We start from the raw sequence: 72089 nt of genomic DNA, 5'->3' as shown, positions 1-72089 counted from the left end.
TGACACGTGTCAATATGTTGACACCAATGCTTTTGATTGGCTAGAGGGACGCATGACGAAATAAAATTCTATAAATAGGTGTGTCACTTCAAAAGGCCACTACTTTTTGAAGTGAGGTAAGACAGGATCAATCAGTCTTGATTGGAACAGTCCAAATCACCCGTCCGTGCGTGTGTGTGTCCCTCTGAGAACACCTAACATTGGTAAGCAAAGGCGCAGAAGGCCAAAGCTAAGAAAGCATACTCATCTACAACAGGGACATCAGGCAGTCTCCTCCACAGTTGCCCCTGTCAGCCTCACAGCTGAAGAGCTGGAGGAGGAACAGCAGAAGGTTCAAGAAGAAGAAGAATCGTATCCAGAAGGCTTTCCGTCGTACGTCGCTCGTTCCTCTGGGCAGAGACAGAATCTACAAACAATACTGTTTTTTCCCTTCCACCTGTGCTCTGTTTGTGGAGGATGATTACTTTGGGCTGACGGAGGACATGCTGGAACCCCACCCTGCATCTCTACAGGATGAACAGATGGAGGATGAAGGACAGCAGGACACACAGATGGACACCATACATAGCCCCACCTGTATCCCTGCCAGTTGCCTGCCAGTCATACGCCCCAACCAATGGGCCTTCTACAGCTCGGTGGAGGAGGTGGAGCAGCTGATGGAGGCATTGAACCCGCGAGGTCACAGAGAGAGCAGCCTCAAGGAGACGCTACACCAGGAGAAAGACAGAATCACACAGATACTGAACAACACTGCTGCTGTCAAATATAATTATAAAACCAAGGCCCCAGAATCCCTTTCTACAGCTGAGAGTTTCGTGGAGAGCCGACTCAGAGATATGCTGTTGGACATTGAGGAAAGAATCTACGAAGGAAATCTGGAAACGCTGAAGATAACGGAGAGAGAGACATGGAGATCAGCATTGGAGAGAGGACAATATGAACTGCTGGCTGCTGATGGCAGAAAGAACGGAGAGATGAATGGTGGAGAGGAGATGAAGGTGGATGACTCTCAGCCAGTGAACAGTACCGTCCACTGCCTTTCTCATACCCTGTTTCAGATAGAACAGGAAATCGAACGCAGGTTCCTCCAAGTTCCTCTGGGCGGCGAGGACTCCAAGAAAGACAAGAACGGTAAAAACAGGAAGAAAAAAAGACGGAAAGGAGACGCAGAGACTATGTTACTGTGTGACGGATGTGACCGAGGACATCATTTGCAGTGTTTGAGACCCATACTGAAGTCTGTCCCGGAAGGAGACTGGTTCTGTCCAAGCTGTCGTCCCAAGCAGCGCTCTGTCCGTCCCGTGTCTGTTTTCGCTTCGTCCCGCCGTGTGTGAGCATGGCCCCTAGCCAAGCTAACACTGGTCAAGCTCCACGTGACACGTGTCAATATGTTGACACCAATGCCTTTAATTGGCTAGAGGGACGCATGACGAAATAAAATTCTATAAATAGGTGTGTCACTTCAAAAAGACGTTTACGATTCTTGAAGTGAGGTAAGACAGGATCAATCAGTCTTGATTGGAACAGTACCTTCCAGTCCAAATCACCCGTCCGTGCGTGTGTGTGTCCCTCTGAGAACACCTAACATTGGTCAAGCAAAGGCGCAGAAGGCCAAAGCTAAGAAAGCATACTCATCTACAACAGGGACATCAGGCAGTCTCCTCCACAGTTGCCCCTGTCAGCCTCACAGCTGAAGAGCTGGAGGAGGAACAGCAGAAGGTTCAAGAGCTGCAGAATCGTATCCAGAAGGCTTCCCGTCGTACGTCGCTCGTTCCTCTGGGCAGAGACACTCGCTCGGACACTGGCATGAATAAATAGGCATAGGAGACTATTCATGACATCACCATTATGTCATCTGATATATATTTTACCCTACTGTATCTCATTAGTTATTGCTATGATAATATAATTGCTATATATAGTATATACATTTTTGTAATACAGTAATACATTTCTGACAATTAATATTACTGTCTGTTCATTTTTAAGAAACACATAAATAACCTTCTATATATGAAACTTTTTTTTGATCTCTTTTTTTCATCCTATCTTTTTTTTAACATTGGAAAACAAAATATGATTTTTAAAACAAAGCACGGGTCCGCTGCTGGCGGAGACTTGTGCTCCGAGGAGCACATTTTCTAGTTTTACATGAGTTTGTGTCCACCGGCAATAGTTTTACATGAAAATGTCTAAGCTATAGTGCAGTACTACCCCGTACAACCTAAGAGAGCCCAGCACAGCCCACCAGAGCCCATTACAGCCCACCAGAGCCCAGCACAGCCCAGCACATTCCAGCACACCCAAGTTCAGTCCAGTGGGAGAATAGCATAGGGTATGGGGGTAGTTAGATGACTGTACTAGGCTATACAGGGCTGGGTCCGGTTGGAATAGGCTAAACTAGGGTGTTCTATGCCTTACTAGACTCTAACAGGCTCTATTAGGCTTTACTAGGCTCTTGTCAGCCCTGTAGCCCCTTTGCACTTGAGATTAACCAATGTGTCCACGGGCAATAGTTTTACATGAGTTTGTGTCCACCGGCAATAGTTTTACATGAAAATTTCTAGGCTATAGTGCAGTATTGCCCAGTACAACCTAACCGAGCCCAGCACAGCCCACCAGAGCCCATTACAGCCCACCAGAGCCCAGCACAGCTCAGGACATTCCAGCACAGCCAAGTCCAGCCCAGTGGGAGAATAGCATAGGGTATGGGGGTAGTTAGATGACTGTACTAGGCTATACAGGGCTGGGTCTGGCTGGAATAGGCTAAACTAGGGTGTTCTATGCCTTACTAGACTCTAACAGGCTCTAGTCAGCCCTGTAGCCCCTTTGCACTTGAGATTAACCAATGTGTCCACGGGCAATAGTTTTACATGAGTTTGTGTCCACCGGCAATAGTTTTACATGAAAATATCTAGGCTATAGTGCAGTATTGACCCGTACAACCTAACAGAGCCCAGCACAGCCCACCAGAGCCCATTACAGCCCACCAGAGCCCAGCACAGCCCAGCACATTCCAGCACACCCAAGACCAGCCCAGTGGGAGAATAGCCTAGGTTATGGGGGTAGTTATACGACTGTACTAGGCTATAAAGGGCTGGGTCCAGCTGGAATAGGCTAGAATATAATGTTCTATGCCATACCAGAGTCTAATAGGCTCTATTAGGCTGTCCTAGGCTCTTGTCAGCCCTGTAGCCCCTTTGCACTTGAGATTAACCACTGTGTCCACGGGCAATAGTTTTACATGAGTTTGTGTCCACCGGCAATAGTTTTACATGAAAATGTCTAAGCTATAGTGCAGTACTGCCCCGTACAACCTAACAGAGCCCAGCACAGCCCACCAGAGCCCAGCACAGCCCAGCACATTCCAGCATACCCAAGTTCAGCCCAGTGGGAGAATAGCATAGGGTATGGGGGTAGTTAGTTGACTGTACTAGGCTATACAGGGCTGGGTCTGGCTGGAATAGGCTAAACTAGGGTGTTCTATGCCTTACTAGACTCTAACAGGCTCTATTAGGCTGTACTAGGCTCTTGTCAGCCCTGTAGCCCCTTTGCACTTGAGATTAACCAATGTGTCCACGGGCAATAGTTTTACATGAGTTTGTGTCCACCGGCAATAGTTTTACATGAAATTTCTAGGCTATAGTGCAGTATTGCCCAGTACAACCTAACCGAGCCCAGCACAGCCCACCAGAGCCCATTACAGCCCACCAGAGCCCAGCACAGCTCAGGACATTCCAGCACAGCCAAGTCCAGCCCAGTGGGAGAATAGCATAGGGTATGGGGGTAGTTAGATGACTGTACTAGGCTATACAGGGCTGGGTCTGGCTGGAATAGGCTAAACTAGGGTGTTCTATGCCTTACTAGACTCTAACAGGCTCTATTAGGCTGTACTAGGCTCTTGTCAGCCCTGTAGCCCCTTTGCACTTGAGATTAACCAATGTGTCCACGGGCAATAGTTTTACATGAGTTTGTGTCCACCGGCAATAGTTTTACATGAAAATATCTAGGCTATAGTGCAGTATTGACCCGTACAACCTAACAGAGCCCAGCACAGCCCACCAGAGCCCATTACAGCCCACCAGAGCCCAGCACAGCCCAGCACATTCCAGCACACCCAAGACCAGCCCAGTGGGAGAATAGCCTAGGTTATGGGGGTAGTTATACGACTGTACTAGGCTATAAAGGGCTGGGTCCAGCTGGAATAGGCTAGAATATAATGTTCTATGCCATACCAGAGTCTAATAGGCTCTATTAGGCTGTCCTAGGCTCTTGTCAGCCATGTAGCCCCTTTGCACTTGAGATTAACCACTGTGTCCACGGGCAATAGTTTTACATGAGTTTGTGTCCACCGGCAATAGTTTTACATGAAAATGTCTAAGCTATAGTGCAGTACTGCCCCGTACAACCTAACAGAGCCCAGCACAGCCCACCAGAGCCCATTACAGCCCACCAGAGCCCAGCACAGCCCAGCACATTCCAGCACACCCAAGTTCAGCCCAGTGGGAGAATAGCATAGGGTATGGGGGTAGTTAGATGACTGTACTAGGCTATACAGGGCTGGGTCCGGCTGGAATAGGCTAAACTAGGGTGTTCTATGCCTTACTAGACTCTAACAGGCTCTATTAGGCTGTACTAGGCTCTTGTCAGCCCTGTAGCCCCTTTGCACTTGAGATTAACCAATATGTCCACGGGCAATAGTTTTACATGAGTTTGTGTCCACCGGCAATAGTTTTACATGAAAATGTCTAAGCTATAGTGCAGTACTGCCCCGTACAACCTAACAGAGCCCAGCACAGCCCACCAGAGCCCATTACAGCCCACCAGAGCCCAGCACAGCCCAGCACATTCCAGCACACCCAAGACCAGCTCAGTGGGAGAATAGCCTAGGTTATGGGGGTAGTTATACGACTGTACTAGGCTATACAGGGCTGGGTCCAGCTGGAATAGGCTAGAATAGAATGTTCTATGCCATACTAGAGTCTAATAGGCTCTATTAGGCTGTCCTAGGCTCTTGTCAGCCCTGTAGCCCCTTTGCACTTGAGATTAACCACTGTGTCCACGGGCAATAGTTTTACATGAGTTTGTGTCCACCGGCAATAGTTTTACATGAAAATGTCTAAGCCATAGTGCAGTACTGCCCCGTACAACCTAACAGAGCCCAGCACAGCCCACCAGAGCCCATTACAGCCCACCAGAGCCCAGCACATTCCAGCACACCCAAGTCCAGCCCAGTGGGAGAATAGCCTATAGGGTATGTGGGTAGTTAGATGACTGTACTAGGCTATACAGGGCTGGGTCCAGCTGGAATAGGCTAGACTAGAATCTTCTAGGCCTTACTAGACTAGAATAGGCTCTATTAGGCTGTACTAGGCTCTAGTCAGCCCTTTAGCCCCTTTGCACTTGAGATTAACCACTGTGTCCACGGGCAATAGTTTTACATGAGTTTGTGTCCATCGGTAATAGTTAATGCTGGCTGTGTACACATGTCCACTTCCAATAGTTTTGGAAAATAGCCTGCCACCCTGTGGAATTATGCTTGAACTGCAGAAAAGGACCCTAAATACAAAAAAAGGAAACAAAAATCATCCGTGGAACTTATGGGCGAACAAATGGTGTCCACACGCAGAGGGGGGCCCAGAAGACATTTAGATTCCCCCCGGTGAATTTTGACGCCCCCACAGACTGTACAGTGGAACCTAGAAATTGTCCGTGTCCACAGGGCATAGGGACTATTGCTCGTGGACACAAAACGCGATAAATGTAATAATAATAATAATAATAATAATGTATGCAGACTGTGAAACTGCGCTCACTCGCTTACTGAAGGGCCGGGACTCTCTGCGCTGACTGGACCATTACTTTCACTAGGTGGTGTGCTAGTTTAAAACAGACACAACTTTGTGTGAAACACGGCTAGTCACTATTCCAAATTATTTTTGTATAATAACAACACAAATATAATAATAATAAGGCTAATAATAATAATAATAATAATAATAATAATAATAATAATGTATGCAGACTGTAAAATTAATACTTACTTCCAACATGTACCCTGTAGTAGCTTAAGTACAAGGTATAGGCTACAGGCTGTAAAATGACTGTATTGTTCTCAGTAGTTAAGGGGTACACATATTTGATAACATTTCTGTAATGATAAAGCACACAGAGGACCTGTAGTGGTGAAACCTTTATTAAACCAAACAAACAAAAACATTATTAATATATATTTTCCCAGGTATAAAAGGGTTTATTTGAGTTAAAAAAAATACCTCAATAAACACACAAAACCCTGTTGAAAGTAATCAAACAATCTTAACTCAGCACTTTACTGCACCGTTATGGCATTCATATCAATGGACATACTTGATAAAATATAATACATAATTGCATTGCATACGAATGAATATAATAATGAACATCATTTTTTTATCCTGACAACTGTGGACAGACACTGGTGCTCATATTGTTCTACCAATAATAACCTATGAGCTGGAGGGAATAATACAAGATAACAAAAAAATAAATGTGAAATTCCATCACGTTGAATAGAAAATAAGATCCATACACAAGATGAACAAAAAGCCAAACACAAGATACTATTGTATTCAGTCATGTTGATATTGTCAGATTATGTGATTCCTGTGCTTTAGTATCCTCCTCATTGTCATCCTCGATTAGACTGAATGGTCTTATTGTAAAAATGTTCAATAGTGGAAGGTGTAGGTTGTAAAACTGAAACAATACTATTAAACTTAGGGTTGGGGGAATCTTCTTAACACTTATATTGTATGTATCTATGTGTGACTAACTTCCACTAAAATGCTTTCACCCTGTATGAGTCCTCATGTGTATTTTAAGAGTATCCATTACAGCAAAGCCATTACCACAAACTGTACAAGAAAAGGGCTTTTCATCTATGTGAGTCCTCATGTGTCTTTTTACAGTACCCGTCTGAGTAAAGCCTTTACAACAAACTGTACAAGAAACAGGCTTTTCATCTGTATGAGTCCTCATGTGTCTTTTTAGATGACCCTTGTGAAGACAGCCTTTACCACAAACTATACAAGAAAGGGCTTTTCATCTGTATGAGTCCTCATGTGTGTTTTAAGATGCCCCGTCTGAGTAAAGCTTTTACCACACACGTTACAAGAAAAGGGCTTTTCATCTGTATGAGTCCTCATGTGTCTTTTTAGATGACTTGTGCTAACACAGCCTTTACCACAAACTGTACAGGAAAAGGGCTTTTCGCCTGTATGAGTCCTCATGTGTGTTTTTAGACTATCCGTCTGAGAAAAGCCTTTACAACAAACTGTACAAGAAAAGGGCTTTTCACCTGTATGAGTCCTCATGTGTTTTTGGGCGGTGAAACCGCCCCTATATGTGAGGTTTGGACAGGGGGTCCCATTGCACCCCCCCAACCCTGCGCTGTGATTGGCCACCATTGTACCCCCCTAACCCTGCACCGTGATTGGCCAATCACAGTCTATTCAGGACTGTGATTGGCTAGTGAAACATGACACATGTGCATAGCCCTATAAATAGGACTATGCACTTAAAAAAAACACATTTATGTTTTTTTTTAAGTTAGGGGTGTACAATGGTTGGTCCACAATTTTACTTTTCTTCCATCACTTCTTCCATCACTGTGATGACCACACCGCCCACTTCACACTGGGTGTGATTTTTGGGCGGTGAAACCGCCCCTATATGTGAGGTTTGGACATGGGGTCCCATTGCACCCCCCCAACCCTGCGCTGTGATTGGCCACCATTGTACCCCCCTAACCCTGCACCGTGATTGGCCAATCACAGTCTATTCAGGACTGTGATTGGCTAGTGAAACATGACACATGTGCATAGCCCTATAAATAGGACTATGCACTTAAAAAAACACATTTATGGTTTTTTTTAACTTAAAAAAAACACATTTATGGGTTTTTTTAACTTAAAAAAAACACATTTATGTTTTTTTTAAAGTTAAGTCTATCTCTCTCTGGAAGAGGTTGCACATGAACTCTGCAGCCGCACTGAGGCGCTCCAACACAAACACTCTGACAAGCTTCACAAAACAAACATCAGCACCACGCTGCTGTTTGTCCAAAACACACTGTATCTCCTCTCCCACTGACGTCGTGTGTTCATTTATCTTCAGCCGTACAGACTCCATTTGGCACGTTTTTACCTCCTGTATTACACGTTTTTCACCTTCTTAGTGCCTTTCGCCCACTGGTGGAAGATGTGTGTAACTGAACATAGAGCCTCCTGTAGCTGTGGAAAGACAGTCTGTCCTCCCTCACTGTGAGTTGTATTTGGGCCAGGGTGTGTCCAGAGAGTTTAACTGTGGTGTGTCCTGGAGTCTGAGCAGGAGGACAGTGTGGAGATATGGAGTATCACCTTTTTATCTTGGAGAGGAGAAACAGCTCCTCCCATCTCCTCACATTCTTCCAGTTAACTGCAGTCAGGGTCAATTTCAATATGAAAGGCTCATAACAAACGACAGTGTAATGATGGGCCATCATCAGAGACACATTTACATAGATGCCAGTTTCAATGTCTTTTGCTTCATCAACATGTTTTCATCAGAATCAGAATCAGGTTTATTGTCACATCACAGGTTTACAAGGTAAAAAAGTGGGTGAAATTCGTTTTTGTACATCGTTCCCATCGCAACGTTAATTTCCATAGAAAGAAGGGGGGGGGGGGAAAGGAGAGGGGTGGGGGGCAAGTGGGAAGGAGATCAAAAACAAGAGAACAACAGAAGGCCAGACAAGTTATCTATATATTTACAAAGTACCTGAGATAATAAAAAACTAAGGTGCCTGAGCATAGCAGCAATGTATGTATACTGTGCATGATATACTTATGGACGTTAAGGTGCTTAGAGAAAAAAAAGAGCACAATAAAAAAAGACAAAAAATAAAAGTCAGTGCGTTATACATGGGATTAAGGTGCAAAAGGTCAATGCGTGTCCACCTAGGGTAGCTCCATGAGGGAGTGCAACAAAAAGTAATTTATACCTGGTGTAGTCCACAGGTATGTCCGAGGGGGAGCTAAGTCCATGTGTAAAGAAGTGACATTTCACTCACTTCTTTACACCTGTAAACCTGTGATGAGGCTAAAGTGAATTCTGATTCTGTCAAATGTTCATTTCGAGGTTTCACTATTGATCAAGTTCTTATGTGGAATTGTCCGTTAGATTAAAAAAAAGTAACTTCTCTGTGAATTGTAAGGAAATTAGAGTGTTTTCAGAATTAAACTAAGCTATTCTGATTATTTGAGCAATACACTAATAGTTAGATTTTTATACTGTGCGTATATTTGAATAATTTGTAGGTCTAATAGTGTTGAGTGTTAGTATAACTGCGTCAATATACCCTTATATTAAAAAAAAACTGTTTATCAGAGCAGGAGATGAGATCATAGTTTAAAGAGGTCTTCTCTCTCTCTCTCTCTCCTCGAGCAGAGTGATTTACTGGCTGCAGGCAAACTTACTTTAAAGGATCTACACCATGAATTTAAAAAAAATATTTGATATTTAATATCATATGGTGTATGTCCCTCAAACCTTTTTCAAAAGGTTTGAGCCTAAATCATCACTCAGATATACTCATCCCAAGTCAATTGTCTCTGGCTTATACAGCACTTTCAGCTGCAATACCAAAACGTCCTATTGGGCAGGGGGGGGCTACTGAGCAATTCTGTCTGTTAACCGCCAAGAACGTAGTCCTACGGTCCGTTAAATCCAACTGTTAAAGGGCAAGACCACTTTGGTAGAGGTTTGGGTTGTTTTCTTACCTTGTTATGATCTAACTAGTCCAATGTATGACTTATTTCGCTCCGTAGTGCAGTTTAATAGAAAATAAAAAAATAAAAAATAGGCTCTCATTGACTTCCATTGTAACCAGAAACAGCTCTCAAAGTCACTCTTTTAGCACATAAAGGAACGCAAACAAAGCGGATTCTGCCTGGGTATAATATTGTCAAACCCAGTACGGAACGTTTTTCGTCTTTTAAGAAGGATTTATAAAGGTACTATTTTGTTCGGAGATGTACTCAAGCTGTACTACGCCTTTCAACTCTCGCGGGGGAAACATTTCACATCTCGCGAGGTTTGGTTTGTATTCTAAGTCACCAGCTGTTCTTTGACTCTCAGACACACCCACGGCAAGCAACTTTAGTCAAGTTTGTTTACTCTATTTTTGGATGATTGATTTAATTGAATACTTTATTTAGAAAAGACATGAGGTGCATTGTTCTAGGTTGCTCAAATTACCATGATTTTTGTGGAGACAAAACCTTTCATCGTTTTCCTTTCAACAACAAAGAGTTGTGCACGTTATGGCTGATCGCCATAAGACACCCGACTCTCCACGCATTTATAGATGCAAGGCAGGCGTACAAAACGTAAGTGTGCAGTGGTCATTTCCTGAAGACGGACTACAAGCAGCTGCTAAAGAGACGACTGTTGAAAAGTACAGCCGTACCATCAGTTTTTCCAGACCGAGAACATGTCACTTCAACATTTTATTTTTTACAAATTTTGTTTCTGATTTGTTATATTAAAGGCCAGGATATGATTTGTGTTTCTGAATTATATAATTTTTTATACAATTTATTTCTGTAAAATGCCTTTACTGTACATTTAAAATAAGATGCTGCTGTTTGAGCTCATGTGACAAAAAATAATTTGTACCAGAAAATATCTTGATTGTTCATATTGTCAAGGAATAAACCTACGGTATTCCAAATGTGTTGTCTGTCTAAATGGGATCATGCAAACTTTTAATTTTCATTAATGTAATGGATGAGTAAATGATCAAGTGAACTTTACTAAATAATGATCAAGTGAACTTTACTAAATAATGATCAAGTAACCTTTACTAAATAATGATCAAGTAACCTTTACTAAATAATGATCAAGTAACCTTTACTAAATAATGATCAAGTAACCTTTACTAAATAATGATCAAGTAACCTTTACCAAGTCAATGATCAAGTAACCTTTACAAGTCAATGATCAAGTAACCTTGACTAGTAAATGATCAAGTAACCTTTACCAAGTAAATGATCAAGTAACCTTTACCAGTAAATGATCAAGTAACCTTTACCAAGTCAATGATCAAGTAACCTTTACCAGTAAATGATCAAGTAACCTTGACTAGTAAATGATCAAGTAGTAGTAGTAAATCTTTATTTCGGTCCATTTAAAACACAAACAACAAAATACAAACATACATTAGAGTCCACTTATACAAGTGGTACCGAAAAGGTGTAGGCTGAAGCCGTGGCTTATTTTGCCTACCCTTTTTGAAACTTCTTTGGTTAGAAAAAGAAAATGTAGTAACACATTGGTTTAACTAAACTAATTTCATCAGATAAATTGATAGAATAGAAAAGAAGAATCTACGCAAACATTGTTTTTAACAAAACTAAAGCAAATCTAAAGGAAAAAGACAAAGCTTTTACAGAGCAACAGAAGTTCAAAAAAAAATTCAAAAAGTTTTTAAACTAATTTCATCAGATAAATTGATAGAATAGAAAAGAAGAATCTACGCAAACATTGTTTTTAACAAAACTAAAGCAAATCTAAAGGAAAAAGACAAAGCTTTTACAGAGCAACAGAAGTTCAAAAAAAATGTTCAAAAAGTTTCACAACAAAATAAATATCAGTTTCAAACATTGTTTTAGCGGAAGAAAACATAATTCAGAAGAGCTATCCAGGCACCAAGACAGAAAAAAGACAAAAACAAAAAAAGTCTGGTCAAGTAACCTTTACCAAGTAAATGATCAAGTAACCTTTACCAAGTCAATGATCAAGTAACCTTTACCAAGTCAATGATCAAGTAACCTTTACCAGTAAATGATCAAGTAACCTTGACTAGTAAATGATCAAGTAAACTTGACTAGCTGGAACCGATTTCCAAGCTTTTTTCTAGTAAGGTTAACTTATTGGATTTTACAGTGTACATATTTACAAAGTACCTGAGATAATAAAAAACTAAGGTGCCTGAGCATAGCAGCAATGTATGTATACTGTGCATGATATACTTATGGACGTTAAGGTGCTTAGAGAAAAAAAAGAGCACAATAAAAAAAGACAAAAAATAAAAGTCAGTGCGTTATACATGGGATTAAGGTGCAAAAGGTCAATGCGTGTCCACCTAGGGTAGCTCCATGAGGGAGTGCAACAAAAAGTAATTTATACCTGGTGTAGTCCACAGGTATGTCCGAGGGGGAGCTAAGTCCATGTGTAAAGAAGTGACATTTCACTCACTTCTTTACACCTGTAAACCTGTGATGAGGCTAAAGTGAATTCTGATTCTGTCAAATGTTCATTTCGAGGTTTCACTATTGATCAAGTTCTTATGTGGAATTGTCCGTTAGATTAAAAAAAAGTAACTTCTCTGTGAATTGTAAGGAAATTAGAGTGTTTTCAGAATTAAACTAAGCTATTCTGATTATTTGAGCAATACACTAATAGTTAGATTTTTATACTGTGCGTATATTTGAATAATTTGTAGGTCTAATAGTGTTGAGTGTTAGTATAACTGCGTCAATATACCCTTATATTAAAAAAAAACTGTTTATCAGATCTTCTCTCTCTCTCTCTCTCCTCGAGCAGAGTGATTTACTGGCTGCAGGCAAACTTACTTTAAAGGATCTACACCATGAATTTAAAAAAGATATTTGATATTTAATATCATATGGTGTATGTCCCTCAAACCTTTTTCAAAAGGTTTGAGCCTAAATCATCACTCAGATATACTCATCCCAAGTCAATTGTCTCTGGCTTATACAGCACTTTCAGCTGCAATACCAAAACGTCCTATTGGGCAGGGGGGGGCTACTGAGCAATTCTGTCTGTTAACCGCCAAGAACGTAGTCCTACGGTCCGTTAAATCCAACTGTTAAAGGGCAAGACCACTTTGGTAGAGGTTTGGGTTGTTTTCTTACCTTGTTATGATCTAACTAGTCCAATGTATGACTTATTTCGCTCCGTAGTGCAGTTTAATAGAAAATAAAAAAATAAAAAATAGGCTCTCATTGACTTCCATTGTAACCAGAAACAGCTCTCAAAGTCACTCTTTTAGCACATAAAGGAACGCAAACAAAGCGGATTCTGCCTGGGTATAATATTGTCAAACCCAGTACGGAACGTTTTTCGTCTTTTAAGAAGGATTTATAAAGGTACTATTTTGTTCGGAGATGTACTCAAGCTGTACTACGCCTTTCAACTCTCGCGGGGGAAACATTTCACATCTCGCGAGGTTTGGTTTGTATTCTAAGTCACCAGCTGTTCTTTGACTCTCAGACACACCCACGGCAAGCAACTTTAGTCAAGTTTGTTTACTCTATTTTTGGATGATTGATTTAATTGAATACTTTATTTAGAAAAGACATGAGGTGCATTGTTCTAGGTTGCTCAAATTACCATGATTTTTGTGGAGACAAAACCTTTCATCGTTTTCCTTTCAACAACAAAGAGTTGTGCACGTTATGGCTGATCGCCATAAGACACCCGACTCTCCACGCATTTATAGATGCAAGGCAGGCGTACAAAACGTAAGTGTGCAGTGGTCATTTCCTGAAGACGGACTACAAGCAGCTGCTAAAGAGACGACTGTTGAAAAGTACAGCCGTACCATCAGTTTTTCCAGACCGAGAACATGTCACTTCAACAACTTCTCAGGTAAGACATGCTAATATGTAGCCCTGAAACATGACGGTCATGGCGAAACATCGACCTGTTTTTTGCTCTTTCTCCGTTTACAGCCCGTACATCTATATAAACGTTCAGATTTCGGATATGAAGTAATTACCCCATGGCCACGGATGTTATAATTAACTTCGGGTGGTTATAAGTACCCGTATCTTCCGTATTGTTCAATAAAAATCATTTTAATCCGATGGATGTTATAATTTTCTCATCGAGTTATAATGTATCCGAGTGCAATACACCTCCCAACCGATAGGGTCGCGTAGTTGAAAGCATATGGAAGAAATGACCACCGATCGGATAAAAATGCTTTTTATTGAACAATACGGAAGATGCGGGTACTTCTGAGGGCCCGAGTTGAATTGTAACATCTGTAGCCATGGGGTAAGCATTTTATATTTGAAATCTGAACGTTTATGCAGATGTACGGGCCGTAATTGGAGAACGTGCAAACACCAGGTTGAGGTTCAGCCATGACGCTCGTGACGGACGAGCGTCGTGTGAACATGCTAATAATAGTTTTTAGACTAATTAACCGTAGTTCCCGTTAACATTTGTCATTGTATTGTACTCAGATATGATCTTTGTAGATTTGAGCTGGTTCAAGGATCAAGGCTAGGATGGATGCATACCTTTGAATTTTGTATAGTATATTATGTAGAACCCACTGCACTACAGTACAGTTTTTTAACCCACCGGCCACCTCTGTTCATAACAGGACGTTGCCAGTCCACAGTCCATTCTCCTACCACCTCCACAGGACTGTTTCAAGCCACAGGTATTTATGTTGTTTGTGTCTTTTATGTACTTTTATCTTGCTAACTTCATATACTTGGCTAGATTTGTAAAGTGGTTCCTGAAGAACATGCTAGAAGAAGATATTTTGTAAGGACCAGATAGCGAGCTACTGTAGATAATGTTTGGGGGGGAAAGCCAAAGGAGCCTGTACCTAGGCCTAGCATCTAGCATGATAAGTTGAATACTAGTTGTTTTTTTGTTTTTGTTATTTTCACAGCAGGCATAAATTACTGAGGAAATTCCTGAACCACAAACACTTTTTAGCCTACAGTTATTCTTCATCCATAGTGTTTCCAACATGATGACATTGCAGTAAAACACAACCTAATAGTGTTTTTGTTATAGTGCTAATTGTTATAGTGCTAATTCGATTAATTTTCAAGATATTTTGAAAATGGCCAATCTACAAGCTCACAACCTGTTGTGATCTTGTTCATCTGCTATTTTCAAACAGCCAATCATATAGAGTTGAAATGGTTAAACAGATTTTTATATATTAAATAATTTCACCCCCTGGAACACCTTCAAAGACCCCTGGGGGTCCCCCGGATCCCACTTTGAGAACCACTGCAATACAGTACAGTTTGTCCTAATGTATAACCCACCCTCTGTTTATTTCAGGAAATCTCTGGTTCTGTTCCTGCTTTGGCCTCCATTATGAGTCCTGCAAAAGATATTCCATGTCACTCCATATCCGGGACATACTACGGTGTCAGCAAAGCTAACCAAGAGAAGGTATTTTTGAATTGTATGCTGGCAATATAGATGCATTTTATTTTAAATGTCTTTCATTGAAGTATATCTCCATATGATGTGTTCTAAGGTGTATGCATCAACTAGGCTGGAGATGTCCACAAATGAAAGGGAGGTTGAGGGGCATGAATCCATGTTAGATCATGTATGTATTATACTGAATTTGCTAAGTTGAATAGCTTACTGGACATAGCCTGGCCTATGGTGTATATGTTACAGGTAAATTGGCATTCTAGGTAAATTGGAAAAGAAGCGCTTGTTTTCACCGCCCCCCAGGCAATTCTGTAGAACCAACGCTAGAGGGCAATGCAAGCCAGACATGAGTCCCACACCACACACGCACGCATGCACACGCGCACAAACGAGCACGCACACACGCATGCGCGCACACGCACGCGCGCACACGCACGTGCGCACACACACACACACACACACCCGCGAACAGCCTTATTCCATGCAGTTGAAGCACAAGGGGGCGAGCCTGAGGGGGCGGGGCTGGCGGGCTATGTTAGTGCAGTGAGTGGCAGTTGGGGCAAACCATAGAGGGGCAAACGCAGTCCCCACAACATCATTTACGATTCTGTGCCTATCAGTACAATATCTCAGACGGCGCTTAGTCGACTAGCAGACCATGGGCCGGTCGGCGTGGGTACTCGCGCGCCTCCTTGGCCTCAAGGTCTGCTGAGTCGGCGCGCCTCCGTCATGGTCCAAAACTATACTTTATTGGTGAAAAAAAGTCTAGTCTGCGGTTGTTTGAAAAAGTACCCCAAGCGGGAGTCAAACCAAGACTCCCAGTGGTAGTGGATGGGGAGTCCAATGATTATCAAAGTGCGCCACTGAGGCCGTTGCTGAGTTTGGGTATTCGGGCTGTATTAGAATGTGACGTCCTAACTATTCTAATCGTTAGCTATTATACAAAGCTAGCAGCTAATGTAAACTGAGAGCTGGCTAGGCTAGAGCACTATAGCTTCCTGGTTGCTATGTTGTTGTTGTCGTCGTCGTCCTCGCATCAAAGCCCCGCCTCGCAGCCCCGCCCGCGCCTAAAACAAGCGCTCTCCTTCCAATTTACCTGGAATGCCAATTTACCTGGAATGCCAATTTACCTGTGACATATATACACGAATCCACAGACGTGCTGCCTGTAGGCAGCCATAGCTGCGGTGTCCGCACCGCAACACCGCGACACCGCAGCTATGGCTGCCTACAGGCAGCGCTTCTGTGGATTCGTCTATACCGCCCATACCTGTGTAACTTTGATTTTCTTTTGTAAACAGGATGCTTTACCAGAGTCAAGACCAGCTGTCATTATTATCAAGAGATCAACCCGTCCACCAAAAAAACCTCTAGCCTCCCCTGGCCTTGCTTCAAGTTTTAGTTCAATGGACTGTGCTCAGAATAGTAGTGATGTCACCTATGAACCAGCATCTTCATCAAGCAGCCAAGCTATTAGTGAGGCTAGTTCTGCACCAAAAGAAGACCAACTCGAATGGAAAGAGAAAAAATGGATTGTTGATGAGTCACACCTGATGAAGTTGTTCCGCACATGCCTGGTTTGTGCTGAGGGAATCATTGATAAGGACGTCACCACAGTCGGTAGTCGGATAAATGTCAAATGGTATTGCCACAAAGGACATGAAGGGGTTTGGAGTTCGTGCCCCAGTATCAGGGGAATGGCTCAAAACAATTTATTACTAGCCTCGGCTGTCATATTCAATGGTGCCAACTTTCAACAACTTGAAGACATAGCAGCTCTGATGAACCTTCAAATCCCCTGTAAGACAACAATGAATACAATACAGTCAGCGTACCTGTTGCCAGCCATTGATGAGGTATACAACCAAGAGAAAGGGAAAATCCTTCGAAGGCTAGAGGGACACAAAGTTCACTTGTGTGGTGATGGGAGGTAAGCAATTCAACATAACGTGACAGACTGACCTCGCTGACAGATTATATTCTTAGTATGTTTGACATGTGACCTCAACCAAAACTGAATTTGTACTCGTATGTTAATTGTTTTGACAGTCCCATCTCACGTCATGTTTTCCCTCTACAATAAATATCCTCTGATCTACAAGAAATATCCGATCTACAAGCTCCCAAGGCATTGCGTTCGTTGTGAGCTTGTAGATCTGCTATTTTTAGTGAATTTTAGTCCCAGAAAAGGGATGCCTAGGGTTCAAGTTTATTTTCTTTGTCTTAGGTCTGACTCCCCTGGGCACAGTGCCAAGTACACCACCTATAGCTTCATGGACGATGCTACAGACAAAATTGTGCATTTTGAGTTGGTGCAGGTACAGATGTGTGTGTGTTTGTGTGTGTGTATGCTCTATTCTAGCCTGGTAAACCCTCCCTCCGGAAATCTAATTTCTATTTGATTCCAGGAGTGAGTCTGGCCTGATCGCCCATTCTGCAATATTGGCTGCAGGCTGGAGTTGGGCGGGAGTAATACCGTTGACTGACAACCCCTTCAGCCAATGATAATTTTTCCCCTTCAGCCAATCAGCAGTTCACCAGTCTAATGTGACGCAACGGGACTTTTGAGACAGCCATGCCCAAAATGGGTTGCCTTATTCGGATACATGGGTGTCACTGCCCACCCCTACCGGTTCTCTAAATTTTTATTTTTAAATAGGCTTTGTCATGATTAATTGACCACATATATGAAGTTAAACAACTAAATTCTATCCAAACGATATATTATAAGTAAATTCCGTGCCTCAAAATAGAAGTTAGAGAGCTTTTTGAAGTAAAAAAATAGCGGAGAATATAGCGGACAAGAAAAAGATGGCTGCCGTTCGTGTTTTGGGCTCACTCGAACTCGCCACCTGATTGGCCAACTGTCGCTGTCAATCACAGAACGATGTGCGACGACGCTGATAGGCTCGGTTAGCTGGTAATTCCACTAGAAACCCCCACAATGGGCTATCAGGCCAGACTCACTCCTGGAATCAAATAGAAATGAGATTTCCGGAGGGAGGGTTTACCAGGCTAGCTCTATTCCATGTGTGTGCACAATTGTATTATTAGTGTATATGTCACAGGTAAATTGGCATTCCAGGTAGATTGGAAGTGGAGCGCTTGTTTTTAGGCGCGGGGCTGCGAGGCGAGGCTTTGATGCGAGGACGACAACAAGAAGATAGCAACCAGGAAATGGAAGCATCAGCCTCAGTGGCGCACTTCGATAATCATTAGACTCCCCATCCACTACCACTAGGAGTCTGGGTTTGACTCCCGCTTGGGACATTACTTTTTCAAACAACCGCGGACTACTTTTTTTCGCCGATAAAGTATAGCTTTGGACCATGACGGAGGCGTGCCGAGGAGTCGCGCCCGAGCGCCTCCAGGCGCGAGTGCCCGCGACGACCGGCCGATGGTCTGCTAGTCGACTAAAGCGCCGTCCGAGTTATGTACCGATAGGCAAAGAATCGTAAATGATGTTGTGGGGACTGCGTTTGCCCCAACTGCCACTCACTGCACTAACATAGCCCGCCAGCACCGCCCCCTCTCCCCCTTGTGCTTCAACTGCATGGAATATGGCTGTTCGCGGGTGTGTGTGTGTGTGTGTGTGTGTGTGTGTGTGCGTGTGCGCATGCGTGTGTGCGCATGCGTGCTCGTTTGTGCGCGTGTGCATGCGTGCGTGTGTGGTGTGGGGCTCATGTCTGGCTTGCATTGCCCTCTAGCGTTGATTCTACAGAATTGCCTGGGGGGGGGGGGGGGGGGCGGTGAAAACAAGCGCTTCTTTTCCAATTTACCTGGAATGCCAATTTACCTGTAACATATATATATATTATTGCAATCAAATATGTTGTTACCAAGACTGAAAAAAATATTATGCAGTGTTTGTCCAACTTCAGGCATAAATGGAAACATCAACTTTTGGAAAAATATTAATCTATGCCAAATGTGTCCTCAATGAACCCAGATTAACTCCTTTACAATTAATATTACAAGTGAAATACTGCCAGTCAATAAAACCACAAAGTGACTGCCTGGTCCCCACTATGTTGGTGCCCCCTAGTGTCCAAAATTCCAATTTCTATGTTCACATGTGAAGTAGTGTCGCGTGGCCAGACTGTTGCCTCCCACAATTTTCAAATGTTTCCGGTCATACAGTCTGGGACTCGGAAGCTCTGATCATGATTAGAATATAAACCGGATATGAAGCCTCCTCCCCACTTCCGTTTCGTCTTTACAGTCGCGCAAATGTATCCTAATATAAATACAAATCATCTAAGTATATTTAGCTTGCTGCTTACAGAAATGGAAATAAAATAATAAAATGTAAAGATATTTTAAAATATATTTTCGTTAACGGAAGTGCCAGTTTCCTCTCTCAGATTTTGGGAGTTTTAGTTCCAGACTCTATATAGCATTCAGAGATTGTGGAATAGTTGTCTGGCTACGCGAGACTACATGTGAAGTAGAATTGCTGGTCCTCGGTTTGTGGGTCTTTTTGCTCGGACCTCACTATGCAATGTGTGTGTGTGTGTGTGTGTGTGTGTGTGTGTGTGCGTGTGTGTGTGTGTGTGTGTATAAAAAACGACTCTCTCTGTTATTCACATACTTATACTTTCAGGTCTCGGAAACAACAAGCAGTGTGGCTATGGAGGCACTCGGGTTACAACGTGGCCTGGACTACCTGATAGGGTTGGGGGTTGATGTTGAAGTCATCACCACTGACAGATCTCCTTCAATAAAAAAACTGTTACGAGAGAAGTACGAGAAGATAAAACATGAATTTGACACGTGGCACACTACAAAGGGTAAGTTATCCTGTGAATGTATTTATTATATTCCTTCTAATGAAATGGGCTAATAGATTGGATGTTTTGTCCCTTTCTATATCTACAAAGTAAATGTAATAGTATGAAAGAGTGATATGCCGTTTTTGGGTCAACAAATAAGGATGATTGCTGTTTTTCTATGTTCTCCCAATATTTTGAAGGTGTGAAGAAGAAACTGGTGTCGCAGTCCAACAGGAAGGCAACTAGAGAACTCCAAGTCTGGATAAAAAGCATAACCAACCACCTTTGGTTTTCGTGTGCCACTTGTGTTCGGGATGCTGAGGTAAGATTCACATACAGCCCCCCTACAGTATGTTTTTATTTTGCCTTTTTCCCTCCATTCTTTTTGGCCATGATGTAACATCAGTACCTTGCAGTAAGTCTAAGCACCTCCATATTGTGAAAATGCATTTATAGGGTAGAGTGCTTCTATGTTTGAATTGTAAATATAATTATATCGTCTTGTGAAAAATGTTTTAGGAGCTGAAAAGGACATGGAAATCCCTTCTGAACCATGTCCTTGGTGTTCACACCTGGACTGAGAACGGATGCCGCGGATGCCGTCCATAGATGCCGCCATGATCCCATCACAGAAGAGCAACAGGGGAGGAAGCGCTGGCTGACGAAGGACTCGGAAGCCTACAAGGTGCTATGCTCCATTGTCTTGGATAAAGCGCTGCTCAAAGATCTCAACCAAATGGCCCTTTTCAAACATACAGGTAATATTTTTCTCATTAAAATGGTCTCAGCTTTGTGCATGGCCCCCACTTATTAAATAAAAGTACTCTCTGCTGCTGTACCTCTAATAGGCTCCATGTACAGCAGCCATATTGGAAAGAAATTGGTCCTCTTCGTTATTTTCAATTACATTCTGTAAATTCTGTACCATTTAGTGTAGCACATTAGTTCTCAAACTTTAATTTCAAGGACCCCATAACTCTTGAGTGTACAAAGGGAACCAAATGGACCCTTATGGGTCCATTTGGTTCCATTTGTACACTGAGTTACACACCCACATGGAACCATGAGGGGCCCTGGGACCACACTTTGAGACCCACTGGTGTAGCAGTCTTTCCAGAGAGCAAACATGCACAATATCAGCACCCTGATTCTGTTTGACCAGAATGGAACCCAATTTCTTTCCAATTTGGCTGCTGTGCGTAGAGCCTATTTCCCATTGATATCAATAGAAATAAACTGCATCACTTACTGTATGTTTTATACGATCTTGGCCCTAAGGTTCAGACCAGACACAATTTAATATCCCTGTATTATTCAAAACAGGCCAACTGGAGGTGTTTCACAGCATGATGCTGAAATACACCTCGAAGAGAAACCACTACAGGTACCCTCAGATGCAAGCAAGGACACAGCTTGCTGTTCTGGACCACAATGCAAACACGGGACGCAGACAGAAATTGGACTCTGACGGTAAATGTCCTTGTTGGTCATTGGAACAATTATTGAATAACACTTGATTTCTCTGACTAAGAATTTGTTTGTTTTTTGTCACATGTTGCCCAATAGCACCCTAATCTAAAATATTTTTTTGCGCAGGACAAGGATGCACCAATGTTGTCTACCAGAAGCTGTCAAAAAGCTTTGTCTTGAAGAAGGTCTATGAGGAGAAGAACTACAATTTCCGTGACGATCTGGTAGGGCGAGTGCTGCAGAGACGGAGGGATGAGAGTGTCGACTGTAGACATGCTTCTTCTCGGCTGCCAACAAAAGACCTTCCGAAGAATGTTGCCCGATGTGAGAAACCAGAAAAGGCAGTGCTAGAAACCGACTACAGATCTCGTTACTATGTTTTGAGTCAGACAGAATAGTCATACTGGATATGAATGTCAATAAAAATGATGTAAAAGCCAATATTTTGTCTTTTTATGCTCCTATAATCATGTGTCATTGTTGGTTGATCATATCAACATGTGCCAATATCTCTCTTTACTTATAGAAATCTTAATTGCAGAACTCCTTTTTCCACATCGTGTATATACTGAAAGTAACATTTCTGCTTGTGGTAACATCTCTTTGCTAAGAAATCTTCACATTGGCAGCCAAAATTAACAACATTGTAATAACCATATGATAAAGACACAGGTTTTGAGGGTATTGAATGTTTCTTTTTTATTCAAACACCTTTTTCCACATCGTGTATATACTGAAAGTAACAATTCTGCTTGTGGTAACATCTCTTTGAACATCTCTTTGCTAAGAAATCTTCACATTGGCAGCCAATATTGACAACATTGTAATAACCATATGATAAAGCAACCCGATCTCCAGAGATTACCGTAACATTGCACGGAACGAGTGCACTTCATTCCGTGGATAGCCGCCTCGGAACTCCCGAATTGCGTGCATATGGTACGGCGCTGCCTTTGTGACAAAACCATTTCGGAGGCGCGCAGTCACAGGCGAATTGTCACCCCGTGAAGGACCACCGAGGGAGCTAAGGCGACCGAGTTGCCGTCCTGAACGGTGTGACATTCGCCTGTGCCTACTCAGCGCCGTTTGAGTTATGTACCGATAGGCACAGAATCGTAAATTTTATTGTGCGGACTGCTCTGCTTCCGGGTTTTTCCGTGTTGCGACTGGTTACGCCCACCGTGGGACTCGCCGTACATATGCACGCAATTTGGGAGTTCCGAGGCGACTATCCACGGAATGAAGTGCACTCGTTCCGTGCAATGTTACGGTATTCTCTGGAGATCAGGCTGGATAAAGACACAGGTTTTGAGGGTATTGAATGTTTCTTTTCATTCAAGCAGTTCAAACACCTCCTCGACATCCTTGAATCCAACATAGGAAGGTGAAGGGAATTTGCTTCTTATAGTGTTCACGACACATGAGGGAATTACTCTCCTTTCGCCTTTCCCCAGCCTCTCTCCTTTCAGCACCCACTCGAGGGTAAGCCTGTATGCCACCAACCGGTATTGTCTGAAAGCAGAATGAAATTGTTGCAGCAACAGTGAAAAATGTTAGGCATATAACTTTCTTATATTGCCTGATTATTACACTGACTGAACCACAATTTACTCCATAGGATGATTACATTCATTGGGTGTAGCACATTGTTTCTGAGGTTGTGTTCTGTTGGAACAGGTAATGTGTGGGATTTTACATTGGAAGACACCTGGGCTGTGTAAACAGGCAAAACAGTGATGTCTGGTCCAATATGAAAAGTTTTCATACATACAAAATTTCCATATGGGACCAGACATCGTTTTGCCTGCTAAATCCCACTAATTACCATCGCCACTCTTTTACCTAGGCCTATGGATTTTACAAATCATATAAATAAATCACACTATTCAAAGACTACTTATTGAAAATAGTGTAATACAATCATGTTGAAATGTGTGAAATGTGTGATTGTCCCAATTACTATTATTGTATTTATATAATTTGTCAAATGCATACAGTAAGGCCTATTTTATATCTCCAAACTTCAATTTGGCGGTGTGGTGAATTAAAACGATGGGTAAACTTATTGCAGTTCTGCAACAATGGCATCATGACAATCAATACAATAGAATGACCACCTGGGTTCTGTATGTTAGTAACAAATACTTCACAACAATAAAATGTGATGAATATTGGGCCATAGTCACTCATAATAGTGTATTTTTTTAAGGGCAGTACAACTTTCATTAGGATATAACCCCTACTCACTCGTTGCTGAGGTCCCCGTTAGGCCCGGCGGGTCTGGCGTTGTTCTTCCAGTTGATTCTGGGCATTCTGAAGAAGGTGCTCAGCACAGCAGGGTGTAGATGGGGTAGGAAGTCTGGGTGTGATGTAAGACAGAAGTCCGAATCATCATCCTCTCTCATCATCTCCATGTCATGCACTATACCGTCGGCAAGTAGCCAGTCCCTACAACAGAGACACTCGTTCTCTGTTGGCATAACAGTGCATTTTCCACAACTGCACCACCACGTCCCCTCCATTCGGCTCATCTGGGGATAGTCTGGGTCTGGGTCTGCTAACCGCTCCTGGTGTTCCATGCGCAATGCCTCACGTTCTCGCAGCTCCTCGTCTGTATATTCCGGTTCAAAGAGGTAGCCAGCAACCATGAAGCGATCGGCGTGTTCTTCTTCTGAAATGTCTCTCTCAAACTCGTCCATTATATTTATGTACAGTATATCAAAACCGAAGTTTTAGAAGTTAATCATGTTTGTTTGTAGTCGCGGGCTGCGACGCTGCGTCACAATATTACGCTTCAGGAGTGGGTGTGCAGATTTGGACCAATCAGATCGTTTGTGATTCGGTCGCGGAGGTACACCTACCGGACACCTACCGGATCTTCTTTCTACACAAAATAGTTAAATTAAAACACAAGTTGAATTTTTTTTTTTTTAAACGTTCCGTACTGGGTTTCCTGATGTGATATATTGTCAGAATCAGCTTGGTTTGCGTTCATTTGTGTGCTAAAAGAGTGACTTTGAGAGCTGCTTTCCAGTTACAATGGAAGTCAATGAGAGCCTATTTTTATTTCTTAATTTTCTATTAAACTGCACAACGGAGCGAAATAAGTCATAAATTGGACTAGTTAGATCATAACAAGGTAAGAAAACAACCCAAACCTCTACCAAAGTGGTCTTACCCTTTAAGCGCCGAGACCGTAGCCCTACGGTCCACGGTCTTTTCGCGCTAAAAATGTCCGGAGCGAGTTTCGGAGCGATTCGGGCACTTTTCATTTAACATTGGGTTTGCCATCATAAAATGCAAGTGATGTCACTTGCATTGCCATTCTGAATCAGCCTGTTCAGACACGCCCATTCTGGAAATCCATGAAATGAGAAGGAATGACTGAATGTTAAAAAAAAACATTTTTTTGGGTACAAGAGACACTGGGGACCCCCAAAAATACAAAAAACCAAGAAATGAAATTCATGGTGTAGACCCTTTAAGGTCAGAGTGCCTTAATGATTTCATAAAGTTAGTATTTTTGGTCTAAAACTATTGTATAGATTCATTGTAGTGCCAACTGATAATAGCTATGATGTCAATTGCCATCATCTCCTGGAGCAAACTCAGTGTAACATTTCCTCAGTTTCAGTATAACCTCCAATACAGTAGACAGTGTTAGACATAATGTTATCTAATATGCACAGTAGATAAGAGTTTAGGGAGTTTGGTATAAACTGTTAATTTCTGGGTATTTGACAGTAGAATAAATCGTCCGGGACGCAAGGGAAGACATCTCTGGGGGGTGGCCAGATTCAGGGAGTTTGGTATAAACTGTTATTTCTGGGTATTGACAGTATTTTCGTCTGGGACGCCAAAGTAATTTCGGGGAGATTACCAGATAAACTTAGGGAGTTTTAGTCGTCGGGGGCGGCAGTTATTTTAACGCATACGTGCAGCATTTACAATGATCCAGTATCTTGTTGTCATATGAAGCGGATAAAATAGTGTTATTTAAGAGATTTATGGGCCGGGGGTCCACAGTCGTACGAGACGGCAATAAAATAACTAAAAGAGTAGTTATTCAGACTCGCGGAGTCTGGCATATGTTATCTATTGTGTGGGTGGTTTCCTTATAGCGCGCCGCGCTGTGAGTTTGCATTGGGGAAAAAGTATTTGGGTGGTGTGTGCTCGCGACAATCCATTAATTGTCGCATCTCTTCTGTCTATCTCTTTCTAGTTCACTGTTAAATCATTTTATAATATACTACAGTTCATTGCGCTAGGAACTGTGTTGTTTTTTTATGCATTCTGGGCACTAATAGCGACTTTTACAATAAACATTAGAAAGTTGATTAAAAAAAAATTGTTGCAGCACAAATGATTCTTAAAAAAAAAACAAAAAAAACGTGACAACGATTTTTTGTGAAACTTCTAAATAATTTTACGAGATATTACAATTCTGGGCGCTAGGAACTGTGTGTTTTTTATGTGTTTTGGGTGCTTCTAGTGAATTGTATTTGAAAACATATTTTGCAGAAGTGTTGAGTAATTTTCATGGGACCTGAATACATTCTGTAAGAGCCAAATATTTGTCATTGGTTCCTGACATAAGGCACAAATGAGTGAGAGTTTTTGAGCATTTTTTGGAAACTCCCTGCGAAAGTTAGAATAAAAAAAAAAGGGAGAAGAGAAAAATCCCCAGTAATAAATCACTGTTATAATGTGTTTAACTGAATAGTCTCATCTTATATAGATTGTAACGTGGGGGTTCATAAAAATTGGCATTTTCAGTGAGAATCATAGTAAGTGCCACATCCAGCCGCTTTGTTACAGATTACTGCGGAAGGACAGTTGTATGAGAAATACTGTTGTGCCATTCACTAGGGAGTGGTAAAAATAGCAGTACCTTAGTCCCCTGCTGTAAAAAAGTTGACATGGCGACAATTGCTGATATGACAAAAAGGCTTCTCAGATTACAACTACAACAGAGAGAACAACAGCTTAGTACAACCAAAAAGAATGCCAAAAAGAATGCGCCTGCTCTTCACACAGTTCCTACACAGCCTGTGATGCAGGTGGCACCCACACCCACCTCCGGACAGCCGGTACAACCTCAGGGCACATGTTTTCATTTGAGCAAATGCAACAAAATTGGTTACAACAGCAGAATAACAATTATCAACAGGGGTACTATAGAGGAAGAAGAGGATATGCGGGAGGAAGAGCTAGAAGAGGTTATAGGGGTCCCCGTGACATGTCTCGGGTCAGATGTTTTAACTGCAATGATATGGGGCACTTTGCCTGTGATTGCATACAACCCAGAAGGGAGCGAACACACGGTGGTCAGAGCCAGCAACATTTTTAGATGAGACAGAATAGAACAGACCAGTTATAGGGGTGTTAAGGCAGGGAGAGGAAGGTAACAGGGTTAAGCAGGACCAGCATAGAAGGCAGAGAAAAGTGATTAGAAGAGAGTATGACAGGGTAGGAGAGAGGTCAGAGTGCATGCACGCACGGACACACACAACATGACATTGCTTAAGTGGCAGTACACATACAAAACCAGTGATAGCAGTTATAACCACAGTTATAACTGCTAACCCTCCAAATTATAATAACTGCCATTTTTCAAAGTAAATAACCCGAATGCTGAGGATAATTGCGTTCACATCCGAGGGGTCCACGATGTTTATGGTCTGGACAATTTGCTTTTTCACATGAAGTGACACTGTCTGCAGCTATTGGACGAGACATTACAGGCGTGAAGGGGTCAGTCTATACGACCTGGGATATAAACGATGCTGCTGGATTGTTTGCAATGCACATGCAGGACACAGAACTGCACCTGATACGTCTGCAATATCGAATGAGCATTTTTTTGGGGTGTGCTCAGGAAAACATAAACTGTTTTGCGTCTGTCTTCCGGCAGGAGGAGTGTGGAGGAGTGTGTCACGTGACCGAGCCACTGGAAGATGTCAAACCAGGGTCTCCAGCCCCAAAGCATGTGAAAGCAAATTTTCCTCTGGCAAGTTGGTAATTAAAGTATTAAATGGCCAAAGTAGGGCAGAGTGCACCTTTAGTTGTATGTTTCTAAAAAAAATAGCGCAGTCTTTTTTTCAGAAAAAGGGGGAGAGAGACAAGTAGCCTACGGAGATATTATAGCACAAAATTAAAGTCCACAGAATGGAGAAAACTCTCCTGCAACCACATACTGTAGTATACAACCATGGCAGATACATTGTTATGGCAGATACATTGTTGTACACAGAAGACTCACACTATACACTGACTGAGGCACTATAATAAGCACCCTGACCAAAGATTACAAGTAGGGTATGTAGTAGTTAAGCAAGTAGGTGAAAGCAGGTTTAAAAAAATTGGCAAGAAAAGGAAGTGTACATGTACGCTCAGGGTTTAGTGCACGATGAGTCAGCTAGATGGGAGGTCAAGTGAGTCAGCTATGGGAGGTCAAGTGGAGGTTATGAACAGACAGAGTAGTTTAGTTTAGTGTATTTCTATTAAAAGTTCAGAATTAGAAGAGTACTAAATCAACAGAGTATAGTATGGAATAAATTAGAAGTGTTTAAATGTTTCTTAAATGTTGGAAAGGAGTTTGAAGACTTAAATGGCATTTAGTAAGTTCAATAAGTAAGTGCGGAATGTGAGGTTTAGAAATATGACAAAAAGTGGAATTAAAATCCTCTAAAATTGCCTTGGGGGGTAGGACTGAATGTCAGAAGTAACATAAATAATAATAAAATATATGATAAGGATAAGGATTTTTTTTGTTTTTTACATTTTCTAATTTTGAACATAAATATATAGGCTTGAAAAATATGTATCGGATCTATAGGGAAGAAATGAATAGTTAATAAAGAGAAGTGGCAGAGGGCGCATGTCTAGTTGAAAGTGGAATACATTCTAAAAATAATTTGGTCAGATATGATGAAAGTGGAGGTGTAGCAGCCCAAAACAATATTACAATAGTTTCAGTAATTCAAAGTTGGGGTTGGGGGAAGTATTGCGATTGTATTAACTGTTGTACAGTCATCTGTTAACTTAAGTGATTGATCATTCCCCAGATGAACTAACCACAGATCGAAAAAGTCACGAACCAGCCATTTTTTCTAATGGAGCCATTTTCTCTAAAAGGGGGACGCCCCTGAATGCTTGCAAAATGTGTAGAAAATTTATGTGTGTATTGTAAGTAAATGAAAGGCATTGAAAGCCTCTATTTTTCAACAGATACAGGAGAAAAGGACAGGAGGTCTACCCAGAATCCAGCATAATCTGTGTTTGTCATGCTATGCTTGCTTTATGTTGTGTGCCTGTCTGTCTGTTTTGTTTCCTCCCCAGCCAGTCAGCTAAGGGGGACACTGGGGCAGTTTGGGTCCTTTGGGGTTTTGGCTGTTCGCAGTTGGTAGTGGCATGGGAGAATGTGTGTTTTAATTAAAAAAAAATCATTGCAGCACCTAGAGACCCAGAATGACGTGCCTAACCTTTTATCCTAACCCAGACACACATGAGGACCAATTGGCAATGAATTGTGACTTAACACTGTAGATTTAGGTGTATCCTGTCCTTCATAATTTCCCTTATTGGAGTTCACCTACCTTTTTGGGTAGGTGAAAAGGGGGAATTGTAAGGAAATTAGAGTGTTTTCAGAATTAAACTAAGCTATTCTGATTATTTGAGCAATACACTAATAGTTAGATTTTTATACTGTGCGTATATTTGAATAATGTGTAGGTCTAATAGTGTTGAGTGTTAGTATAACTGCGTCAATATACCCTTATATTAAAAAAAAACTGTTTATCAGAGCAGGAGATGAGATCATAGTTTAAAGAGGTCTTCTCTCTCTCTCTCTCTCCTCGAGCAGAGTGATTTACTGGCTGCAGGCAAACTTACTTTAAGGTCAGAGTGCCTTAATGATTTCATAAAGTTAGTATTTTTGGTCTAAAACTATTGTATAGATTCATTGTAGTGCCAACTGATAATAGCTATGATGTCAATTGCCATCATCTCCTGGAGCAAACTCAGTGTAACATTTCCTCAGTTTCAGTATAACCTCCAATACAGTAGACAGTGTTAGACATAATGTTATCTAATATGCACAGTAGATAAGAGTTTAGGGAGATGCATTCCAGGGCACCTGGACTCGATGCAGGAAAATCAAGGCCGAGACCGTGAGACAGCCCTTGCCTGCCATAACAATGGGTCGCGAGAACGCACGGGATGGGAGCCGCCTGCTCAATCCCCTACGATGGATCAACAGCGACTCCTGTTGATGGTTTTTAAATGTTTTATAATAATTTAGCATGTAGATTTAAGGGCTTGTCAAAAGAGATATGACTCCATTACAAACTTCTCGATCAGCTTGAGAGGGGTGTATCTCGGAGCTCCGATGTAATATATATCTGGTATAGTATCACTTTTGTATATGATAATTCATTCTGATTGTTTAATAGGCTCATAAATAATTGTAAACTTAGACTATAGGATAATAAAATCATTTCGATTTAACCACAATTGTAATCACCTGTGTAGCGATTCTTTCAAGGGATACCTTCTCACTCTATAGAACCACTGAACCAAGTACCTTATCTAGATTTACTTTTAATGGTGTCATAGGTTCAGCTCGCAAATCTAACAGAATAAAAGAGCTTTAAAAAAAACAAGACATTACAATGATATGCCATCATGCCACCCTTTTTCGCTTTTGAAAATGTGCTGAATTCTGGGTTTTATCAGCACTGCACACATAGTGCACACATAGTGGGGAGTGTTTACTAATCAATGACATTGTTTCAGTCATTTTTTTCTTTTTTACATAGCATGTGAATAAGTTGAACTACCAAACATTTCTTTACTTTCATTTCAATACCCAGTGCAACATGTTGTGCAGATGTTATAAATCTGCATACTATGCTGTTAGCAGGTATATCTCAGATATACTGTAAGTCCATACTTGTATCTCTATTTAGCCTTTACTTTGCCATATTGTATTTGTTTTGAAGGTCAGTGCCCGCCTCACCCCAGTCCTTGGGAGGGGGGCAGGGGGGGGGGGGGGTCCAGGGGGTCTCCATAGATAGATAGATAGATAGATAGATAGATAGATAGATAGATAGACAGATAGACAGATAGATAGATGTACCTACAGTACGTATACTGTAAAGGAATTCAAATTATCAAATTATGATCTTGATGAATTGAATACACAGGACCGCAATGGAAACAAGCCATAGACCAAGGGCTTTTTGTGTTATCCTTTTAGCATCATTGTAAAATCGTACCACTGTACTATTTGCAAACTGTTTTCAATCAACGAAAATCAATCAGATGACTGCAGTTGATTCAGAATGCTGCTGTTAACTGTGTAGTGCTGTACAAACAAATCAAAGCTTCTACATGGCAGCAAGCATGCTATGTTAGCTTTAAGCTACAAAGAATTCAAGCTTTCCACATGGGAAGCAAGCATGCTATGTTAGCTTGTGCTACAACAATCCTAAAGCTTTCATATGATAAGCAACTGATGTGCCTCATAATTCATTTTAAATGAGAGGCACATGTCCAGCTTCAGTAGCAGTAAAACAAGGGATATTTCACTTTCAAAAAAACATTGGGTCATTTTATCGTCTACACAGGCTTTTGTGAGCCCCCCAGACCGTTTTTAAGTTGCTTGATTCAGTATTTAGATATTTGATATTCATTTAATCAGACACGCCCCCTTCCTATACAAACCCATTATAACTTCAAACTCCATTTTTAACATGTTAGATTCATCAAAAACACCCGTCCTTGGTTCTGGTGACTCACCCTGCCATCCTAATACGCGAGGGGCCGTGGTTTTTTGATAACTTTTTGTATTTGTTTTTAATTATTTTATTTGAAAATGAAAACAAATTAATATAATAAAAAATAAAATAAAATAAATGAAAAAAGTAATCGAAAAAACACGGGCCCCTCACGTATTAGGAGGGCAGTATGAGTCACCAGAACCAAGGACGAGTGTTTTCGATAAATCTAACATGTTAAAAATTGAGTTTGAAGTTATAATGGGTTTGTATAGGAAGGGGGCGTGTCTGATAAAAATGAATATCAAATATCTAAATACTGAATCAAGCAACTTAAAAACGGTCTGGGGGGCTCACAAAAGCCTGAGTAGACGATAAAATGACCCAACGTTTTTTGAAGTGAAATATCCCTTTAAGTGAAAAGAAATGTAGTAGTGGCATAAGCACTAGAATGTACAGCATTAGCCGTAGCACAATCGTAGAAGTATTATTAGCAGTAGCACTGTAAGAACATTATTTAGCAGCAATAATAGAAGAAGCATTGGCTGCTGTTGCAGTGGTAAAAGACAGCATCATTAGCAGAATCATATCATATAGCACTGAAATATCATAGAGCAGCGCAGGAAGCAGTAGCTAAGCAGCAGATGACAGCTCGCAGCAGCTAGCAGAATGCATTGGTTCAGCAACCAAGAAAGACCTAGTCAATACGAAGCCGTATTTAAAGGAATCTCTTTGCTCATGCATGAGCTGTGATTGGAGTATGAGTGTGTGACGTAATGACCAGCAGTGCTGTGAATGAGGAATAGAAAGATGATGTTCACATCAGCTGACTTACAAGCTGGTTACAGCTTTGGCGTGCAAGACTTCCGTGTCCTGCATGAACTAACGCTATGCTTCATTAAAATTTAGACAATGGGTTTGTATAGGAAGGGGTGTTTGATAAAATTAATATCAAACATCTAAATACTGAATCAAGCAACTTAAAAACTGTCCGGGGTGCTCCCAAAAGCCCAAGTAGATGATAAAATGACCCAAACATATTTTTTTTAAGCCTTAACCCTTCCATTGTGTTTTTTTTTTCAAGTTTAAATAGGTAAAAAGTACCCTTTACATTTCTTTATTGGAACAAGGTGTTAAAGGGCAAGACCACTTTGGTAGAGGTTTGGGTTGTGTATTTACCTTGCCATGATGTAACTCCAAAGGTGGACAAGAAATCAAAAATAATTGCTCCATTAATTAGAAATTGATAATTCAAAATATGCTCCTCATTGACTTACATTGTACGGTAAAACAGCTCTCAAAATCACTCTTTTAGCACATAAACAAACACAAACAAAGTTGATTCAGACAATATAGAACATCACCAAACCCAGTACTGTTTGTTTTTTTAATACAAAATTTAACGTCCTGTTGATTTTGCTATTTTTATTAAGAAGAAAACCCGGACTGGATCCGTGGATCCGGATCTTCAAATAGTAAAATCAGCAGGAAGTTGACATTTTTATTAAAAAAATAAACAGTACTGGGTTTGGTGATGTTCTATATTGTCTGAATTAGCTTTGATTGTGTTCGTTTACGTGCTAAAATAGTGACTTTGAGAGCTGTTTCAGCGTACAATGTAAGTCAATGAGGAGCATATTTTGAATGATCAATTTCTAATCAATGGAGCAATTATTTTTGATTTCTTGTCCACCTTTGGAGTTACATCATGGCAAGGTAAATACACAACACAAACCTCTACCAAAGTGGTCTTGCCCTTTAAGTGTTGTTATTTGTTGGCGCCCTTGCTCTGTCTATTACGGTAGCCTATTGTATTGTGTTGCACAACTTGTACAAGGTTTACGGTACGCTCAGGATGTGACGTCATCACGTTCTCACTGAGCGCGCCAGAACATTCCAGAGGAAAGAATGTAAACAGCTACAGCTGTTTTGTATGCGGCTTTATGCACCGGTAGCCTACTAATAAATATGCCAGCAGGCTAAAGATGCTAAAAGAGTTACTTTGCTTATTCTCCATTACGCATGGACACTGTGCACCACGGCTCGAATGCTTGACAGAAGGCTTCATGATATCCTCAGAAACAGCCATTTTAACGCAACAAAATTAATTACCACAATTTTTGTTCATTCTGATGGTCTTAAAAAAAAAGTTACACTTGTGGTGTTAGCGGGTCAAATTTGACCCGGCAGAGAAGTGTGGCTCAATTTTGTGTGTTCTAATTAGTATTCTTTTTTTTTTCTTACATTTTTTTATCCCGCGATTTTTGTAACCCATTTTTTTTCACCCGGTGCCAATTTCCTAAGTGATCCTGGGCGCTACACCAGCCCTACACCAGCACTACACCTGTCCCCCACAGTAGGGAGGCCAGGGCCGAGCTCATGCTTCCTTCAGGCATGAGCGCCAACTGACCTTCTTGTCACCCGACAGGGGGGAGTTTCCCTGGTTGGACATAGCACGTGGAAGGAACACGTTATTCCAACCAGTTCCCTTCCCCTCCATCAGGCGCCCCGGCTGTCATGGGGGAGGCGGTATAGCGACCAGGATTACTACATGTTTTTGTGAGGGTATTAACTACCCTAGGAGACATGGGGAGAACATGCAAACTCCACACAGAGTCAGAGTGTAGAAGAGAGAGTAACGTCACGCTTTGATCTCGCCGCAAAGCGGGCCTCTATGGGCTATAGTTCCAAACATTGGAACTATCTCATTGACGTAGACAGAGCACTTCCGCATTCTATTCTTACAATGGGAGTCGACGCTACTGTCATTACTCTCTTTTAAATTACTCTGCACAGAGTAGGCCCTTTCGCCAACCCCACCTAGGGTATGGGCGCTGATGACGCGGAGGAGAAGACACGCCCCCAGCGCCCACAGCATCCCCGGCGGGAATCGAACCTAATTAGTACCTAACCGAACCTAACCTAATAACTAATTAGTATTCTTAATTATTCTATTACAGTTAGATAACATCCTCCACTCATTGATGGAGTGGAGGATGGATGATGGGATGATGGAAGAGAGGAGGGAGGGCTAAATGGAAGGAGGGTGGAATGGAGTGAGAGAAGAATAAGAGGAGGATGGCGGGATGAATGAATAAATGAATACAAATAATGGATGGAGGGATAAATGAATGAAGGCTGGAGGGAGGAGACTGGAAGTCGATTGGAGCTAAGCTGATGTATATGTCTTATTTGGTATTCCAGGTGTAGTAGACTGCTAACTACAACCCACACCACTGGGGGATTGGGGCAGACACTCTCGGGGTAGCAAGGTGGTGTCACTGCTGTGTGATGGTTCTGATGTTTTATTAATTTATTATATTTTAAGACTGCAAAACAATTGTGTAACATGACACTTAAAATGTAGAGCTTCCATTGAACATTTTAGTGTACTAGTTTTTCAGGTTTTGGAGTGTTCATGGTTTTAATGTCCCCAGAGACCCACAACTAATGTGGACTCCAGTGGCAAATCAGAATTGGAATATTTTTTATAATATTAAGTAATTTGTATAATATTATATTTGAGGAATATAACAAATGCGTCAGCTGCCTCAGCTTGTGCCATTGACTTGGCTGAGAACCCCCCAGGACATCAGACATGGCATGGAGGATGCAGTTGAAGGGCTTAATATCAGCACTAAACTCTGAGCCTGGTGATCCATAGACCAACACGGGAACTACAAATTGCACGCCCACTTTTGAGACAGCGCCGCTACTCGAGGTCCGTGAGAACTATGAACTGCAGCTGCCAATGCATTCCCTATGAGAGGATATAAGAGTTAGCCTACTTTTAAAATATTCCTACATTAACTGGAGACGATATTGATTTAAATAAAAATAGGTTTCCAAATGTATGGAGTGTCTTTGTCAACATATCTTCTTGTTTTCTTAATAGTTGATGTGTTTCACATTTAATTTGCCACTTTAGCGAGTTACCCATAATGTTAACACAGCAGAGGGTACATTACATTACATTACAGTCATTTAGCAGACACTTTTATCCAAAGCGACTTACAATAAGTGCATTCAACATAGGTAGGGAACGAAAACTACTAATCACCAGAAGTCTTAAGTGCATTTTCTGCAAAAACAAGCAACCAAGAGTATACCTAGCGCTAAGGTAAAAGTGCATTATATCAGCTACCTATTTCCTTAAACAGATGAGACAAAAATAGCTAAATCAAATGAGCAGGAGCTAAAACAAATAAGTGTATCCACTAAACAAGATCCAATAAAACAATACAACAATAAAACACGCGTTCGTACAACTAGAGGGTAGACGGCAGACAGACAAGTTGTCGCATTTCAGTGACATCACTATCTTTACGAGCGCCGACCAGTAGCGTACCCACTGTAGAGGCAGGACAGGCGGTCACCTACCCAACTAAGATCTCGCCTCCCCTAGAAACCCCAAACAACCCGAACATGTGTCATTGCGTGCTTAATGTCCACAAAGTCACGCATCCAACAAGCTTTGAACCGAGCAGATTGGACCTTCTGTTCCAGAGATAATGACCAAAACATATATACACATATAAACATAAAAATGGCCACTTTCGCCGGTTTTCTGGGTATTGAAAACCTCAAGGGATGCGTCCCGTGACGTATATACCTAGCCCTGAAACATGACTGTCATACCATGACAGTCATGGTGCCGAGTCCCCCTGGTCTAAAGTTGTGTTCTATTTTTTCACATTGCCATCTCTCACATAAACATAAACGTTCAGATTTCAAATATAAAGTGCTTACCACCGAGCCACGGATGTTACAAGGCGATGCGGACCGCGATGAGTACCCGTATCTCCCGTATTGTTCAATAAAAAGCATTTTAATCCCATCGCCGGCCATTTTCTTTTTTTCTTTTTTTTTGTTTTGTAATGTATCAGAGTGCAATACACCTCCCAACCATTAGTGTCGCATGGTTGAAAGTATCGGAGACAATTTGGAGAAAATGGCCGGCGATGGGATTAAAATGCTTTTTATTGAACAATACGGGAGATACGGGTACTCATCGCGGTCCGCATCGCCTTGTAACATCCGTGGCTTGGTGGTAAGCACTTTATATTTTAAATCTGAACGTTTATGTTTATGTGAGAGATGGCAATGTGAAAAAAACACAACACAACTTTAGACCAGGGGGACTCGGCACCATGACGCTTGTATACAAGCGTCATGTGAACCATGGCTAGTATATACCATGCGACCACTTAAACGTAAGATTTCAGAAGCTAGAACTTTTGACACACTGATGGAGTATATTATAGTATATTGTGGCTAGTATATCGAGATGACAGATATGGGACATTAAAAAGGATAAATTAAACAAATGGGACAGTTTATTAGAACACAAAAAAACAGCCTCAGTAGTTAACCAGTGAAATTACGGTATTTTACAATGCCTCTCATAGAGATTGCATTGGCAGCTGCAGTTCATCGTTCGAACGGACCTCGAGTAGCGGCGCTGTCTCAAAAGTGGGCGTGAATTTGTAGGCCTTCCGCTTCCGGCCGTGTGTCTCTATAGGCCCAGCAGCGAGCAGGACCTCAAAGGGAACTGTGGTCAATAGCATATCGGCCAAGGGCCTCAACACTAAATGAGGATAAAATGGAATTAAGTTGGGAGATTTTCTTTTTTTTATAAGACTAGACCTGTGCCCGTCGGTCACCGGCCGACTTGGGAACGATGCAAGTTGGGAACAATTAAAATAGGGAATGTATGCCCCACCCTGTTATGCAATACCTGTTGTACCCGTTGTCATTCCACCCGTTTTACCGTCTGTCTGTCTGTGTCCCTTTTGTGCCCATATATGGAGATCTCTGTATATGTCTATCTATCTGTCTGTCCGTCTGTGTCCCTTTTATGGCCATATATGGAAATCTCTATGTCTGTGCTTTTCCCTTTTAAAGCCGATATATGGACATCCCTGATGTTATCAGTATAAGCCCATATATGGGTATGGCCATATATGGGCGTATGGGGGGGGTGTTGCCAGTTCTGGAAAGTCCTTGTGCAGTGGGTCTGTGGAGAATGTGTGAAACTGACTGTGTGCAAACTGACTGTGGAAATTGGACTGACTAAGTAATCAAATGGCAGGTGTGTGGAATTTGCCAAATCAATCCATAGCCTTTTCTGGTGGTTCTTGTCAACCGCCTATCCGACCGACTCTGGGCCAGGCACTGCACTCCCTCGGGTCGTCTGTGACGTGTGTGGCGAATTTGAAGTCGGGCGGGTGAACGGTTCTCGAGATACGTGGATTACAGACATACATACAGAGATTTGGTGCATTTATTGTAAGATATACAGTAGCCTATTATAGATTAAGCAGTATGGCCCAATTTATTTTCTGCAAGACACTTGTTTATCTATCTGTCTGTCTGTCTGTCTGTCTGTAGATCCTATTGCTTATATGCTAGACTACAACTTTTATTTTGATAGTCAAAGACCACGTGATTTGACACATGGTCACGTGACTTCTTTGTTTTGATGAAAAAGGATGAATAAAAGATGACTGACATTTCAAATATAACCATTTCAAGCTTTTATATTCCAGATGAATTAAGAAAAACAAAGACAAATATAGCTTTTTCTTTTGTCAGTCCCAAATAAAAAAATGGCAAAATACTAATCAGAATATCAGAAAAATTGAGCATTTTCCAGTTTTTTTTGTTTGCTAGAAAATTGACAAAATTAACCAATTTTTTATATAGGTTCTGAAACGAAAATCAGTAAAATAGACTTTTCAGAAGTCAATTCCAATTGAAGCTCAGATTATACTAAGATCCCCTGACCCTACAAGGGTTTATGGGATCTTGGTATAATCTGAGCTTCAATTGGAATTGACTATTTGAAAAATGAAGCATTTTTTAAATTTAGGTTCTGAAATGAAAATCAGTAAAATAGACTTTTCAGAAGTTGATTCCAATTGAATCTCAGATTATACTAAAATCCCCCGACCCAATAACCTATGAACTGGAGGGAATAATACAAGATAATAAATACAAACAAATGAAATTCCATCATGTTGAATCAAAAATAAGATCATTACATTATTACAGTCATTTAGCAGACGCTTTTATCCAAAGCGACTTACAATAAGTGCATTCAACATAGGTAGGGAACGAAACTACTAATAACCCTAAGTGCCTTTTCTGCAAAAACAAGCAACCAAGAGTATACCTAGCACTAAGGTAAAAGTGCAATATATCAGCTACCTACTTTCTGAAACAGAAACAAACAAAGTCGATGACACAATCATCTCTAGCAAAGAAGAGATTACCTATTTGGGATGTATTCTTGACAAATACCTCACAGGAGAAAGCATGGCAACAAAGGTGGTCAAAAGGGTAAACCAGAGAACCAGATTTATGGGCAGAGTTTCCTCTTTTGTCAACCCTCAGGCCCTCAGGACCCTCTCAGGGACCCTGATTCAGCCCCTTTTTGACTATGCTTGCTCCTCTTGGTACTCCAACACCTCAGTGTCACTGAAGACTAAGCTTCAAACCTCCCAAAACAAACTGATTCGACTACTTCTCGGACCGGGGCCCATGACCCACCTCTCTCCCACTCACTTTGCCAGCCTAGGCTGGCTCAGGGTGGAAGACAGGGTTAAACAACAAAAAATGGGACTTGTCTTCAAAATTGTAAATGCAGATTTGCCCGAAATGCCCCCTATACCCGCTTATCTGTCAAAATACATCCAAAAGGTTAGTGACACCCACAGTCACGAAACTAGAAGGAGCGTAAACAACAATCTGGTACCACCCACCCATAAAACAAACATGGGCAAATTATCCTTCTACAGCACGGCCACCAAGGTATGGAATAGCCTAACCCCATGCATCAAAAAATGCAGTTCGTTGGGCTCATTCAAAACAGCCCTAAAAACTCATCTTTCTGGAGGCCATAAGAGGAGGTAGTACCAGTTTCCCTGTAGACAGATGACCCCCCCCTTTTTTTTGTGTATATATATATTTTTTTTTTCATGATGCTTTTTTTGTACATAGTGGTATTTTTTCTCTGTTTTTTATGTTGATTTGAACTGTTTGGTTGCTACTATATATGTCTATGAAATTTATTCAAGGACCCCAACGGAAACAGGTCCGCAAGGACTTTTTTGGTCGGACCTTTTAGACAAAAGTATTATAAAAGTAACTGTGTTGTTTTACATTCTTTTGCCTAATAAAAATGTCAATCAATCAATCAATAGTGTTTCCTGAAGAGGTGGGTTTTCAGTCTGCGGCGAAAGATGGGCAGTGACTCTGCTGTCCTGACATCAGTGGGGAGTTCATTCCAGATCCATACAAAAGATAAAACTATATACACAATAAACTATAAACAAAGAGTTGATTCAGTCATCAGATTATGCGATTCCTCTGCTTTAGTATCCTTCTCATTGTCATCCTGGATTAGACTGAATGATCATATATGTGTGACGATGTGTGACTAGCTTCCACTAACAGGATTGCCTTGCCCACATGTATGAGTCCTCATGTGTCTTTTTACAGCACTTCTGAGAGCAAAGCTTTGACCACAAACTGTACAAGAAAATGGCTTTTCGCCTGTATGAGTCCTCAAATGTTTTTTTAGATCACTCTTTTGAGCAAAGCCTTTACCACATACTGTACAAGAAAAGGGCTTTTCACCTGTATGAGTCCTCATGTGTAATTTAAGATGAGCCATCTGAGTAAAGCCTTTACCACAAACTGTACAAGAAAAGGGCTTTTCACCTGTGTGAATCATTGTGTGTATATTCAGATGTCCCTTGTGATTAAACATTTTGCCACAATCTGTACACCTAAAACTTTTCTTCCCTGTGTGAGTTATTTTTGATGATTTCAGGTCCTGGGATAGCTTGTGCTGTCCTCCCACATTGTGTGTCTTGTGTGATTTCAGTGTTTTTAAAGCTGACTGATCTCCCCTAGTCTCCTCCCACTCATCACTGTCTTCAGTGTCCGATTCAGAACAGTGTGAAGAGAGGAGCTGGTCATCACTAGTTGGCTGTGATGTTCCACAGTCCTCTACATCAGCATGTGTTTTCATGTGTTCAGTTGAGGTGCTGGCTACAGGCTCTGTCTCTCTGTTTTCATCATCATCTTCACTTTTCACTGCTAGTAATGTCAATGTTGACCCACCAGCCTCTTCTGGTCTTTGAAGTAGCTCAACCTGTTCCTCTTTAATCTGTGGAAGTTGTGGTTCTTCCTGGACCAGACTGGGGCTCCACTCCTCTTCAGGTGAAACCTCCTCTTTAAACACAGGGACGTCTAGGAAGTCTTGGGAAAAAAGATACAAAGATACTCTATAAAAGGTTTGAATCTTTTACCTCCACTGTATTACCTCAGTGCAGAGTTGTGGCTGGAAAAAGTATCAACAGATTACTCGGCCCCCAAATTTTTATTTGATGGTGCGCTGACTGCGCTCTGTACTGTAAATATTTTGTCCGTAGTTTATTTACATATCAGCTCCAGAGAAGATGCGAGACGAGCTGAATGAGAGGCAGTCCTTATTATTATTTTAAGTAATGACTTGTTAATAGGCCTGTAACTGTATCTACTGTATCGCTTTATTCAACAGAAAATCGTCCTTTAATGCCATTGTATCGATCAAAAATCTGAGCTGATCTACAAACTCTCAACACACCGTGCTACAACGAGATTTGAGCTTGCAGATCAGATATTATCATCGGCGTAGCTGTGGAACTGGATGCCATGGTGACGAATAATGTTGCCAATTGGCAACATTATTCGTCACCATGGCATCCAGTTCCATAGATACGCAGTTATACATCCCCCTACAATATGTTGTCGCAGGAAACATAGCCCGCCTGCTTGCATGTCTCTTGGACATCAAGAAATGGATGTCCCAGAATTTCCTACAACTTAACAAAACAAAATCAGAAATCAGCCCCCCAAATTCCACTCACTCCTTCCATTCTGAACTTGGCACCTTAGCTTCAAATATCACCCACACTGCCCGTAACCTGGGCGTAATTTTTTACCCAGACATTTCATTCAACGCACAAGTTACAAGAGTAGTCCAGTCCTTAGGAACTTAGGAACATTGCCAAAATGAAATCATTTATATCCACTGCAGACCTGGAAACTGTCATACATGCCTTCATTTCATCCCGCTTGGACTTCATTTCATCCCGCTTGGACTACTGTCACTCCCTCTACTCGGGCATTCATAAAAAAGCCATTTCCCGTCTCCAGATGGTGCAAAAAATTCTCACTAACACAAAGAAACGAGACCATAGCACACCCATCCTGGCTGCCCTACACTGGCTGCCTGTGAGCTACAGAATTGATTTTAAGATTTTATTGAGCCCTACATGGACTGGCTCCCAGCTACATTGTGGGCTTGCTAAAACCCCATGAGCCAGTGCGCCAGCTTAGTTCCTCGGATAGGGCCCTCCTGGATCCTCCCACAACTCACTTTGTCACACGAGGGGACCGGGCTTTTTCGGGCCGCGCACTAGAGATGCGCGGATCGCGGTTTTAGCCGCGGTTGCCACAGTTAACCGCAGTTTGGGTGGATTCGGGTCAATCAAATATAATTATTCATTAATATCGGATAAACCGCGGGTGAAATATTGCGGTAAATAAATTAATGACATCTAATATATCTATCCATAAAATAGCTAAATCTCTGCGTGCTTGTGTCTGTGTGAGTGTGTAGAGCAGCCTCTGTGCGATGCGATCACAAAATGCATTGATTTAGCCTATGGAATGTCGGTGCGTCTTTTTTCTTTTTTTTAAACCGGTGCTGCGCTGCTGCGCTGGCAGCAGAGCAGTGCGCTCTGTATGTTGGATGCCGCATGTGTTGGATTCCTGTATGTTGGATGCCGCACATAGTCTGTATGTTCAGCGCAGCAGAGCAGTGCGCTCTGTATGTTCAGCGCAGCACCGGTTTAAAAAAAAGAAAAAAGACGCACCGACATTCCATAGGCTAAATCAATGCATTTTGTGATCGCATCGCACAACTAATACTAAAACTAACGGGGAATACCAGAAAATAATAATATTTTGACATACGGGAAAAACGGTTGGTGCGGATATTCAAATTGGATAATATAATTATTGCGGTTGGATAACGGGCGGATAATTAATTTGTACATGCGGATTCGGGTGACGTGAGAGGCCATCCGCGCATCTCTACCGCGCACCGGTAAAATATTTTTTTACCACGAATATCTTACAAATCCACGGGACACCACCATTTTGCATGGCCACGTCCTACTTTATCCTACTTTATAAACAATAAAATCCACGTAGAAATCGTCTTAGAAAGACGATACAAATATCAATAATAATCCACGGGAGCCGCCATTTTGCGCATGCTCAGACCGAATTCTTTAGGTAACGCGTTTGCGTGTGACACCGTCCGTGCAGTTGAAACATGACGCTTGTAGATCTGCTATTTTCAGCTGCTAGGGTTCAAGTGGTTAATGTAAAATCCATATTGTATACGTTGGCTATTCAAAAACAGCAGATATACAAGAATTAAAAATAAAAGATTAATGTTAGTGGTGTAAAATGGCACCCAAAAAGATTCTGAGGGCAACACAAAACCCCCCGTTGACAAAACCGTCCCGGGGGGCACCGAACGGGTCCGAGTTTCACCCATTTATCCATATTGTATACGTTGGCTATTCAAAAATAGCAGATATACAATAATTAAAAATAAAAGATTAATGTTAGTGGTGTAAAATGGCACCCAAAAAGATTCTGAGGGCAACACACAACCCCCCGTTGACAAAACCGTCCCGGGGGGCACCGAACGGGTCCGCGCTGGCTTGAGTAAAAGTACAAAAGTATTGGTATCAAAATGTGCTTAAAGTACCAAAAGTAAAAGTACTCATTATTCAGAATGTCCCATTTCACTAGTTTTCAAATGAATAAAATGTATGCAAATCTACAAATCATTGTAGTGAAATTTGCCTCTGAGACGTAGTGGAGTAGAAGTAAAAGTATTGAAAATTAGAAATACTCCAGTAAAGTAAAAATACCTAAAAAATGTGCTAAGTACAGTACTTGAGTAAATTTACTTTACACAGTGAAACCCCAAGCGTCCCTAACTTCTTTAATCAGAAGCAGCTTGAAGGCACAATTAACAATGTTATTTTTGAAGGTGCAATGAAAATTTGTTTTGAAGGTGCAGTTAAAAACAAAGTGGTCAAATAAAATGGGCATTTGGCAATGCCATTGAATTGTTGATTGTTGACTTATTATGTTTATATTCATAATAATTAATTAATTTATCCGCTACTGGAAAATAAGGAAATTGAGGAATTTTGTACTATTATCCAGTATCCAGGTATTTAATTTTCACTCAGAATTATTTGGTAAATAAATAGATACTATATTGATTTTAAGTCTTTGAATCAAATCGTATCGTATCGTTCTCAATGAACCTGTATCGTTCATGTCCGTATCGACAACCAAGTATCGTGATACATATCGAATCGTTGTTAAAATGTATTGTTACTCCCCTACCTGTTAATGTTAGATCAGTGAGTCTTCTGCAGCAGCAAAGCTTCAGTGAACCCATTAATACTTTTACAACCGAACCATCGTCCAATTCATGGTACATTTAGATAGATGAAGGGGCCCATGCATCGATGCAGTCACATTGTTAATGCTGAAATTGATAACGGATTTATTTCCGTTCATCTTTACACCCTCTGTACCGGCCCACTTTCACCAATAAAAGAAATAAAGACGGAGGGCTTGAAACTTACTGAGATCCAGGTGGTCTGCAGGTTCCTGTTTAAGGTGGTCTTCAGTTTCCTGCTTAATAGAAACAGTCCTGGCTGGAGAACTGATCATCACCTGCAGACTGGACTCCACACACTGGTCTGGGATGAAGGAATACAATACACACTTTAAAGGTCTTATGGGGGGGGGGGGGCAAAATCCCTCAACAGCGACACCCGCAGGCAAAGATTTATTTTTTCATTGCAGTTGAAAAGGCTTTAAAAATCAGAGAGAAAAAAACCTGCCATGGATCATCTTAATACACGGTTGAAGGACCATGATAAAGACTTTTAATGTGTTTAATGTGTAAAACTGAATGTCATGAAACCTTTAATAATAAGGACTTTGTGACACAAATAAGGACTTTAATAATAAAGACTTTGATGTGACATGAATAAGGACTTTAAGAATAAGGACTTTGATGAGACATAAATAAGGACTTTAATAATAAGAACTTTTATGTGACATGAATAAGGACTTTAATTATAAGGACTTTGATGTGACATGAATATTGACTTTAATAATAAGGACTTTGATGTGACATTAAAAAATAATGTTATAATAAGGACTTTCAATAGGTTGGGTCTGTGTGGTTCCTTATTGAAGTGTGTACCTAAATAGGCCAAATGTGTGTTGTTGAATGTGTCTTACTGTTTTATGCTTTTGCTTTTTTTTTGCTTTATTGTTACATTATTTGTACTTTTTCTGTAAAGCACTTGTGCTTCATTCTAGCTCTGTAAAGCACTTTGAGCTGCATTTCATGTCATGAAAGGTGCTGTACAAATAAAGTGTATTATCATTATTATTATTATTTTATTAAGTCAAGTTATTCAACATAAATCAGCTTTGTATTTAACTTAAATATTGTGATTGATATCACAAGCAATCAGGCTTAAACATACCTATCCTGTACAGACTTACTACAGGTTTAAAACAGCAGTAAATAAAACACTACATACCTATCCTGTACAACTTTACTACAGGTTGCATCCTTGCGTCAAACAGTCCACGTCCCTCATCCATCTCTCGCTGTTCCTCTGACAACGTTGAATATCTTTTGGAGGACATCTCTCTAGATACTGTAGACCTCTCCCTGTGGTGCTCTGTGGAAATCAACATGCATTAGCAAAGCCTGAGAGTGCCAGACGAGCAGGTCCTGGTCAGTCCAAGCTCCTACCTGTTTGGTATATAGGAGGTAGGAAGTTGGGCTTACCAGTATAATTGTATTAATTATGTAATGATGATGGGTTGTATATACTTAGTGATTAATTGGTGTTTTTATACATTTTGTAGTTTTTTTGTACAGTTTTTGTAATTTTTTTCTCCATCCGGTGGATTATTTTACATTTTGCCCAAGAAGTGTATTTTAGACGTGAGGGGGGGGGCTCTCAGAGTGCTCCCACTTAGTAGAGTTGGCTTTCAACTCCATAAAACCATTTTTGTTTTGGTGAGTAGCGAAAGTGTATTTGTTATTTTTACTCCCGACGACAGGTTATGTAGCCTGTGGTGCGGTCGTATTGGCTCATCGGTACCACGGCGAAGGAAATACACTCTTTGCTTTGTCTTCTTACCCACTGATTCAATCTGGTCTTTCCATGACAAAAGGTGGTCTATTACTACTCCTAGGTATGTATACGAACATACCTGGTTGATCTTTTCACTATGAATAGTAATGGGGGATCTGTGTATCTCTAGTGGAGCACCAAAAACCATCTCTTCTGTCTTTTTTTGTGTTAATGATAAGAGCGTTGTTATCACTCCACTCCACCACCTTATTTACTGTGTTGGTGCAGTCCAGGATCACTGGAACTATCCTAGAGAAATCAAAACTGTATCATCAGAGTACTTTAGAATGTATTGGTCTGGTGTGTCAGTGCAACATTCAGACAGACATTCCTCAGTACGACAGCTGTCAGTATAAAAGGGTGAAAAGTACAGCTGAGCTTACACAACCCTGGGCAGCACCAACATTAGTAGTTAATGCTGAGGAGAGGGTTCTGCTCACTTTCACCCTTTGTACTCTGTTAGTAAGGAAGGAAGCATACCAGTGAATTAAGTATGGATTCAGTTCCAACTGTACCATCTTTGACACCAGAATATTATACTGTATTGTATTGAAAGCTGAAGAGAAGTCTAAGAACAGCACCCTTGCATGATTCTTATTAGACTCATCTAGGTGTTTTGTAATGAAGTGGACCAGTGTGTCAACCGCATCCTCTGTACCGTAATCTTTCTTATAAGCAAACTGACAGGGATCGAATTTGTCTTTAGTTATACTCACAAGATGTTGCAACAGTATTCTTTCCAATGATTTCATGATCACTGAAGTGAGAGCTATGGGTCTATAATCCTTATGTTCTTTTGGACATTGGATTTTGGGTAACGGTTTTATGTGTGAGGTTTCCAACACGAGGAATTGTGTGTGTGTCTACAGAGGTTTGAAATATTGGTTGCCACACAGGAGCCAACTCAGATGCAACGTTTTTGAGGAGAAAAGCACTGCACTCGTCCGGCCCATTAGCTTTCCTTGTGTTAGTACACCGAAACACTTTCCTGACATCCTCTTCAGTGATGATAATTCTGTCTTAGGGGGCAGGTGTTACAGCCTTAAGTATTTCAGTGCACTTAGAGGAATCGCCTAATGATTTGAATCTGGCAAAGAAAGTATTTAGGTCATTAGCAAAGCCAAGTTCATTGTCTGTCACAATAGGTTCGGTTGGGGATGACATTCCTGTCATGGATTTCATAGTATCCCACGCCTTTTTGAGATTTTTGGCTTTAAACGCATCCTCTATATGCTGTCTATGTGCCAATTTAGCCTGCCTCATTTCAGTTTTTAGCTTTTTTTCTGTCAATTTAAGTGCACCGAAATCTTTGTTTATGAAGGCTGTTTTCCTCTCATTTATTACATCTTTTATGTCCTTGGTCACATATGATTTATTGTTCGGATAGATTTTAATTTCCTTTGTAGGAACAACCAAATTGATGTACTAATACAAACGAGATGCATGGAAATGTATATCTTGTCAGGGATAAACGGTCTTCTGCCAGAGAACCTTCGCCTTGACATGATCTGGAACCGGGTGGCAAACCTTCAGGGACGCCCGCGGGGAAATATAGCTCTGGACCTGGTCAACGAATTTTTAAACAGAGATTTCAAAGGTAAACAAAGTAAAGTGTTTTATGTAGTGTTACAAAAAAAAAAAAATATTCAAACTAAACAAAGACACATACAAATGTACAACACATACAAATGTAATATATTTGTAAGTATACATTTGCGTAATAGTCAAATGTAAACAACTTACAAAATGAACATCTATGCTCCCACAAAGGTGGTGTAATTTTGATTATATTTCAATGTTTTGTTATTTCACATTCCCAAAAGCCATGCTGAAACAGTCAAATCATAAACTGCTCAATAAACTGGAAGTGGATTGTACGAAAGTGGTGCAGAATCGTAGTAGATGCACTGGACTTGTCCGGAAGTTACCCAAGTCTAGCAAGTTTCACAGCGTTCCTGAACAAAGAGGCCCGGATCGCCTGTAACCCCCTCGCCTCCCCATTACTGTTTAACTTCAAAACCACAGAAGAGAAGTTTCCAAAGAGAGCCAGAGCCTTCAACACAAATACGGAAGAGGAGGATGACACCTCAGGGACTGACACCTCAGAGACTGAAGACTCATCCAGTAAGGCGAAACCACCTTGCTCTGTCTGCAAAGAAGAAACACATAGCATTGCTACTGTAGGTGGCCCACCTTTGCTTCAAAAACCATTGTAGATAAAAATGCATTCATCCACCAAAACTATCTCTGCTTTGGATGCTTAAAGGAGAATTTCGGACTAAGTTTTTCTTACCTTTTCTATGATGTTATGATATCTTAGGATGAATGGTACAGTAGAACATTTTCATAACTCTATCCCGGGTCCGCCACAGCTTAAAACGTGCGCGGATAGGCCTTGCGTTAGATCGCATATTTTAATAGCTTTTTTTTTGTTAGATCTGACATTCATAGTGACAGAACATTATGCAACCAAAAAAAAAAAAAAACAACCTATGTCTCGCTAGACGAAATTGAAATCTCGAGATTTCAATCTCATCTAGCGAGACTCTATTTTTTTTACAGTGTTCTGTCACTATGAACGTCAGATCTAAAAAAAATATTCAGTGCCACATGACGTCTAAGACGTCATGGCCATGTAACGCTCTGAGTGCCACATGACGTCTAAGACGTTAAAAAAAAAGTTAGATGGCGCTCTTCCCCAGCCTGTGACTTAATTTGGGGCTTCTATCATGAAAGAAAACATGAAATCATGCCATCAAAAGTCAGGGTGACCTATAATCAAAAACATCTAGAGTTCCCATGATCAGAACAGCTTCTGTGACAGTCAAACATAAACATTCTGTGATCACAGCCGCCGTCCACCACGTGATCAAAACAACTCGTGGGAACACACACACACACACACACACACACACACACACACACACACACACACACAGCGGCTTCTTTGGTCTAACGTCACGTGAGCAAAACAACACACACGCACACACACACACACACACACACACACACACACACACACACACACACACACACACACACACACACACACACACACACACACAGAGCGTAGGAAAACAAATCCTTGGGGCTTCTTTGATGAAGGAATCACGTGAGAAAACAACTTATTGGGGGCTCTGTGATCAAACAACACCGACATCAAGTCATGGGGTCAGCTGGGGGACAGCTTCTTTGAAGAAAGTAGACACGTGAGCAAACAAACTTGTTGGGACCTCTGAAATCAAACGAACCCCGACAACAGCCATCAGGACTGATCATAAACAACCTGTGAGGCACCTATCATCAAAGGACCGCCGTCCACCACCTGACCAAAACAGAAGTTTATAAAAGCTTGTTGGACACAATGCCCATTGTGGGGAAGCAGAGAGGAGTGCTTGTGAGAGAGAGCGTAAGCGATCGATCGATTTTACAGAGAGAGTTTGAGAGAACACACACACACACACACACACACACACACACACACACACGAGAGAGAACTTGCCTGGCCCTAAGCCAGTGAAGCGGAAGCACCCTGCCGCTACCGGGCGCAGAAGCGCTGCTTCCAGTCGCCCTGTCGGCGATCCAGTCCTTGGGCCGAGCAGGGCCAGTACCGGGACAGCCGATTCTGAACGTCGCCAGCAGCCCCAGCAAACTATAGAGGAGACGATGACGTTCCGTCGCGTCGAGGTGCCCGCGGCACCGGTGACCGGAGCCTCCGCGACCGTAGTGCCCGAGACAGACTCGGAGATATCTGGCGGTGAGGAACTTGAACCGACCCAGCTTCTCCGTCGCAGTGGTAGGGTGACGACGAGTCGCCATGAGGTCCTCGAAAGCCCGTTCAATTCACAAAGATCTCAGTCTGATTCGTCAGATACTGAGCTGGAGTCGGATGGTGAGGAATGGTTTCCCTTGAGAGAGCAGGACGACACCAGGAGCAGACCACGTTCTTTCCCAGATAGCAGTGGTAAGAAGTAAATGTTATCGTGTTTGAGATGAAATGTGTCTGTCTGTCTGTCTGTCTGTCTGTCTGTCTATCTCTAAATTTAGGTTGCATGTATGTCTATTGCATGTCTGTTGTGTTGCATATCTATCTATCTATCTGCTAATGCCTGAAATAAGTTGTGATTTTGTGGACATCATATTTACCTACCAATATTTTACTGGGTGTCTTTTTGGGGATTCAGATATAGATAAGAGTGTCTGCTAATGCCTGAAATTTGTGATTTTGTGGACATCATATTTACATACCAATATTTTACTTAGACTCATCGGAGGAGGAGGAGGAGGAGGAGGAGAGGGGTGGTGGTGCTGCTGCACACAGTGCACAGACAGCTGATGAAGAGTTTGGTTTTGGCAGTAGAACTAGAGGTAAGCTTTTTATTTTTCTTACTGATATATTTTCACAACAGAAGCCAGCTTGCATTGTAGCATACAATAAGTCAATGAATGGAGTTGATATTGATGTGGACCCAAACATTGTGTATTACCTGGGAAGTCAAACAAGTGGACAAATACATTTGTATCCTATCTGTTGGTTCAATGCTTTTATCATTTACAAAGCTAAAAACCCACATGGCAACTGTAAAAGTCTTCTCTGATTTTGTGCATATCTTTACCATAACTATCTGATATTTTACTATGATTTCAGATACTGAGTCAAGGAAGACACAGCCCAGATCCAGTTTTACCGCACGTGTTGGCAGTACAGCTCGAGGTAAGGTTTCCCTGCACATGTGAGATTAAATGAATGTATTTAGTAAATGGGGTCCATTTGTACACTCTGAGTTACAGACCTGTAAGGATCCATTTGGTTCTGTGGAGGAAATCCTATTATGTTATCATGATTGGTTATATGTAGCCTTATTGTCAGTACATTGTGTTCATCTTTGTGCCTTATACATTATATTGTACATGGCATAAGAGCCACAGTGTCTCTCCTAGGCCTGATGGCTATTGTTTATGGTACAGCTGGTAAAGATTGGTAAATGGATCCTTACAGGTCAAACTTTGAGAATGTACAAATGTAACCTTATTGTCAGTACATTATAAATAATAATAATGAATTGCATTTTTATAGTTCTTTGCTAAGTGCTCACTTACTCAAAGCGCTATACAATGTTTCATTCATTCACACACCGATGGCGGAAGGACATCGGGAGCAATTATGGGTTCGGTGTCTTACTCAAGGACACTTCGACACTAACTCTGGGGGAGCCCGGGATCGAACTGGGAATCTTCCGGCTTCCATTCGGCCACTCTACCCCTGAGCCACTGCCGCCACGTTATGTGTTCATCCATGTGCCCTATAATACATTATATTTTACATGACATAAGAGCCAAGATGTCTACAAGCTCAGAGCACGGCACCATGCCACGCTATGAGCTTGGCTCCCCCAGAGTTAGTGTCGAAGTGTCCTTGAGCAAGACACTGAACCCATAATTGCTCCCGATGTCCCTCCACCATCGGTGTGTGAATGAATGAAACATTGTATAGCGCTTTGAGTAAGTGAGCACTTAGCAAAGCACTATACAAATGCAATTCATTATTATTATTATTTATAATGTACTGACAATAAGGTTACATTTGGTTCTATTTGTACATTCTCAAAGTTTGACCTGTAAGGATCCATTTGGTTCCTTTAGTGCACTCTCAGAGTTACAGACCTGTAAGGATCCATTTGGAACCCCCCCACACAAATACAAAAAAAGTGTTGTAAAATGTAATATGTATTTATGGTAATTATGTATTTCTGCAATTTACAGGTAGACCACAGCCAGGAAAGGGGCGTTGTCGTGGCGAGGAGCAGGATTCGCAGTCAGCTGATGAAGAGTTGGGTCTTGGCAGTAGAGCTAGAGGTAAGCTTTTTCTTACTGATACATTTTCACAACAGAAGCCAGCTTGCATTGTAGCATACAATAAGTCAATTGAAAAATCCTTTACAAAGCTAAAAACCCACATGACAACCCCCCCACACCAATACAAAAAAATGTCGTAAAATGTAATATGTATTTTATGGTAATTATGTATTTCTGTAATTTACAGGTAGACCACAGCCAGGAAAGGGGCGTCGTCGTGGCGTGGCTGATCCTCTGAAGTGGTACGACCTGGGTGACATGGAGTGGGTGCCAGAGGCCTTCCCATTCACAGCAGATCCCGGACCTTTCAATGCCGCTGCTGACCTGGATTCAGACATTCCAGTGGACTTTCTCCAGCTGTTTCTGACTGACGAGCTTCTACAACTTATCGTCGATCAGACAAACCTGTATGCAAAGCAGGTCATTGCGAGCGTCAAAAATAAGCCAAAGTCAAGAGTCCATGCATGGACTGACAGTCCACTCACACTTGATGAACTGAAAACATTCTTAGGGCTCCTCATGGCCCGTAATAGGTTTCAGTTGATCCATAGATTTCTGCACTTTACAGACAACAGTGTGGCTGATGTGAAGAGTAGACAAGATGACAAAATGTACAAGGTACGTCCTGTTTTGGACTACCTAGTCACCAAATTTGGTGATTTGTATCAGCCAAATTCCTCCATCTCTATAGATGAGGGGACCCTACTCTGGAGAGGGCGACTTAGCTTCAAGGTGTATAACCCCCAAAAGCCTGTAAGGTATGGCATAAAATCGTACATATTGTGTGATTCAGCTACAGGGTACTGTCATAATTTGAGGCCATATTGTGGGAAATCTGAAACTCTAGAAAAGACAGTACTCGCTCTTCTCGGTACCCTTTCAGGTCATGGTTATACTTTGTTTATGGATAACTTCTATAATTCTGTGAAATTATGCAATAAGCTCCTTGATAAGAAGACTCACATCTGTGGTACACTGAGGAAGAACAGGGGTGAACCACCGACCATCTTCTCTGCTTCCAATTCTTCCCTGGCCATTGGGGAGAGAATTGTCTTTCACAATCGAAGGGTGATGGTTACGGCATGGCGAGACACAAATGTGGTCAGGATGGTCACAAGCTGCCATGAGGATGAGATGGAGAGTGTACCAGCGTGGCGTCGGGTGAAGAAAGGAAAGGCCATTCGAGTGGAAAAAGCGAAGCCTGTCTGTGTGATCCAGTACAACCACTCCATGAATGGAGTGGACAAACTGGATCAAAATATTTCCTATTATCCCTTTGCCAGGAAGACCATGAAGTGGACAAACACATTTGTCATTTACTTGTTCCAGATCTGCATCTTCAATGCCTTCATACTGTACAAGGCCAAGAATCCACGGGGCGAGTGTAACACCATGGAGTCCTTCATGGACAGGCTCATCAAGGGATGGACCAGGCCTGTACAGGATCCACCACGCATTGACCCCCGGAGAAGGCTGTCTGCTCTGGGACATGTCCTTGTCCATCATCCGCCCACCACCAAAAAAGATCATCCATCTAAGCGCTGCAAGGTCTGTTACCATACGACGAAAGGAGACAAACGGCGCGAGACAAAATACCAGTGTGCTAGATGTCTTGTCCCTTTGTGCAAAGAATGTTTCACAACTTACGATCACAAAGAGTAGAACTTGTGAGCAATGTGAACAGTTTTTTGTTTTGTTATTTATTTACTACATTTTTTTTGTTTACTACACACTCAGAGTCTCAGAGTTACAGACCTCTAAGGGTCCATTTGGTCCTATTTGTATACGCTCTCAGAGTTCCAGACCTGTAAGGGTCCTATTTGTATACACTCTCAGAGTTACAGACCTCTAAGGGTCCATTTGGTCCTATTTGTATATGTTACAGGGAAATTGGCATTCCAGGGAAATTGAAAGGGGAGCGCTTATTTTTACCACCCACCCAGGCAATTCTGTAGAACCAACGTTAGAGGGCAATGAAGCCACATGCATGCACATGCATGTGTGTGTGTGTGTGTGTGTGTGTGTGTGTGTGTGTGTGTGTCTGTGTGTGTGTGTGTGTGTGTGTGTGTGTGTGTGTGTGTGTGTGTGTGTGTGTGTGTGTGCACATGCACACGCATGTGTGCGCACGCGCACGCGTGTGCGTGTGTGTGTGTGCATGCGCACACACACACACACACACGCACACATGTGTGTCGTCGTGGATAGTAACCGATAAAAAGATCTATTCTCCCCCTATCGGGTTACAACTCGGACGGCGCTGATTCGACACAGCAGAGCTTGAGGCCGAGGAGACGCGCCCGAGCGCCTCCAGGCGCGAGTGCCCGCGCCGACCGGCCGATGCTCTGCTGTGTCGAATCAGCGCCGTCCGAGTCGGTGCGCCTCCGTCATGGACAATAACTATATCACGTGCGGTCCGCGTCGCATCAAAGCCCCACCTCGTGCCTCCTCCTCCTCCTCTTCGCGCCGCCTCGTATCAAAGCCCTGCCTAGCGCCTCCTCCTCCTCCTCCTCGCGCCACCTCGTATCAAAGCCCCGCCTCGGGCCTCCTCCTCCTCCTCCTCCTCCTCGGAGAGAGAGAGAGACTAGAGATATCAGACAGACAGGAGGAGGCGCGAGGCGGGGCTTTGATATGAGGCGGCGCGAGGAGGAGGAGGAGGCGCGAAGCGGGGCTTTGATACGAGACGGCGCCTCCTCGCGAAGCTGGGCTTTGAAACGAGGCGGCGCCTCCTCGCGAGCCTCGCGTAAAAAAAACCTGTCTCGAAAAGCTCCGCCTCGCGCCGAAGCCCCGCGCCTAAAAGCAAGCGCTCCTCTTTCAATTTCCCTGGAATGCCAATTTCCCTGTGACATATACACTCTCAGAGTTACAGACCTCTAAGGGTCCATTTGGTCCTATTTGTATACACTCTCAGAGTTCCAGACCTGTAAGGGTCCTATTTGTATACACTCTCACAGTTACAGACCTCTAAGGGTCCATTTGGTCCTATTTGTATACACTCTCAGAGTTACAGACCTCTTAGGGTCCATTTGGTCCTATTTGTATACACTCTCAGAGTTCCAGACCTGTAAGGGTCCTATTTGTATACACTCTCAGAGTTACAGACCTCTAAGGGTCCATTTGGTCCTATTTGTATACACTCTCAGAGTTCCAGACCTGTAAGGGTCCTATTTGTATACACTCTCAGAGTTACAGACCTCTAAGGGTCCATTTGGTCCTATTTGTATACACTCTCAGAGTTACAGACCTCTAAGGGTCCATTTGGTCCTATTTGTATACACTCTCAGAGTCTCAGACCTGTAAGGGTCCATTTGGTTCCATGTGCATATAATCTCAGATTTGTGAACTGTTTTATTTTATTGTTTTATGTTATTACTCATTTATCACTTGCAACACTTGGAAGTAAAATTGTGTTTTTTATTCAATCTTATTTTTTGTCATTTGTTTGAAAATGACTACCGTATACATGTCTGCATCACTGGAGCCAAAAATAAAATGCTAAAGATTGACTTTTACTCATGTTTCTATTCTCAGGGCTGTTTTGGATGAAAAATAGTTTTATTCAACTGCCTATAAATTACGAACTGAATATGCTAGCAACTCACATTTCCTGGGCAAAGAAAAGAGTCTCATCTTTCTTTTGAGATATGGTACATAATTTTAGTCATAGCACAACATATTCTGTGGGTCTTGCAAGAGTAGATTTCTGCCTGAAAGTTGTCTCCTAAACAAAAAGGCCTTTTACTCAGGTTTCTAGTCTCAGAAGGGTGTTTTTTGATGAAAAATAGTTTTATTCAACTGCCTATAAATAAAGAACGGAATATGCTAGCAACTCACTTTTTTTTCCTGGGCAAAGAAGAGAGTCTCATCTTTCTTTTGAGATATGGCACATCATTTTAGTCATAGCACAAAAGCACACTGTGTGTCTTGAAAGCGTAGTGAAAATGCCCATAAATGCTGGCACTGGGAGCACACTGCCAGAAAACACTGTGGCACTGAAAGAGTTAAAATGTGCGATCTAACGCAAGGCCTATCCGCGCACTTTAAGCTGTGGCGGACCCGGGATAGAGTTATGACATTTTTCTACTGTACCATTCATCTTAAGATATCATAACATCATAGAAAAGGTAAGAAAAACTTAGTCCAAAATTCTCCTTTAAGGAAGAGACACAACAGTAAAGATTGTAAAAGGCGACACACCTGTAACATCATCCAACATGTCTTCACGAAGAGAGAACACAAAGGCCGGTGGAAGCAACTAAGAGTGACTCAGCTACAGCGAACAACCAAAGTCAAGAAGGCCACAAGGTTGTGTCGCATACAACGACAAGATGTGCTCCTGCCACCTCTAGCATCGTCCCAGTATTCGTGTCCTCAGCACAAGAGCCACAGAGAGGTTCTCACTTAAGCACTGCTCGACACACAGAGCGATTCAACATTCATCCTAGAAGATCTGCTTGACAAGCTGAATGTGGAAAGTCAATCAGTGAAGCTGAGACTCAGTACAATGACAGCTGTTGACACAGTCATAACAAGTAAGAGTGTCAGTAGCCTACAAGTTTGAGCACTCCATTCTGGAAACAACGTCAGTGTATCACAAGCCTACACTCGTAGCTTCATCCCAGTGGAGAAGTCTTACATCCCAACCTGGAAAACAGCATTACAGTGGCCTCACCTCAAACACCTAGCAGACAAGTTACCAGCACTTCAAGACTGTGAGGTGGGACTGTTAATCGGCTGTGACTGTCCATCAGCGCTAGCTCCTCTTTAAGTCGTCATAGGCAGCAAAAACGAACCCTTTGCACAACGCACTGAGCTTTGCTGGAGCATAATAGGCTCATCTAATCGTCATCCAGATTGACAGGGAAGCCTGAGTATGGTGCATCGAGTTGCAGTAAAGGAAATGCCAGCCCCATCGACCACTGACATCCTGAAAACCCTGGAGTCAGACTTCACTGAAAAGACCTACAAAGGCAAGTCACAGGATGATGTTCGCTTCATACAATTTCCCAGTGACAACATTCGACAGAAAGCGTTAGCCAGTGTCTCATCATGTGAAGAGGCCAAACAACGAATCGAAGCACGGGATTTGTGTAAAGGAGAAAGCCCACGTCTGCACAAATTCAACTTGAACCACAAAGTAGCCCTTGACTACATAGACCCCTCAGAAAAAGCTACAGCCACTGAACCTGTCAAGCTCAAACCAGATGCAATTCAAACAGAGCATGCACTTGACCTTCAGCGGCCTATAGAAGATGATACCTTCAGCATCAACGTCGACATGAGACCAGCCTTCAACCCGTCAGGATGATCCACAGCTAGACGACTTAAAGCCACGGTGGGAGGAGTGGAAAGATGGCGTTCAGAAGCTCAGGGAGTTGCAATCCCTAGATGCTACAATTCATATGACTATGCCATTAGCAACACCCAACCTCCTTGAGAGTGATGAGTAGAGACGTTTATTTCATATGCTTCTTCTTCATAGCAGGATTTGGTGGGAGTGTAAATGACCACCAACCAAATGGTTTTGATACTTTGATAGTTGTTCATCTTTATTGATTTGTTAGCTGTTTATCTATCTTTGTGATGCCATAGTTTGTTTTGGAGACTGTTTTTGTGTGTGTGGTTTACAAAAGGTCCACTAAGTGGCGGTGTTTCCCCATTTTTTCGGTACCTTCAGTCAATACAATAGTCACATTGTGGGGAATCTCGCGATAGTTCTATACAAACCAAGATGGCGACTGCAGAATGTTTATTTCCAGTTAAAAAGATGCACAATGAATGCAACAGTCTTAGTGTTAAGTCTTAAGTCTTCCTAAGGCATAGGTTTTGTTTACAAAGTTTATTTTCATGTCTAGTATTGTTTTATTGTACCATTAAGAAGTATATTATTTTGTTTGATTTCAAGTTAAGCTTATTTTTGGTCTACTGTTTGTTTAATGACTAATGTACTATTTTCTGACTTGCTGTCCATGTACATTTTGTCATGTTTTTCAATAGTTTTCACGGTGCTACGGGGGAAATAAACCAGCATCTGTATGAAACTCTACTGTCTCATCATTACCATACCTACAAGGCAGAGGGGCAGTTACACTTCCGGCAGCATGTTTTGTTGTCCACCAGCTCAAACATGCTCTTGTCAATCTCATTTTAGGGCATTGACCCCGGGAAAATGTAAATCCAAGCATTTCCAGGTGCATCATCTCGGGCGCACCTTCCCACTTCCTGCCAGTATGACAGCAGGTTGTCCGATGGTCCCCAGTGCATGACATGTCGTACGTCAGGTATTTCGACTCCCATTCCAAAGGCCTCCGTTGCGATCACGCATCTGACAGTACTGTTAGTTCGGGGGAAGTCCTCCAGGTGATTCGAGTTCACTCTCGCTATAGTACATGTCAACGATGCACTTATGTCCATCCCAAGCACTTTCATCCAATGCATCCAACAAATCTCCATACACCTTATATACGGTTGTTATTGTCCTATAATGAAAGCATAATATGTAAATGTGAACTACATGAAATGAATAGAATTGTAATTATTTATTATTTATTATATATTATATAATCACTGTCTTGTGATTGGCTCTGACCTGCAATAAACTATGGTCTTGTCTGCCTTCTTTCCACATGTTCGCAGATGCTGAACGAGCCACCCCACCTGTTCAGTGAATTTTTCTGGACACGTCTTGATTGCCATGTGGATATTTGGCCTGCAGTTATGCATTGATTAGTTGTTGTTTTTTTGTTTTGTTTTTACATTGAATGAGCCAATTGGCAGAGACAACAAAAAGCAGTGTGGCAAAGTTTGGAAAACTTCTACTTGGCCGCGGGGGGCGGTGAGACAGAGTGGCATCAAACCATCTCACTGTGATCTGTAATAGGCGTGGACCAGGTCTACCCACAAAAGTCCACGTCAACTTCCTGTGTGTTTCAGACATTTTGTACACACCCATTTAGCGGAAAAACACATCGGTAGAAAACTATCACCGTTGGTGTGAACTCGGCATAAGTGACCGAAAGTTAATTTGATTCCCACTTGCTGTGGGTTCAATTTGATGTACAGCATCCATTGTTACTGTACAGTACTTTAGTTTTATTTACACATGTTTGATTAGGTATTGTGTAAATAAATAAATATAGTCCATATTAACCATAAACGGATTGTTATTGTTTCGTTGTGTGGACTCCAGGAACAATAGAAATCAACATTCATGATATAGCCATAGTGAATTCTCTACATAATATAGATGCTATTACCCTGTCTGGAACAAGAGCAACTGTCTCTATGGTTAATTCAGGGAGATGCATGAGTTCTTTTATCTCAGTTGTCATGGACTCAGTCGCGGTGGCAGTCAGCATCAGCACAGGTGCTTTTACAGCACTCCTAATTTGGGGGACTTTGCGATAATCGGGTCTAAAAATCGACCCCCTGAAAGACACAACATGTAGAGTGTAGAGTAAAACCTTCAAAAAAACATACTGTATACATAAACATCAACATTGTACTTGTACATGATTGGCTTTAGACAGTACATGCAAGTTGCAAACAGTCTAATTACATGTTTAGTACCTAAATGTATAGTTAACATACCATGTGGTCATGCAATGGACCTCATCAATGGCCAACAGACAGATTTCTTCTGCAGTGGACGTCAGCCAACTCCACCATGATTCTTGCAGAACCACCTCTGGTGACATGAAAATTAATCTGATACCTAAAAAGAGCAGAAAAAACATTACGTTTGTTTTTATATTAGCTCAGCAAATTTCTTAAAGGAAAATGTTTCAAGGTTTTTCTAAAATAAAGATTTAACAGTAGATTATATAAGTACTGAATTATTAATTTAATTTTTTGTTCATATTTTTGAGAGAAAGATCCCATGTCATACTCTCGCATTCCAGTGTCTTTCTCCATGTCACTGGTTATCGCTGCAGCTGGGATGCCCAAGTCTGTCCAGCGCTTGACCTGATCCCTCATTAAGGACTTCAAGGGGCTTATAACCATGACCTTATGTTTCTTTCCAGGATCAATCTAAAATTGAAAAAAAGTATAGGAATCTCTGTTACAATGATTATGGGTGTGATCACTCCCCTCCCCCCAGTTACTTTAATATTCATATGGATTAAATACATAATGCAGTAATTGAAAATACTACTAATAATAAGAATGATAACAATAATAATATAAACAAATGTTTTATGTTTTGTTTGCTGTAAATCTGTTGATTTTTATTAGTTCCAGGTATGTAATAATATCTCCTGATAGTATAAACAGTAAAAGTACAGAAGTACACTAAATAATTTTGATCTAGCGACTAGGATTACATTGTTGTGAGCGGACTTGCTTCAGTAAACTTTCACATGCCCACTGACCATCCCCCATCTGCCCATCCCCCATGGCCCCATCCCCATTAAGAGGTGGAACAAGTACTCAGATATTTAACTTAGTCGACAGTCGCAATATCAGTAAGTAAAAGGCCTGTGTTCAAAATGTTACCTGAGTAAAAGTACAAAAGTATTTGCATCAAAATATACTTAAAGTACCCAAAGTAAAAGTACTAATGTTTGGAAATAGGATATCTACAAGCTCACAACAGCTTGTAGATTGGCTAGTTTCAAATAGTCCATGTATAAAATAGGGCTGAAGTAGCTCGGATTCATAGCCTTCTAGGCTATGAATCAGTGCTAGGGCTAAAGTAGTTATTTTATGTTTTATAATATAGTCATTTATATCTGCAAAGTATAACTATTAACTAAAGTTTTCAAATAATTGTAGTGGAGTAAAAGTACAATATTTGCCTCTGAGATGTAGTGAAGTAGAAGTAAAAGTATTCCAAATTGGAAATACTCTAGTAAAGTAAAAAAAAGTTAAATTGTACTTAAGTACATGTACTTAGTAACTTTCCACCACTGCCATTAACATACTGTAGGCTACTGTCTCTTACTAGGAAAGATAAAAGAAAAAGTAGTCAACAGTAAGACAAAGATGTTTTTTTCATTGTAAAGTTGCCATTTTGCCTTTATACTACAATACTGCATATTTAATGTTTTGCGTGTTAAAACTCAAAAAAGGCTTACTTACTTTATCCATGATCTCACCAAAAAGTCCAAAGCAAACACTTTTGCCACAACCTGTAGGCAACAATGCAAATACATTTTTGCTCTTTGCAAGAGCACCAATAACTTTTTTTGTTCTAATTTGAAAGAAAATGGTACATCAATGATGTCCAGTGTCTCTTCTAGAGAAATTATATTTTCCATTGTTGTTTCAGTTAGTATGATCGTGTACTGTCGTGTTTAAATAGAGCTGTAAAAACAAAACAACCGCACTCAGTTCACCCGTTATATCAAAAGATATTTCTAAAATAATTGAATTCAGACACGCAATGCACGTGTTCATGTTTGACACATTTGTAGTGAATGTTGAAAACCGGGACATATTAGTGTTTTTGATATTATTATTTTTTTGGGACTCGGGACACGCAGCTTGAACACGGGACAATCTTGGCCAAAACGGGACAATCCTGGCCAAACCGGGACGTCTGGTCAGACTCCAGCCAGACTCTGTCTCTCTGTTTTCATCATTATCTTCACTTTTAAATGCTAGTAATGTCAACGTTGACCCACCAGCCTCTTCTGGTCTTTGAAGTAGCTCCTCCTGTTCCTCTTTAATCTGTGGAGGTTGTGGTTCCTCCTGGACCAGACTGGGGCTCTGCTCCTCTTCAAGTGAAACCTCTTTACACACAGGGACGGGAAGGAAGTCTAGGAAAAAGATACAATGAGATTCTATAAAAGGTTTGAATCTTGTTACTCCACTGCAGTACCTCAGTGCAGAGTTGTGGCTGGAAAAAGTGTCAACAGATTACTCTTTGATCACATCTTCCCACATTTATTTTTGACGGTGCACTAACTGCACTCTGTGCCAGTGGCGCTGTTTTTGGTGCGCGACCGTGGGGGCTGAACTTGACCAAGACCAGCCCGCCCCACCCCCCACCGGAAAAAAACTTTTTTCATTGAGTACTTTATTTACAGTTTGCCAATAGTACAGTGGTACGATTTTACAAGGGATTTTTATGACACACTACTCACTTTTCAGCATGTTTCAACATTTCAGCACCATATCAACAAAGTAGGCCTAATTAATTAATGGCATTGCACCGACATTATGCAAGAAGACATTTATTGATGATCTCACAAAAGATAAAGTGCTACAAGCACTAGCAGAACACTTATAACATTTTAAGACACTTCAACTTGTCTTAAAATCATTTAAAACTAGAAAAAAGGTCTCCACCAGGTCAGGTAAATCAGTACATATTATCTCTATAGTCAAGTGATCAAGATGGTTCCGTCCGATTTTTTATATTCCATCCTGATTGGCAAATTCTGAACATTGCTGGCCCACAATAACCTACCTGACCTGGTGGAGACCTGTGCTCCGAGGAGCACTTTTTTCTAGTTTTAAATGATTTTAAGACAAGTTGAAGTGTCTTAAAATGTCTCACATATATATTTTGCACAAATCGGCCTCCTGGTGGCGCTATAACAGGGCCATGTAAAATATTTGGGGCAGAGGTTCTGAATTGGCGTGTGCACAGTTTCGCAGCGACCGGGCCAACGGTTTTGGAGGTTAGCCGCTCGCAGACAGATGGACACACGGACACACGGACGGACGGACAGGGGGTAAAACATACTCTCTCGCCATGCCTTTCGGCCTGGCGGAGACAATAATGGCAGTAAAATGGGATCTATCAGCCAAGTTATATGTCAGTGGTTTTCAACCTTTTTCATGCCAAGGACCCCTAAATTGCCGGCTTACTATACTATACTTAAAATAATCAGACAACTTGTCTTTACTTGAATTACTTTATTTATAGCATGAAAATTAAAACCACCTTAAACTGTTTAATTATTTTTGAAATTTGAGCTGCATTCATGTCATGAAAGGTGCTATTTTCATTTCATTTTGTGGTGGTGCTGTGTGCTGTAATGTAATTATATTTCTTATTGTTTAGTTGCATTGTTAATTTGTTGTTTTTATTTTTGTTTCTATTAATTCATTATTTTCATATTTTCGTTCATCATTTTAGTTTTATATAAAAGCCCTTTACATAGGTATACTTAAAATAATCAGACAACTTGTCTTAAAATCATTTAAAATAATGGCAGTAAAATGGGATCTATCAGCCAAGTTATATATGCCAGTGGTTTTCAACCTTTTTCATGCCTTTTTTATAGCATGAAAATTAAAAACCTATGTATAGCATGAAAATTAAAAACCACCTTAAACAGTTTGATTATTTTAGAAATTTGAGCTGCATTCATGTCATGAAAGGTGCTATTTTCATTTCATTTTAGTTATAGAGGGCCATTATAATGTATAAGGAAGGTAAAATAAATAAACTTTACAGTAAACGCAATCAAACTCAAAGAATTAGAAGAAACAAGAAACAAGAAGAATCAGGTTTATTGTCACATTAGGTTTACAAGCAAGGTGATGCTATACAGCCACACATCAAACTATACAGAGCAGGTTTACAAGGGCTTGGAATGGCTGGGTGCTAGGGGGTTACGTGGCGCGTCTCCGACGCCCCGCGGGTCCGAAAGCCGAAATCCGGGCTCAAAAAGGGTAGGAAAAGGAGCAGATCCACAAGCCTGGATAGGCCTGTGGTGGCCGCGGGGCTGGAGAGCCGGGTGTCCCCAGGAGGCGGGGGTCCCCCGGACTGGAGCGAGTACCCAGCTTCGGGGCTCCCTGGGCCGGGTGGAGGCCTCCCCGGGGGTCCCTGGCTGGAGAGGCCTGAGCCCGGCCAGCGTCGAGCCTCTGGAGCCAGGGACCCCATCGGGGGTCCATGGACCACCTCCTACCCAGCGACGGTGGCTCCCGGGGCAGGTAGAGCGGGCGAGTGTGAAGCCGGCACTGTGCCGGGAGGCACTGGGCTCCCTGGCCCTTTCCCTGTGTGAAGGGGGAAGCCAGGGAGAAGGGCCGACTGGTGCCATCGCATAGGTAGGGACCATGCCCAGGAAGAGGCGCAGGACATTTTTTCTAAGTGTCCAGGGCCCTCGAGGAGGTGGGCGCCTGCCTTCCTGCCTACGGGGATTTTCTTGCAGGTGCCTGTAAGGCCGACCTGTGCCATCGGATAGTTATGCCCAGGACAGAGGCCTCTTCCTGGGGTAGCGATGGGTTCAGCGAGGCCCAAAATCATGGCCTCCAGAGGTCCGCGGGGACCCACTGGAGGACCCCCGGCCGAAAATCTCAAGTTCTTTCGGCTTGTAGATCTGCTTTTTTTTTCGGGCTAAATTGGGCGGTACCACCCGGACCGTGGGTCGCCCGGGGCCGGCGGAGGGCTCGTTGGATCCGGGCCGGGGGTGCGCACGTGTCCCCCCCCCCCGGGTCCCTGGGTGGCTGCCTGGGCAAACTGCGGCCGAAAAAACAGGGAAAAAATGTGAAAATCGCACCGTGTTTGCAGGCCCCGCGAGGCCTGGGACTCTGGCCCCTCCCCTGCGTGAAATGTCGCCTGGGGGGGAGAGGTGGCCACTTGTGCCAGAGGATAGCTATGGACCATGCCCGGGACCGGGGCATGGTCCCGGGGCAGTGTCGGAGCCGCGAGGGGCCCCCTTGTCCTGGATCTCCACGTCGTACCTCCCTGGCACCTGCCCGTAGCCCAGGAGGCGTCTGACTCGTGCCTGCCTCCCTCCTTTGAAAAAGTCTCCAGGGCGAGACGCCGACTCGCTTCAGAACGTACCTATGGAGCTTGGCCGTCGCGATACCCAGCGCGAGGCTCCGTCTCGGGTGGCGGCGCGGGCCCCCTTCTCCTGGATCTCCGCGTCGTACCTCCCTCTCCCCTCCCTGCGGCTGAGGAGGCGTCTGGCTCGTCCCTGCCTCCGTCCTGTGAAAAAGTCTCCCGGGCGAGGCACCGACTCGCTCCAGAACGTACCTATGGAGCTTGGCCGCCGCGAAGCCCGGGGCGAGGCTCCGTCCCGGGTGGCCCTCCCCGTGAACCATGAAATCGGAGGCCTCTTCCCATCGAGCTTATGGGAAGAGAGAGGCCTCCGGTCGGGCACCCTGGAGGTCCTCGTCGGGCCCAGGAGGTTCTGGGCTTTGCCGTGGCCCCTTCCTTTGAAATTCTCTCCCGGGAGTATCGGCAACTTTTCCCATCCCGGATATATTGACCCAGCGTGCGGACGCTGGGGACGGACGGCGGGCCTGCCCGAATGCAGGACCCGCCGTCGGCCACGGTGGCCACTCTAGTCAATGCACTGTGTTCCGAGGAACCACGCCGCGCCGACCGATAGGCACTCGTAGCCCGCCTCTTAAAAGGTTCCCGCCGGCACCTCTGGTGCACTTCTGGTTGCTCGGCGGACGCTGCTTGCAGCCTGTGGGCCCGACCAGGCGCGGAGGGACCACGTGCGGAGAGGCCCCGGCCTCCTCCGCGGCCGACCCCGGCCTAGCGAGACCGAGACGCACCGTCTGACCTAGTTGCCTTGCCACGGAGATCCGTTTGCCGCGGGGGCGTGAAGGGCGCGCTCCGGAGACTCCGTTTCTCAAACCCTGCTTGCGTCGCGTACTCCGGCGACCGACCAAACAGCTGCGTACCGGGCCACGGGTGCCGATCCCCCGTAACATGCCGTCAACCTGGCTAGGGGGCAAAGGAAGATGTGGTGGCCGTCGCAGTGCGCGCCGCCGGGAGCTCACCCGCCGCCCCCCCCCCTCACAGGGGGGCCTTGGCGGGCCTCCGCGGTCCGGCAACCCCATGGCGCGCGCCTCAGGCGGGCGCGCTGTCGCGGCGGAACAGGAGGCCTACCTGGTTGATCCTGCCAGTAGCATATGCTTGTCTTAAAGGGCGCTGCGGACTCGTCTGAGTTGGGCGTGCAGTCACTGCCAAGTGACCACGCCGGGACAGTAACTTATATGGGTGTAGACAACATAGGTGGCGCACTCAGGAGTTGAGTAAACCAAAGTTCCCGATTGTAGACCCACAAGGCAAGTTACCTTAATGGTGTTGGGGGCGGGGGAACTTGACATGAACCTGCGATCAGCTACGTATCTATGTGGGTCGTGCCCGGCGCCCCGGCTGTCCCGCAACTCAGCAGTGGCTGCGCCCGAGTTAATCGAACGAGATTCCCACTGTCCCCTACCTAGCGAAACCATAGCGAAGATAAATTAAATCTGCTCAGACCATAGAGGGAAGAAGACAATCCTCAGCGAGGAAACAAGACCCTGCTAATGGGCATGATAACTATTGCGGCAGCGCTTGTACCACCAGGTACCTGCGGTCCGTAGGCCGCGGGACCCCCCGACTTATCGCCCGCCGAGGGGTGCTTAAGAGTGGGTCCGCGGGACCGGCCGGTGGGCCGGGTCCAAGGCGCTAAGTCCATAATAGTCCCATGGGCGCGCCAGGCCGTTTGTACTACCAGGTCCCTGCGGTGCTTTGGCCGCGGCCTGTCATTTACCTTAACGCCCGTGGAGGGGTGCTTAAGAGTGGGTCCGCGGGACCGCCTGGAGAGCCGGGTGTCTCCCGGAGGCGGGGGTTCCCCGGACTGGAGCGAGTATCCAGGTTCGGGGCTCCCTGGGCCGGGTCGAGGCCTCCCCGGGGGTCCCTGGCTGGAGAGGCCTGACCCGACCGGCAGACCGGCTGGGTTAAGCCTCTGGAGCCAGGGACCACCGGGGGTCCCCGGTCCACCTCCGCGCCCAGGGATGGCTGTCGGACTGGTGGGCTTTCGGAGCAGCGGGCCGTCGGAGCTGCACCACGTAGCTGTGCTAGGGTTGGCCAAATGGAGACATTTTATCAACCGGTTACCGTTAGGCCTTACCGATTAATTAATCAGGAAATGTGTTAGAAATTTGCTATTTACCAATTAAAAAAATAAAAATACTCTTTTTCCATAATAAAATGCGCTATTTACACATTAGAAATACCAATACAAAGACGAGGAAGAAGAATACAACAAATTGTTTTCCATAAGAAATATTTTATTTTACCACCAGTGAAACGGGAGGATTTTCTTATCACATGTCTAAAGCAGTGCTGTGAAATAAACGGGACGGAATATAGCCTTAAATAAGCCTCAGCATAGCCACCATACACAATTAATTTAGCCTACCGTAACCGTACAAAATAAATTAAATCAGCAACATCCGTGCTTCAAAAAAACAAAAATGGACATCATTGACCATCAGCCGCGAGGCTTACAGATTCAGAACAGAATCATTCAGATCAACACCCATCATGTGGCATGTAAACAACTAACAACTAAACATGTATGTTTGTTAATAGTAAAGTAAAATTAAATAATTGCACAACGTCATAGCAATTTAAAACAAAAACCATGGCGAAAACATGCTGGAAACTTGGAATTATTCAGCTGTGAGAGCAATAAGAAGAAAAAAAATTGGTGGAAAATAAAATAAACAGGCCTGGCCTTTTGGCGGCGGCCTATAGCTTATTAAAAATAAATATGAAATAGCCTATAGTTGCCCACTTGCCCAACTTTCTAGTAATGAAAAACAAAATACTTATACGAAAACAGAAACACAACTTGAATCATCCAGCTCTGGGGATGAGCAGTAGCAGCAGATTAACAACATAAAATAAAGACCTGGCCTACCTCATCATCACAGCGTTCCGCTTTAATGTCTACTGGTTTTTGTTCAAAAAAATCAACATATCCACGTGCTCTGGGGTTAATCTGGTGCACAGTCTGTTGACTGTAAGACCTGCTGCGGAGAAAACCCGTTCAGATGGCACCGAGGTTCCAGGGATGCACAGGTAGCGCCTCGCTAATGTGTAGCCTCGGAAAGCGCCCTTGATTATTTTTCCACCATTGAAGTGGGTTGGTGTCTAATGGGGGGGGGTTGTCTCTCATATAGGTCTCCACTTCTACCACCGAGTCATCATTAGCTTGTCCGGGGGTGCTGTTGCTGTAGTCGTCTCCCAGGAGCAAAAGCATGGCACTGCCCTTGCGCTGCTGTCCGCCTGCAGCTGCAGCCCCCGTCCGACTAGTCTTGTCCTCTTCCTCCTCTTCATCCGTTCCAGCAGGGCCAGGGCCGCCAGGCTCACCTTTGATTGATTCAGACTGAATACTGTATTAACAATTTGCAAATAGTACAGCGGTACGATTATACAATGGTGCTACACAAAAAGTAAACTTTAAGACAATAATATACACAGTACACACCTTCATCATCGGTCACTTCCACATGGACAGTAGCACATATTTCTTTGAGTTTTGCTGTTGCCTTTTCTCTCTGCCTTGGTGTAAAAAAACGGAGATGTTTATGGCGAGGGTCCAAGACGGAGGCGATCAGCGCTGGTTTTGCGAACAACTCATCCGTGTCACTGTCAACCGACATGCGATCACTCAATGACTTTCTAACCTTGGCCTTGAACTCTGCCACTTTGCGGCTGTCATCCTCGGCGCTCTTAAGGTGTGTGTTAATGAGGCTTAAGGTGATGGGGTAAATGCTAGAAATCGACACCTCCCGTTCTGTTGACATAACGGTGGTCGCAAATTTTTACTTCTCCAACACGGGTGTGCCATCTTCCATGATCTGCCAGTATACATCAAGGATCTCAAGGGTTCTGGCATCTTGCAGCTTTGTTACTGTGCGGTCGGACAGAACTGCTGTGACTGGCCACCGTTGCTCAAGGAGTCTTGTGAACATGTCGCACACCGAGTTCCATCTAGTTTTGCATGACTGGATGAGCTTGTGGTGGTCATTCTGGTTAGTAGTAGTATTAGTAGTCAACCCCATTGAGTCTTGTTTGGCCTCCAGTGCCTTGCATGCCACCGTGCTGTGGTTAAAGTGCCTGACTAGCCGACCTGCTGCAGCAATAACCCGATGCAAGAACAGGTTAAATCCATCGTTAATTGCCAATTGTAGTGTGTGTGCAAAACACGGAACGGAGTCCCAGTCAAACCGTTCGGGGCGATTAGGAGCCACAACGTTGGCTGCGTTGTCATGCACACACTTTCCCAGTAAGTCCCCAAGCCTCCATCGAATCATTCAGTTTAGCTGCCAGGTTGTCTGCTGTGTGTCTGTCGCCCGCCATACTCTGTGTCAATAAGACGGCTGAATTCAAGTTCCACTCCTCGTCAATATAGTGGCACGTAATTGTCAAATAGCTCTCTGTGGCGAGTGCCGTCCAACAGTCGGTCGTAAGAGCCACACCCCTAGCACTAGCCAGTTGCGTTTTTAGCTCTTCTTTTTTTTCTTTGAAATGGCCTTCAATTCGACGGGTGACAGTCTGTTTTGATGGGATGTGGTAATTGGGCTCGATATAGCGCAGCAACTCCTGAAAACCCTCGCCATCGACCACACTGAGGGGCAGAATATATTTTTCGACCATCACACAGATTTTCTGGGTTATATCCTCTGTCCTCCGTGCATCACACCGTCTCCCCGCTATGATGGAGGGCAAAGTTGGTTGAACTCCGGTTCCCGAACTTACCGACGATGATCCATGTTTGTGACGCAGGTGATATTGCATCGCGGATGTACTAGAGGTATATTTCATCGTGGCGCTGCACAATTTACAAGTAACCTCATCATTATTTTGGGTGAAACTATCCCAAACACCACTTCTCTTCGCGCGCTTCCTTTTGTGTTTACCAGGTGTTAACGGCCGGCGCGAGAGCAGCTTCGCGCTATAGTCATGGAAATGAAATTGGGCCCCAATGTGAGGGGGCTGATCAGTTGAGCATGGGGGCTGTAGACCCGAGGCCCCCACCCTATCGACGCCTATGCTCTGTGCTGTAAATAGTGTGGCCGGTGTTTGTTTACATTGCAGCGCTCTCATAGAACTTTCAGGCGTGGCCCCCCAAAATAACCATATTTGAACTGGAGACCCCCCACCCTGACAAGCACTAGGAGTTGAGGCATTACATTTAGTTTGACTCAGTTCTACAGCGCAAAGCGTTGTGAGCTTGCGTTGTGAGCTTGTAGATCGGCTATTTTCATATTTTCTTTAATTATTTGACGATTTGGCCAATGTTTGACCAGATTTTATAGTATAGTTTGTTGGTAAGGGAATTCCGGGCCCCTCGCCCGTACAGAATGTTATCCGTGTGCAGCTTGTGGAAAAGTGGAGATATTTTACTAAACACACATTTTCTGGCAGAACTTTCAAATGGATATGAAACTAGGGTGAACTACAGATCAGTTCAGGGTGAGTCAGGAAAGATCAAGGGTGAGTAGCCTACAGGGTGAGTACATGCGGAGTTTAGAGCACTTTTACGCAAATCGCGCTGCTCACAGCGTGCCGGCCAGGCCGATCTATGACTGTGTATTTGAAATACATGAAATGTATTTAAGATCACAGAGACATTCTAGGGCTAACCTGTGTACTTTGGTGTTGTGTGTGTAACAGACATACCTGCAGTGTGTAGATCGATGTCCATATCCAAATCTATGTCCAGCAGTTTGTTTTGTTTCTCCAGCAGAGTTTCTAGTGTCTCTATCTCTCTCTGGAAGAGGTTGCACATGAACTCTGCAGCCGCACTGAGGCGCTCCAACACAAACACTCTGACAAGCTTACAACAAACATCAGCACCACGCTGCTGTTGGTCCAAAACACACAATATCTCCTCTCCCACCGACGTCATGTGTTCATTTATCTTCAGCCATACAGACTCCATTTGACACGTTTTTACCTCCTTTATGACACGTTTTTCACCGCCACAAGTTATGAGTTATAATTATAAAGTTATAATATATCGGTTATGACCACGCTGACCAACTCAGTCTTATTGTTGTTAACGGAACGGAGCTCTCTATTGTGCGTTTACTGCGTTATGACCAAGAGGGAAATAGCAAGAGTCGCATTCTCCGGTTTACTTCCCGTTTCTGCGTGACGTAGGTAGACGCCTTTTTAGGAGACAGGAAGCAGCTGGGAGTCTATTGATTCCAATGGAAGAGGGAACTTGAACACAGCTTCTGAACCATTCTTGAACTCCATGGTCACTGAACTAAATATTGGAGCCGATCGTCACAAGACACACAATATGTACAAGATTTTCATACTAAAATGGCTTTTTTTAGAGACACAAATATATATATATATATATATATATATATATATATATATATATATGGTTAATTGAGCAGAAACAGGAGCACATCTAGCATAGCAAGACTGAATAATACATGTGTGTTTGTAGGGGGAATTTCATAGGTTTCTTAAAAGCATCTTTGCCAATAACAGTTTACTTTCAAACATGTAAAGCATTTATTTTCTTTAATGAAGAAAATACACAAATACACATCCACATGACGTTGTCAGCCAGGGAGAGGGGATGGGGAGGGTGGTGGGATGGTCGGGGGAGAAGCAAACCACGCCTTAGGAGACCATTTGTAGGATTTGTGTACTACTTCGCCTCTAGTGGATCCAATGGAGATTGTGTATCTTGCTAAATTAACAATCTTTGGTTGTGATACGCACTAAGTACTTCCGGGGCAACATATTTCACACATGCGCATTACACGGTCAAGGAACTGTTACCATAATGCCTTTCGCCACCTGGTGGAGGGGGTGTGTAACTGTCACTGGAAAAAAAAAAAGAAAGACAGACAGACAGACACACAGACTCATTAATTGATTAGCACAGTGGTTTTCAACCTTTTCAGGCTGTGACCCCCCAAAATATTCATATTTGAACTGGGGACCCCCCACCCTGACAAGCACTTGGAATTGTAAGGAGTTGAGGCATTACATTTAATTTGACTCAGTTCCACATATAAAATATTGTGAAAATAGCCGATCTACAAGCTCACACCGCCTCGCAACGTGAGGCGTTGTGAGCTTGTAGATCAGCAATTTTCCAAATTGTTGCCTATTTCTTATATTATTTGACAATTTGGCCTATGTTTGACCAGTTTTTATAGTATAGTTTGTTGATGATTTTTGATGCGGTAATGGCCTTTTTTCATTTCATTTCTTTCCCCTTTTTTTTGGTATTAAAAAGTCCTTATATTGTCACTTGTCCTTAAGAAGGTGTTGGTTGGAGATGGTTTTTGTTCCAAAATATTCGCTGTATATCTGAAAAGGATTGAAAAAGGGGGGAGGGGGGGGGTATCCCCCGGGGGGAGGGTATCCCCCCCACTTTTGGGGTGAAGAAAAAAGAAAAAACCTCCGACATCTACACTTCATGGAGAGTTTTTTTTTGTACCGAATTAACCAAATTAAAGTTACCAAAAAAAAGAAAAGTAAGAAACCCGGAAAAAAACAGAACATTTTCGCACATGTTCGGTTTTAAAATGCCCTCTGCGTCCTTGCCACACTGACTACATACAGTCACTACATTCAGGATACAGACAGTATGATGTTGCAGCAGTGAGGCTGACGATGTGCACACTCTGTGAAACGTCAAGTAACATAGCTGCAGTTGCATGTTACAGCCACACGGTGGCAACCAAACACCACTATATTACAGTAACAGAAGACCTGCTGAATGTTGCAGTAACTGAACAGTTAACAGTTTGTCAACATGACAGCTCATTTTATTTACGATTATTTGATTTGATTTAGCTCATATTCATCATCTGTGGAGATGTTTTTAAACGATGTGAATCACTGGCTTCTCTCAAAACTGGCCTGAAAAGAGGAGATAGATATTGAATCCTGTTGAAATGAGGGGACGCCACCCCCCTCTCTGCAA

General features: G+C 42.7%; 1 protein-coding gene across 2 annotated transcripts; it reads right to left on the bottom strand.

The window, feature by feature from the left end:
• Window positions 1–39290: 39290 nt before the first annotated feature.
• On the bottom strand, window positions 39291–70211 carry LOC308103723 (uncharacterized protein). 2 transcript variants are annotated; one of them, XM_080453854.1, is made up of 5 exons: window positions 69809–70211; window positions 61062–61196; window positions 44977–45120; window positions 44002–44118; window positions 39291–40534 (listed from the first exon to the last, which is right to left on the bottom strand). In XM_080453854.1, exons 1-5 carry the CDS (start codon window positions 70068–70070, stop codon window positions 39708–39710), a joined length of 1485 nt encoding a protein of 494 aa, XP_080309980.1. In that variant the 5' UTR covers window positions 70071–70211; the 3' UTR covers window positions 39291–39707. The 2 variants fall into 2 exon arrangements, with proteins under 2 accessions (XP_080309980.1, XP_080309981.1); XM_080453855.1 differs by lacking the exon at window positions 61062–61196.
• Between the last annotated feature and the right edge of the window lie 1878 nt (window positions 70212–72089).

This window comes from Gymnoscopelus braueri, assembly GCF_963280865.1.
Source record: "Gymnoscopelus braueri genome assembly, chromosome: 16".
In the NCBI taxonomy this organism is placed as follows: Eukaryota; Metazoa; Chordata; class Actinopteri; order Myctophiformes; family Myctophidae; genus Gymnoscopelus; species Gymnoscopelus braueri.
Note: the sequence above shows the minus strand (reverse complement) of the source record. Positions and strands in the feature narration are given on the sequence as shown.

Coding starts and splice junctions, on each gene's coding strand:
- LOC308103723 (XM_080453854.1), bottom strand. CDS start 70,070: ATGGAGTCTGTATGGCTGAAGATAAATGAACACATGACGTCGGTGGGA. Junction 45,121..61,061: donor TCAAAGACCAGAAGAGGCTG/GTGGGTCAACGT, acceptor TGATTTCCACAG/AGCACCACAGGGAGAGGTCT. Junction 44,119..44,976: donor AGTAAAGTTGTACAGGATAG/GTATGTAGTGTT, acceptor CCTTCATCCCAG/ACCAGTGTGTGGAGTCCAGT.